This window comes from Pinus tabuliformis, chromosome 7, assembly GCF_031772625.1.
Source record: "Pinus tabuliformis cultivar Carrire ecotype Pingquan chromosome 7, CPIR1, whole genome shotgun sequence".
NCBI classification, from domain to species: Eukaryota; Viridiplantae; Streptophyta; class Pinopsida; order Pinales; family Pinaceae; genus Pinus; species Pinus tabuliformis.
This window is the reverse complement of record NC_142293.1, coordinates 657,259,258-657,331,346: the sequence shown is the minus strand read 5'-3', so window position 1 is coordinate 657,331,346 and position 72,089 is coordinate 657,259,258. Positions and strand designations below refer to the sequence as shown.

At 38.3% G+C, this 72,089-nt stretch overlaps 2 protein-coding genes across 4 annotated transcripts; both read left to right on the top strand.

The window, feature by feature from the left end:
• The first annotated feature begins 12,688 nt into the window (after positions 1–12,688).
• Positions 12,689–61,721, top strand: LOC149249147 (pathogenesis-related thaumatin-like protein 3.8). Its single transcript, XM_089452131.1, has 5 exons — positions 12,689–12,819; positions 12,965–13,612; positions 13,838–14,002; positions 14,170–14,336; positions 61,575–61,721. The coding sequence occupies exons 1-5, from the start codon at positions 12,756–12,758 to the stop codon at positions 61,719–61,721; spliced, it is 1,191 nt and encodes a 396-aa protein (XP_089308257.1). The 5' UTR covers positions 12,689–12,755.
• A 98-nt stretch (positions 61,722–61,819) lies between these two features.
• On the top strand, positions 61,820–66,501 carry LOC149249146 (PR5-like receptor kinase). Of its 3 annotated transcripts, none has more exons than XM_089456184.1 (8): positions 61,820–61,966; positions 62,119–62,751; positions 62,977–63,657; positions 65,178–65,297; positions 65,404–65,609; positions 65,704–65,830; positions 65,915–65,983; positions 66,072–66,319. In XM_089456184.1, exons 1-8 carry the CDS (start codon positions 61,903–61,905, stop codon positions 66,302–66,304), a joined length of 2,133 nt encoding a protein of 710 aa, XP_089312310.1. In that variant the 5' UTR covers positions 61,820–61,902; the 3' UTR covers positions 66,305–66,319. The 3 variants fall into 3 exon arrangements, with proteins under 3 accessions (XP_089312310.1, XP_089312312.1, XP_089312309.1); XM_089456186.1 differs by having other exon boundaries at positions 61,832–61,966; positions 62,113–62,751; positions 65,184–65,297; positions 66,072–66,501; XM_089456183.1 differs by having other exon boundaries at positions 61,835–61,966; positions 62,113–62,751.
• Positions 66,502–72,089: the final 5,588 nt, after the last annotated feature.

Sequence of the window (72,089 nt, the reverse complement as noted above, 5' to 3'; positions counted from 1 at the left end):
TTCTTACCCAAAAGATAATGTCGCCACATTTTAAGGGCATGTATGACAGCTGCCAACTCCAAATCGTAGGCAGAATATTTCTGTTCATGTTCCTTCAACTTTCTCGACTCATAGGCGATCACTCTCCCTTCTTGCATTAACACACCTCCAACGCCTTCTCGACTAGCATCAGTACATACTACATAATCCTTATTAGGATCAGCTATACTTAGGACGGGAGCAGTAGTGAGTAGGTGCTTAAGTCGTTCAAAACTTTGTTGACATTCCGAACTCCATTTGAATGCCCTTCCTTTCTTTTGTAAGGACGTGATAGGATATGCCACTCTTGAAAAGCCTTCTACGAATCTTCTGTAGTACCCTGCTAATCCCATGAAAGATCTGATATCCGCCACATCTTTAGGCACGGGCCAATTCATTATGGTTTTAATTTTCTCAGGATCCACTGCAATCCCTTCTTTGGTGATCACATGGCCTAAATACTGAATCTCTTCTTTATAGAAATCGCACTTGCTAAGTTTAGCATACAGCTGATGCTCTCGCAGGGTTTGCAGCACTATCCGGAGGTGCTCCTCGTGTTCCTCCTTGGAACGGGAATAAATCAGAATGTCATCAATGAATATTAGTACAAATTTGTCTAAAAACTGATGGAACACGCTGTTCATTAAGCACATGAATGTGGCGGGTGCATTAGTCAGTCCAAAAGGCAGTACTACAAACTCGTAGTGTCCATATCGGGTTCTGAAGGCTGTTTTAGCAATATCCTCTTCTTTAATTCTGATCTGATGGTAACCAGATCGCAAATCAATTTTGGAAAATACTGTCGCCCCTTTGACTTGATCGAAAAGCTCATCGATCCGAGGTAGAGGGTATTTGTTTTTAATTGTGAGCTTGTTTAGCTGCCGGTAATCAATACACATTCGAAGAGTTCCGTCTTTCTTCCTGACGAATAATACCGGTGCTCCCCATGGAGATACACTGGGGCGGATATAATTTTTATCCAGCAATTCTTGTAGTTGCATTTTCAATTCAGTCAACTCCGGTACACTCATTCTATAAGGTGTCCGCGAAACTGGAGCAGCTCCTGGTATTAACTCAATGGTGAAGTCTATATCCCTCTTTGGAGGTAGTCCAGGAATTTCCTCTGGGAACACGTCTGCGAACTCTTTTATTACCGGGAGGTGGTCTAGCGGGTTTTCCTTATGCTTATTTTCTGCATAGCCCACCTGAATAGCATACACTTGGCATCTATTTCGGATGCATTTTGCCAGCTGAGATGCAGTGATTGGCCGGATCTGTACTGGTCGTTTAATTCCCTGCATTTCTTGTTCTATTCCAGCATCATCCTTGTACCGTATAACCTTTGTTTTGCAGTTCACTAAAGCCCAATGCTTTTCTAGCCAGTCCATCCCAATTAGGACATCATAGGATCCGAGGGGAAGCATGTTCAGGTCTGCCACTACTGGCTGTCCTGCTATCACTATAGGGCAGCTTTTGACCTTTGCCATTACTCGTCTTTTGGTCCCTGTAGCTAGCTGTACCAGCCAAGGATTCCTGAATTTTTCAGGCTGCAATTTACACTGTTCAACTATCTTTGGACTAATATAACTTAAAGTAGCTCCAGGATCAATTAGAACAGAGATGGAAAGGTCTAAAATTTTACCTTCAAACTCTACCATGGTGGGCTGGTATTCTGCCTGGCGGTCGTCCAAGGCTGCGTTAATTCTTGGCATACTTCGTCCCACGTCACCCACGGTTGATGCCTCATGAATCTGGGATATCTGATCAGTTCCCTTCCTTTGCGGACAATTCTTGACATAGTGCGGACCACCACAACCCCAGCACTGCACTGGGGGTCTGGTTACTCCTTCAGTATCCATCTTGGCGGGTTGTTCACCCATTCTGTTTTCACTGATGGGCTTGGACCTGAATGAACCTCTCGGTGCTGCTCTACTGTTCTGGCTCTTGCTGCTTCCTTTGACTCCACTGCTCCGACTTCCCTTATTATTTCCAACAATCTTACTATTCTTTTTCTCATTCCATTTTCTGTTGGAACTGTCCCCTTTCTGCTTGCTCTGCTGGTAGCAGATTCTGGCCTTTCGAATAGCTTCGTCCATGGTTCTAGGATTGTCAAATTCAATCCTTTCCCTCATGTACATGGGTAGACTACTAACAAACCGCTGTACCTTGGCTTTTTCTTCTTTAAGGTAGGGTACATAGCGAAGCAAAGATGTGAACCGATTGATGAACTCATCCATAGTCTGCTGTCCCAGTCGCAGGTCATGGAATTCCTTTGCTTTTTCATCGTAAAAGCGTTCCGTCAAGTATCTCTCCTTAAAATATTTCTGGAATTTTTCCCATGTTATGGTTCGCTCGCTTACCCCTTTAACGATTTTAACTTCCTCCCACCACAGTGTCGCCTTCCCTTGTAACTGGAAGATAGCCAAACGCGCCTTCAAATTATGATCATACTCATATAACTGAAAATATTTATTCATATTGATTAGCCATGCCTCAGCCGCTTCCTCTTGTTCCCCGTCGTAGTGTGGGGGTTTAATTTTCCGGAATTCTCCCTGCAATTCCACCTTTTGTCGCTTTGAAGTCTGCTGTTCTGATGCATTATCAGATTGATCCTCTCCATCTTCTGGAATCTCAGATTCTGCTTGGTAATGCTGCTCCTCTGTCGTTCTCTGTTGCTCTGCGCTAGGGTTGGCCAGTGGCGGGTTCTGTTTGTCGGACAAGCTTTTTAGTATCCTTTCCTGCTCCATTGTCAAACGTGCATTGTCCTCACGTAAACGAGCCATTTCATTCTTCAGCTCTTGAACTGTTTCTAGTATGGCCAGATTTGTACTGCGGGTCTCCTCACCCAACTGCACCCACAACTCTGGGTTGTTTCCTGGATTCATTTTTCCTTGTTCTGGTCTGGTCTAATCATGCAACAGTTAACCTTGTGAGCTTCTGGGCACAATTTTATTACCCCAGTTAAAGAAATATCAATGCTGTTAAATTTTTTTTTTTTTAAAAAACACATATTACTCATACCCAGAGGCCACAGTATGGGCAACCTGGGCTCTGATACCAATTGTCACATATCTACATGCTATAACATACATGTTAAAAAAAAATTTATATATACATACCGTATCCATACTTTGGTTAAACACCTGCACATTATCTAAGTATGTATTATGTTATATGGCCATCACCACTCCGTATACATGCCTAACCTGAGGCGATGTATATTGTGGCAGGTAATGTTTGACATATCATTGATTATTCAACGATTAATACTTGCCTATGTTTTATTGTTAGCTACATGGCATGAAAATCTTATGTCTACTCCTCGAGTGTATCAAGACTGTACTGTGCTCTCCTGTTGGCGCCTCCTGCGCTGGACATCTGGCGATGGCATTGAATCTTGCCGGACAGATCACGTGATTAGGGTATGGTCGCTGTGCTTGGGACTTTCCCGCGCCGGGCTTTTGGGTAAAGTCGCCTCCATCCACGGTGCACAATTGCTGGGTGAGATCAAGGGTTGGAATGGCTCCACGTTCCACCGCTGGCAGTCCTGGTTTATATATGGTGTTCTCCGGATTATTCGAGATTTTCCTCTTACGGCTCCATACGCTCCCGCTCTCTGTTCATCACTGCAAGGGTTTGTTTCACAGTTCCGCGCCAAGACCTCCGCTATTCCAGGCACATGCGCCATCCAGAGAGTCTTCAGCTTCATAGATTTCATTATCGAATCAGTCAGGTGATTTACCCATCAGATAGCAGATCTGTTGCGTTTATTTAAATTTAATGTTTGCAAAAGTCTAATCTCCTATCTTTGGCATGACAGGTTGCGAACAAGTGGCTTCCAGCATCTATGGCTTGAAAGAGAGTCACTCCCGATGATGCCCGCCGAGTTTTCACAGGTATTTATCTGGTTCGAGAGTTTAGTTTTTCGGTTGGTCCCCCTCTGTCTCATTTCGGTTTGCCAGGGGGTTTCCTCTGTGCTAAGAAAGAGACCCCAACCTTATTGTTACTCGGTTGGCCGCAGGTCTTGATGGACCAATGCTCTTAATCTGGTTCCAAGAGTTCTGGGACTGCTTAAAGAATTGGGTCCCTCTTCATCTACGGTGATTTGGGTTTTTACCTGTGTTTCCCGAGGCTGGAGTTCCCACTTGACTCTATATACAGCTATTTATATTTTGTTTGGTTGAATATACTGTGACTATAGCCATGTATTATGACTGTCATGGAACCCTGGTTGGAAGCCAGCGGCTTGTTTAACTTTTGTACCCATATGGCTTAAGGCCGATGGTTTATTGTAACTTTCTGTTACTGTTACGCCACGACTTGATTTTCTCCTGCAGATAAGAATGAATTTACTATTATGTAAAGTAGGGTTTGATTACTACCTGATGTGTAATGCGTTTCCTCATTTTCGGAATCATGCTTGTTTGAATATGGTATACATGCAAATGGTCATAGTATAATCTGTGGTTCTATTCCATTTCGTCAATGTCTTGAATGAATATGTAAAGAGTCAATCTGTCGCGCCAACATCTGATTACTATAGATGTATGGCCGACTGGTTAGGGACTCTCCGTGACTAGAACCCTGAGGGTCTGTAATATATATATATACTCGGTTAAACCGTATAGTTGTTAATTTCTGGTTCATTATTGGCAGACAATACATTTGCGGCCTCAAGGCGATTGCATGTTTCCATACTTTCCTTAATGCATAAAATGTTTCCGCTGTGCGTTACAGAAATATCAATTTGGTTCTGTCGCATAGTTCTATGCTCGTCTCTGTAATGATTTGCACCTTGACATTGTAATATTCAGTTACCCACAACACAGGTCTTTAATCTTGGACAGTATCTAGGTTCTCTTCGTCGTTTTAGACTCGCCAGAACCCTACCTGTTACGGCTATGCCGAGTTCGGGGTTCAGCGTTGTTTATGCCTTTTCCTTACCTTGTTAAAATCTCTGTTGGCATTTTGTTTTAAGAGTGTTATGGGGTCTATACGGCCGTCTACGACCATTAGGGTCTTGATATCATATCGACCCAGGTTTATTGTTTGCATGAAGAATTCGGTTTCCGTGATTCGGATATTTTTAGACTGTGTATTCATTTATCTGGTAAAGACAGGCTTGTTTTATTAATAGTCCGCCTCCTTTGTTTAGATGTTCGACTGTTCTCAGTTCTTTGAAGTTTACAGCTATACTGTATATAGTTTTCTTCGCACAGAATGTTATAGCTATATCATCTTTTGTCCTTATAGATATACTGTTGATACCTTGTAAAGTTATTCATAGTTACACTGTCTTTTGGTTTTTACAGCGAGGTTGACTATACTTTATACAGATAATCACAGTTACAATGTCTTTTGATCTTTGCAACTAGGCTGTCTATAGTTTGTACAGATATGCATAGTCATGCTATCTTTCGATTTTTACAGCTAGGCTGTCTATAACCACAGTTTACACTATATGCTATTTACAAGTATTTGCTCAGACAATCACAGTTCTTCTACAAGTTACACAGATAACCAGGGCACATGAGGGTTCCGTTACTTACCTGATCCCCACTGGTAAGATGAGTCTGGAACAAATCTCCTGCCAAATCGCTGTGTATCGCTTGTTTTCCACCCAACCGTGAGACCAGTCCTTCAAGACCTGAGTCTCCCCCCAAGCTTCCGCTTACCGGATCACTATCCTCAGTAAGCCAGCACTCTGTGCTTGACTATCTGGTCCTTACCAGACTTAGTCCATCCAGGGTTTTTCCTTCCCTTTCTCTTTCTCTGCCTGTCTCTACAGCCCAGAGTTTCTCAACCAACCTCCCTTTTTCCCTGGAAACCCTTCCAGTTGGGGAAGGTGGTTATTTCTAGTTATATTAACTAACCTTTCTTTTCCAGTTCCCTTTTGGGAATTCAGATATCTTCATGATTAATTCCTTTAATCATTAATTTAGTGCACATGTAAAATTAACAGAATATCCTCAAAAGAAAATAAATTCTTCATATTATTTCAATTCAGTTTTTTGCTGTAGTAACTTTTAAATAATTACATTTTTACGAGGTCATCACAAGATAATTTGGGATGAGTTCGAGAGACTCTTAAAGAAGAAGTACTTATTTGAAAGGTATTATGATGATAGGGCCAAGGAGTTCTATGAGTTAAAGATGGGTTCTATGACAGATGATGGGTACAAAATCAGGTTCCTAGAGTTGGTTAGGTATGTGCCTTATCCTAAGGATGAGAAAGTAAAGATTCAAAGGTTCATTAGTGGGCTGCTAGTAGCATTCAAAGACTGGATTGAGTTTGATGACCCTCGATCATTGGAGGAAGCCATTAAAAAAATGAATCACTATTATGAGAAGTGAAAGTGCAAGTCAGATCCAAATCGTGATTGGAAATGTAACAAGGAGACTAAAGGAAAATGACTTAAGAAGTGGGGAAGACCTAAATATGAAGGTGACAAGGAGATTGTGGTACCTTATAAGAAGTTTAATGTAGTGGATAGAGGAAATGGGTCTTAGCCTGAGGAGAAGAACAAAGGTGATGGTATGAAGACTTTGAGGTGTTGGACTTATGGTGGAGAAAAACACAGTACATATTTCCCATCACATCAAGGTGGAAGGCCTCATATTTAGAGTGCTCATGAGGCACATACAGTTAGAGATGTTGGTAAGAATATTCCTCGGGTTTATTCAGCATTGGATAATAGGAAGGTAGATCACCAGGCATCCATTATTGAGATGGAAGGTAAGATTAATGATAAATTTGTTTCTATGTTGATTGATCCTATATCCAACTATAGTTATATTAGTCCTAAACCAGTGGATAAGTGTTGCTTGAATAAAAAAAGTGCATGCAAAATATTGGTTGGTGTAGTTGGATATAAGGGCCAAAATAAGAGTTCATCATTAGCTGAGATCTTGCACATTTGAGCTTAATGGTATGCCTACATCAACACAACTAAATGTTCTTCCTTTGGGTGCATATAATATACTTTTGGACATGGATTGGTTATTCATTCAAAGGGCTAAAGTGGAATACTATGACAAGGCTATTGAGTGTCTAGATGATGACAGGGAAAGAAGAATCTTGTAGGGTGTTGACATTCTTGGGATTTGCATCTGAATGCCGAAATGGATCTTGAATGGTAATCTTATAGACTTAAGCTTATCAAGGAAGGGATTACCTTAAATGAAAGGATCAATTTTCTTTCATGAGGTGGCCAAGTTGTTAGAGGCAAGATAGAAGTCAAAGAAATTTACTCTTTCATTTCGAGTTCTCCATCTCCCATTTCCTTTGATGAATGGACTGTGCCCATGTGGAAATGAGAAGCTCCCTTGAAGATCAAATTTTTCTCCTGGTTAACCCTTTTTTACCACATATTAACCTAGGACAAATTGAAGAAAAGGGGCCTACAGAGCCCTGGCAGATGCCAATTTTTCTATTCTTCCATCGAATACATTATACGCTTGTTCCTAGACTGTCCCTTTGCAAAGGCCATTAGGGAAAATGTGATAACATTGCTGAAGATCAGGGTTGGATTGAACCGGTCTTCCATTATTTTTGTCCTTGAATCTAAGACCATATAGGGTGCTCCCCATGTATGTTATTTGGGGGATATGGCGGTCTAGGAATGACACAATCTTTGACGATAGGCACCCTAACTACCCTTCTGCCAGAGTTAAGATTGTTGGTTACTTTCTTGAGATAGACCCTTGGGTTCCTAGGTCTCCTCAAGGCATTGTTTGACTTTTAGATATGGGGACTTACTTCCCTGTTGAATTCTTTGATGGTGCTTCTGCTGGGGGATGATGTGGTTGCATATCTCTCATTGAGATTTGTCCTAACAGGGTTTTTCGATTCTATTGGAATGGGGATGATGGCACTAATTGGAGGGCAGAGATTGTGGCACTATGGAGTTTACTTGAAAGCGTTGTTTGGTTAGCCATTGATTCCATTAGGATTATCGGAGATGCAAAAATGGTCATTGGCTGATTGCATCAGAGGAGCTCTAGATGTTCCTCTGCTTCATCACTGGACAGCTAATATTGATGGCCTCCGCTATTCCTTCTCTGATTGATCTTTCCTCCATGTGTACAAAGAACAAAACATGGAGGTTGATGGCTTGTCTAAGCATGAGCTGGAATGTATCCCTTCCTTTATGTTTCACGAACTATAGACTAATGGATCCATTTGTTTCTATGGGTCGTTTGAGCTATGAATGTTTTTTTATAACCTGTTTGGTTCCTCGGTTATTGTTGTGACTCAGTATGGCCTTTGGCCAAGATTATGTTTTTTATGATCCATTAATTTTCTCAAGGAAATTTGTTGTTATGTTCCTTTGTTTATTTTGGTAGACTTTGTCCCCTTCCTTTGGGCAAATTTTGATTTTGATTCTCTGCTGATGAAGTATGTAAGATCTCATTTTATCAATGAAGATTCTTTATTTTTTCATCTATATATATATATATATATATATATATATATATATATATATATAATTAGAGTAGATCAATTTTAACTCTAGATTTATCAATAATTAAGAGGATCAAATTTCCTTAAGTGTGAACGTTTTCTCAATTTTTAAGGACTATATTATTTGGGATTTGTTGCATGAAGTCCTTGCCACTTTTCTGGAGACTTTCTATCGAAGCCTTTCAGTGTGACACTTGTCTGTCCCTAACCTCAGATTTGCGATAGTCTGGTTTTGTGTTTTGACAATGATGGTGCATGACATCTGGGTCATGGGGGAATTAAGGCTCAAGCGAGGTAGCTTCCTCATGGACCTAGGTGTTTATGTTGATGTTGTTGCATGGTTGTCATTGCATCGCCTTCCATACCTACATTGCAAATTGATAACAATTGCCCCTTTTCCTTCATGTCGGGAATTCTCGCAGCGCTTGATAGCCTGGATCATGAATTTTAGGGTAAAATCTAAGCCCACTAGTTCAAAAAAATTCATTCTTGTGACTCTTTTATTGGTATCAGTCTTAGGCAATTAGTTGTTGCCTCTAGGGCCTAGATACAAGTCTTGTGGAGCCAAAGCCACCATTTAAATATTTATTAGAATCAAAGGCCATCTATTGCTTCTTTGTCTTCTAGTTTCTTTTCTCTATCTTGACCTTCTCTGCTCAGGCTTCCCTTTAGTCCCTGGACTAGTCTGTTGCTAAGCCTTCCTTACCTCTAGTCCTTCCTCTTTGATATCTAGTTCTTTGTCCCCTGCAGCTACTTCAACTTTCTCCTCGACATCATGCCTCGGCACTACATGTGTAGTCGTTGAGGCAGGGGAGGTTATGGACCTCAAGGAAGAACTCATGCCCAGGTTGAGGTATAGGAAGTTGCTTCCATATACAATTTGGCTACCCCCTATAAAATTTGTGCTAAAATACACCGTCTTGAGTTTATCCGTAGTTGATCGTAAATAATTTTTTAATTATGGTATCCTTGATGAGGTTAGCCAATGGGTTCCTAACCCTAGACACATCAGTGGAAAATGGAAACAATACCTCAATTATATCTCCCTACATTAGCAGCTTAAGACCCTACTGGGCAGAATTCTAAAAGAAAAGAAAGAGGATTAGTACAACATCTTTACTCCCTTGAATGATATTAAGCGCGTACAAAGGTATCAATGTTTGTGCTTAGAGAGCATGGATGCCATAATTTCTCACTTGGAGAGTCACCTTTAGTGTGATGAAAAACCACTAGCTCCTCTAGGTTCCAGTGCCAAAGATCCTGCCCCTTTCACATTGTCAGATTCATAATTTTTATTATGTATGCTTGTAGCCTTTATATATGCAGATATGTAGTAGATAGGCATGCTTATTTCCAACCGTTGATGCATTTTGCTCAAACATTATCACCGATAGGTAGTAAACAAATATGATTTCCCTTGGTAGATTGAGACAGATTATGGGTGTCCTAATTGAACTAAAAACGTCTGCATTTGTAAGAGTTTTTTACATCTTTAGGAAATACAAAATGAATATACATAATAATAATAATAATAACACCAGAGAAATAAGAAAATTGAAACTATTCACCGCAAAAGTGAAACAGGAAAGCCTTTCATTTTCTCTAATTACACAATAAAATATAAAAATATTTTTTCTTTTTCATTTAAAAATTAAGCACTCTCCAACCCAGTATGGAAGAGATGTTGTAATGTTCTTCCACGCTAAGTAAACAAAAATAATAAAAAATAAAGTACAAAATGAAAATAAAAATAACTGTAAGTTAAAATAAAAATAATGTATTGAGCCATGGTATTACCGTGCTATTATCATAGTATTGACCCATGGTATTCATGGGGAATATAACCTACTCAAAGGGGGAAATACTCTTTAAAGACTAGCCTAAATCCATCTTAACACATATCTACCAAGCACTCAAAATGATCAAACCTATTTTCACTCTAAAAGAAGTTTGCACCCTAAGAGATTTGATGTCTCTCAACACTTAGAAGATCCATAATTAAAATGAATTAAATTTAAGTATGGGGGTTTTACGCAGTGCATTATATTAGATCACTTAGCACTCATTGCATCGGGTGAGCATCACCCGATGCAATGAGTGCTAAGTGAACTATTCAAAAAATCATGAGAAATTAGTCAGTTACGACTACCTCTCATGGAAATGGTCATACGTGAATGACTTACTTAACGCAGTTGAATCCCAAAAAAATGATCTAATGAATTAAATTGTTCTTGGAAATATTCACACCAACTAAAATCATAAAATTTTCTACTTTCTTTAACTACACTAAATTATTCAAAACACGTTTGCAAAAATTCCTGAAATGATTTCTAATGAAAAGTTATACTTTTTCCTCTCTATTCTCATTATACCTTTCCCTCTCTCTTCTAAAAAAACTTTTTTTTATAAAACCAATATTATTTTATAAATCCAAATTCTTTATTACGGTTTTATTAATCATTTTAAAAAAACTTACATAACCACGCTTATTCACTTACATTCTCTATCTCACATACTATAATCGATACTTTTAATACCTTAACAACACCTTTCATAAAAAATTAATTATGAAGATAAGAAAATTTCAATTTGAAAATATTCGCAACAAAAGTGAAATATGAAAGCCTTCCATTTTCTCTAATTATATAATAAAATATAAACCATCCTTTTCTTAAATATTGACTCGAACTCTTTCTTTTACCTTTATGATTTTCATTCTTTCTTGACTTTTATGGTTGTAATTTAATTTTTTATTTTTGACCTCAATATCTTGAATTTATCGACTTTTGTATTTCTAATTTCTTGTTTTTATGGCTTTCAAATTTATGCCTTTTTTGAACGTTTTGATAAGCATTTCTAATTTTAAATTTTAAATTTTGATTTTCAATTATTAAGTTAAAAAAATATATAAAATGTAATTATTTAATTTATTTTTTAGATTTTAGAATATGTTTTAAAATTGCTTTTGTTAAGAATTTATTTTCTTTATAAGTGAGGAAACATATTAATGACCCAAGTTTCAGAGTATTTTTTAAGGACCATTAGCAGGTAATTACGTGTGGTATAATTTTCTTTGAATAACAATGATGAGTCACCATGTATTAACAAATAGCAATTAACGATGGTTGTCCCCATTGCTGGTTTCACAACTACCTTGAAAAACCACCGGAGCACTCGATTTATATAGATTAAACAACTTAAATTGAAGTTTTTAAAAATCTTTGCCAGATAGGGCACTCAAATTATATAGATTAATCAACTTAAATTCAAGTTTTTAAAAATCTTTGCCGGATAATGATTAAAATAAATAAGAAAATGCTTTAAAAAAATGTCATTTTGTCTATAAGTTAGACTATGCCATAAATTATCTAGTGGGTAATTACATGTGGTGTGGTTTTCTTTGAATAACATTGATGAGTCAACCTACATTAGCAAAGAACGATTAGTGATGGTTATACCTACCACTTGTTTGACAACCGAATAACATTGATGACTCCACTTATATTGGTAGATAACAATTAGTGACTATTGTCCCCACTGATAACGATTAGTGATGATTGTCCCTACTACTTGTTTGACAACCAAATAACATTGATGGCTCCACTTATATTGGTAAATAACAATTAATGACTATTGTCCCCACCACTGATTTGACAACAAAATTATAATATATTTTCCACTTTGAAAAAAAATATAATTTTTATATTTATATTATTTTAACATTAAAAAATTAAATTAAATTTTGTTTATATATATAAGCTGATCCATATGGTTTAGACCCGATACCTCTTGAGGTTTAACAACTCACTATCAAAACAATCACCGATCGAACTTACTTTTAAACGAAAATAATTTTAGAACTAAATTAAATAAATTTTTATTTAATTATTTTGGAAAGATTAATTTTAATTATTTTAAAATAAGATAAACCTAGACTAGTAATATACCCTCAGGTGTGAATCGTGATTATTGATCGACCCAATTGTCAATGGTGCAGGAGAAAGTATTGATCAACCCCCACACGACACGGCGTCTTATGCGAGACCGTGGGATGGTCACTGATTGCGATAACGCGCTCTTAATTGTGAATCCTTGTGAAACCGTGGAAAACACGCCTCTAGTTGTGAATGACTCTTACAGTTAGTCAAACTAGAACTATCCAAGATTGGTTGTTGTTCTGGAGGCGTCAAACTAGAACTATTCAAAATTCGTTGATGTTGTGCAGGCGTTATATAGCTTTTGCCGGGGAAATGTTTGAGTCACAGCGTTTGCAATGGCGAGAGCAAAGGGAGTTTCTCTGGCATTCATGGCGGTGTTGTCCTGTTGCGTTGTACAAGGTAATAACTGCAAAAGCGCAAAGAGAGTTTCGCTGGCATTCATGGCAACTTTATGCAGTTGGATTATACAAGGTAATAACTGCAAATTGGATATTTATGTATGTTGAAGAGTCTAACTTTATTACTGTATTTGTTATCCTCGCAGGAGCAGGAGGTGTGACCATTGAGTTCCTGAATGAGTGCCAATTCTCCGTTTGGGTAGACGGGACACAAATAGACGGGACAGAAACAAACAGCATAAGAGATTTGGACACTGGACACTCGTGGACGGCTCCACTCACTGCCGGTTCGACAAGTGCCAGATTTTGGGGGAGGACTGGGTGTACCTTCAGACAGCCCTGCTTAACCGGGGAATGCAAGAACACGGGTGGGAGTGTACAAAACTGTGCAGTGACTATGGTCGAGTACAGTCTCAATGAAGCCGAGAACGTCGACCTCTATCGCATCTCTCTCGTTGGCGGATTCGACATTCCAATTTTGATCAAACCCTCTAACTCTAAGTGCCAAACGATCGCTTGCAGCAGCAACATAACTGCCAATTGTCCAGCAGAATTGAAGGTGCCGGGCGCATGCATGAGCGCCTACACTGATTACGATACATCCCAATATTGCTGCACTGGGGATTACGGCAGGAATAATTGCCGTCCCACTAATTATTCGCGTTACTTCAAGACACAATGCCCCCAGGCCTACAGCTATCCACTTGATAACGCCACGGCCACGTTCAAGTGCTCCGCAGGCAGTAACTATACGGTCGTCTTCTGCGGCGCTGCCACTTCTTCCCCCACTTCTGGTATTGAATCTCACTAACTAAAAGCTAAGTAGGCGCACTGTCTCCTCAATACACCTCTTTTGACCTTCAAGGTTTTGTGACATGAAATTATGAACAGTATTGCAATCATTTATTTATAATGCTATGATGTTTAAAAGGTAACTACAAATTGGGTAATAACTGCAAATTGGATATTTATGTATGTTCAAGAGTCCAACTTTATTACTGTATTTGTTATTCTCGCAGGAGCAGGAGGTGTGACCATAGAGTTCCGGAATGAGTGCGAATTCACCGTTTGGCCATTCGGAAGTCAAATAGGCGAGGCAAGGATCCAGGTGGGCAAAGGACAGTCGTGGACTGTTCCACTCACTGCCGGTCCGACAGCTGGCAGAATTTGGGGGTGCACTCGGTGTGCGTACTTCCTATTTCCATCCCTATTGAAACATAAATCCGTCTGACATGCAAGGGGAATAGCAGTTGCCTTGCTGCTAACATGCCAAAGTCAACTTTGAGGGAAATATAAATGCAAGGCAACTGCTATTCCCCTAGCATGTCAGACCGCATTTATGTTTCAATAGGGTTGGAAATAGGAACGGCCCTGCAGAACAGGGGAGTACTCAGATATGGTGCCGTCCCCCCCGAGAACAGATCTTCAGATATGGATTCGACGGCCCAGATTCATTCTGCGGGGGAGCGCGAGGCTCAGCCTACCGCTATCCAACCTACGGGAGGATGGTTGGAGTGGGTAACACGCGCCACATGGACCATTCATTGGACAAAATTGAAATCGAGCATGAATTCTGAAGTAAAGGTAACTCCACCAGACCCTCTCCTATCCATGTGTCCTCGCCATCACCCAATCGCATCCTTCCATGTGTCGCCTCCATGATGTTACCCCCATGTGACCCGACTGTCGCCCCCGCGCCAATTATAAAAACCTTCTTGCCTCACCATTTTTAAACATTTTTCGCTATTGCATCATCACCCATCCATAACGCCATTCAGAACTCTACTGACTAAGTACCTCCTCTTAGTGTTATTTTATACCCACTTAAACCAGGTAATCCAATCTCTCCTGTACACCCGTTAATTCATTTAGGAATTCATAAGATGAAGAAAGTGGCCCCCGAGACCCCAAAGGCCCAAGAGGCCAAAACCTCTTCCAGTGTGGAACCTCTCATAGATATAGAGGCTCAGATACCTGACCCATCTTGTTCCTATCACCTGGCTGACCTCCACTTTGACCTATATGGCAACCACGTCAGGGGGAGGACTCATTCCAGGTAGATGACTTTGGCTTGTATTACCAAATAGCACCCACTATGCACCATTTTCCAAAATTTCTTTCCTAGTTAGCCGCAACGCACATTGATGAAAATAACTTCTATGTTTCCTCCTCTAGAGTAAACATCCTCAAAGTAACCCCAAAGTTAATCCAAAAATCCCTCGTTTACTCCAGTTATCCAAAACCCCAATAGTTTACTGATGTCACCATAGTATATCATTACTCAACCCTCCCAGTTGATGAACATCAATCTTTCCTGCAAATGGTTTTGGCCTCTAGCCTACAAACCCTACCTATACCTGAAAGCTTCCCTATCACCAACTTTGTTGAACCTATCCAACCCATCCTATCCCTAATTTCCCATCTACCGAGGGATGATGATGCCAACATAGCCAACAAAGCCACCTTCAGGTTTTTAAGACAAATGATGCAGGATGGCCACCTATTTGATATTCCATCCTACCTAAATAAGGCCATAAGGCTTTAGCTACACCATTTTTCCACTACATGTTATTTCAAGTAATATTCTATGTTGTTCTGCCTATTTTTTTATACCCATGTAGACGAGTTTGAGTGCCTGGGCCTCAGGTTGGTGGATGGAAACAAGCAAAGGAAGTTTGTTTTTAACTGGGACATTGCTATTAGAAAGAGGCTAGATGATGATGGCTACTCTCAATTTATGTCCACTTATATGGCCATCTCATACAAGAGTATCCATGATTTTTCTTCCACCTTCCCTAACGAAGACAACTTCTCTATCTCACTAAAGATACCAAGGTAGGGGATCACACCGAGATTAGGGTTTATGGTTGTGAGCTTCCCACTTACCATCTACCTATGTTCATGCCTATGAGGATATTTTCCCTAGAATTTATCAGACAGAGTCTTAACATTAACCAACTCCACTCTTTCCCTCCAAACAAGGGACATATGTTCAAATTGGGAAATCCCGTGGGGCCTTTTCTTGTCAACTCTTGGCAAGACTTGAAGTCAGTTGGATCATTACTGAAGAAAATGAATTTTGAGCTAGGAGATGTCTGGCACTATGACCCTCATGGTGTCATTTCTGAAATAAGGAGAGGATCAAAGGTTCGACCTATGAATGAAATGGAAAGCTAACTTTGATTCATGGCATATGGATATAGAAATGGAGATCGATCCTCCAGTAGTCAAGGACAAAGCTCAAAAGAGGATCGTGGACCAGGCTGGAGATATAGAGATGGAGGACATACATGCAGCGAGAAGGCAAACACCCAAGAAGCAGAAGAAGAGGAACTGGAAACTAGGATAATGGAGACAAGGCCAGATCATCCAGGTTTCCAAGTGATCTTAGAGGAACCATCATAAGTTGTTTCTTGATCCTCTTCAGAGGTAGTTGTTTTAGGTGCAAAAGGAAGTGGAACTGCTACTAGATCAGGATGACCTACTAGAAAGGCCATTGAAGAAAGAAATAAGAAGGTGAGAGAGGAGACACAATAGAAAATGGCATCTCAGTCAGTTCCATACCAAACCAGACTGTTGGCTACTATGGATTTAGAAATAAATCAAATTAATTTTTCACTTCAACATCCATTAGCATAGTCTTTGCCTTCATGTTCCCAGTTTAAAGCCTTGGATGTTTCATTAGACCTAACAAGTTTTCCCCTACCAGACAATATAAACTTCCACATGCAAGTTGGAGAGATGTTGTAAAACAAGATCAAAAGAAATGAAATGACCATCAGAAAAGCCAAGAAAATGCTTGAGAATGTCACAACCAAGTTGAAGGAAGAGAGAGCCAACTCAAGGGATTTCTACATGCAGAATGAGAGCTTGAAGGAGCTCGTCATGAAGTTAGGAGTGAGTCCTGAAGATAAAACTGCTTTTGAGGCTCTCCTCCAAGGCTCCCAAACAAAAATCCAGGAGCTAAGGCATAAGTTGAAGATGCTAGGTAGTGATCCTATCCAATCTAAGGAGCTTGCATAGGTATAGGAAGAAAAGGAGATATTGGCCAAAGATCTCATTGACAGGAATAATGAAATAGTGGCCATGAAGCAGTAGGAAACAGCGCTACAAAAGAGGATATATTCACATATATGTGTAGTGATAGTACTTGAAGACCCTCAAAACTTAACAAAAAAACTCACTAAGACCCTCACTGAGATCCATCTTTCAGAGGAGGAGCTTAAAAGGGTGCAGACTGATCTAGATGCTACCCATGAAATATTAACACAGAAAGAGAAGTAGTTGGAGACTACGATGAGAAATGCAAAAATCATTGGTAAGAATCTACAGGAAGTGAACCAAGAGATCTGTGAGCTTAAGGAAAATTTGAAAGGAAACATGTCCCTACTGCAATCTAAGCAACTAGTTTGGGATGAGATCATTGAAGAGATTAAGAACCACTAGGAGTACATAACCTTAATGGATGAGCAGAGGATCGCTATCAAGGATTATGAAGGCTTTATCCTGTCCTTCAAAGAAGAGGGAGAAAAGAACTCCCAGATTGCCAAACATTCATTCAGTTTGTGAATGAGAGGTCATTCACTGAGCTAAGGCCAACATATGTGGTAGATAGAGTAACTCCTATCATTGAGATTTCCAAGGTTGTCAAGGAGGGAGCCAGGGTAAAAGCTAAGGAGTACCTAAAGGTGGTACCAAATAATGTGGATGCCTTGAACACTGAGTTTGACAATATTGTCAGTTTGGGTTTGCCTAGCTGCTAGGATATTGTGGGAGGTTTGATCCAGTGGGGACGATATAGTTAGAGATTAGTGGAGGCTAAAATCAAAGTAGACTCTTCTCATGAAAATATTGCTACTCTAAAGAAAAATAATATGGTTAACTATCTAAAGAGCGACTTTCAACTATTGGGGATAGTAAAAACCTTATTTCACCTTAGACTGAACTACATAGGTCTGACCAACCTCAAGATTACATATCAGTGGTTCTTTGGAGCTACTTTGACCATGCCAACACTGTGGAAAATATGTGAGTAGTTTGTCAACCCTCCGTTGATCCAAATCATCGAGCCTTCCATGCAACCTCCATAGCCTGCCCATCATGACCATTGATACTGCATATCGTGTTGATAATGACACTTTTTATTTCCTATTTATGTAAATATTTTATTTTCAGTTAGTTAGTTAGGGTTTTGGTTAGTACAATTATGCCACAGAGCACACTCGGGTTTTTGTTATGATTTTCCATTGTAATTAAATCAAGAAAGAATATTTTGTAGCGAGTTCTCACTCTGAGCCCCTATAAGAACAATTTTATGAGACTGAACCAAGGGTTCAAAATTTTGTGTTTTCCAAGAGAAGTTATGTTCACTGTCAAATGCAATGTATGCTCTATGGAAGATTAATACAATTTTTTGGTGATTCCGGCTCATCTGAATCTATAGCATGTGCTCCTTCTGTGTTTGTTCCATATGTCTTCATTGTTCTTCTCAGATTACATGTAATAGTAGCTTCTGGAAGTGTTTTCATGGATTTATGGATTCATCTTAGTCTAATGCTGATTAAAGTTGTTTGTATTTATATCAGATCTGATCCTCAAAATGCACTCCCTGTGTCTTTGCATTCCATTCAATTCTCTATTCCATCTAGTTCACTATGAATTTTGATGCATCAAATTATTAAAAATTAAACCCTATGTATCTATTTCCCTTCTTGTTATAGTATTGTACCGAAACTACTATAAAGACTAAAAACGGACAAGTTCAGGTGATGTTGGCCGCTATAGATCTAATATTAATTCTTCTTTGAGTAATATTTTGCATCAGGTTTTGTACTCCTCCTCTGAAGGATGGTTCTAGATCAATTTCCCCTTTAAAGGTTAAATAATGAGCGTGATGCTAATTTCAGCAAATTGTTAAGCCACTCATCTCAATTTCCTAGGCACTAGTCTCTCTTCAACCCAAGGTTTGTCTCTAGGAGCTACAACATCTTTTAACACCATTGCCGGGGAAGAATCAGGATATCTTATCTAGGTACAACATATATACACCCTTTGATAATGTGAGCAGAAAGTGGTGTGCATTGAAAGTGTCTCACCTTGGTGACTCCACTATATAAATTCCATTTTTACCGCCCTGGCTTTCAAAAGGCCACACACTCACTTAGATACTTCATAGTAGAGAACTCTTGTACCTGATCTTGAAAGGATAATATCTAGGTGTATTTGGAAGGAAAAGATCCCCTATCACCCCGGTTCTTGTGATATCATTTCCATAAGTATCCTCTTCCAGCTCTCAAAGGGATGTGATAAACTGTTTAGGTTTTCCCTCCAGAGTTTTGGAGTATCCTCAAGAATGTGGTCTATTATTTGATACTCTATTCTCACGAGTTAAAAGTGAAGACACCTCTATCAGTTCACCATTTTTCTCATTTCATCCATCCCCTGAAGCTGAAGAGGTCAAATATATTCTTATAAATAGTCCTATAGAGAGTGTGAATAGCTTCCCAACCCATATCCATTCAACTGCCATTCAGATAACTCCTCTGCAAGGACCAGTTATGAACCTTCTACCACCACCCTTTCTCAATATGGATGTTCCAAGTTTTCTCCTAAACAAGTATGCTCCGTTAGACTTTCCACAACCCTTGAATTTTATGCCACAAGACTATCTTAATCCCTTGCCTAGATTCATAGGAGAAAATGACATTTCAACACAAAGGCATATATTAATTTTATTTTCTTTTGTTGAGAACCTTAATTTGGAACACTTAGATGTGGTGTTAAGAATTTTTATCCAGACTCTAGATGGGGAAGCTAGAAAATGGTTTAAAGGCCTATCTAATTCTTTAATCACTACCTGGGAAGAGATGGAGAATTCCTTCATGCAAAAGAGAGGGGAGAAGAGGGACCATGGGTACATCCTCACTGAATTTAATGCCATGAAGTAAAAGCATAATGAAGATGTATCTAAATTTATAAAGAGGTTCAAAAATATATACAATATCCTTCCTAGTGAAATAAAATCTCCATAGGCTACTGATAAACTGGTCTTTGCTAGGAATTTTGAGCTAGATTTTGGTTTCACTCTCAAATTGGAGGATCCGTCAAATTGGATTTAACATACTCTACCATCCCGGTGCTTGGAGGAGAAGAAAGAAGACTCTACCGAGAATCAAGATTTGTAAAGATAGTTACAAGAGTTGAGTTTTCTAATAATGACCCTGTGTATGGTAAAGAGAAAGAGTTCTTTTCCTTGTTGTTAGAGGAAAATCATCTAATCCTGGAGGAAACGCAGGTGGAATCTTCAGTCCATCTAAATCAACAATCCTTGGAATGTGATAAAGTGTGGAAGTTATACTTTGCTAGTGCCTATTCCAAGGAAGGAAATGGGGCAGGTGTGTTGATGGTGTCCCCCGAAGGTAGCTTGATCCCTCTCTCCTTCAAGTTGGAATTTGAAGCCAATAACAATGTTGTTGAATATGAAGCCTTGCTGCTATGTCTACAAGTTGTTACAAGTATTAATATTGGGTGCTTGGTTGTGTTTGGGGATTTGGATCTTGAAGTGAAACAGATCAGGAATCAATGTCAAACCAAACATCTAGTTTTTTCCCAGAGACATAAATCAGATGGTTGATTCCTTGGCTATATATGCCAGCAACTTTAAACCTCTTCAAAATCCATTGCTCTGTTATGAAGTTGACGTGAGATATAGACCATTAGTACTAGATAACATTATAAATTGGCAGGTATTTGAATACAAGGAGTAGATCAAACGCTTCATGGAAGTTATAGGAAAATTCTCAAATTCAATAACTGACTAGGAGGAGGAGAGAGTGATAGATGACCAAGAGGCCAGTTAGAAACAAACCATTTCAAGACACAAGATTTTACAGCTAAAGGGTAACACTATTCCCAAGGGTTTGGTTCCTTTTGAAATAAAAGAAAAGGTGGAAGACTGCAACATTGGTTCAAAGAAGGATATGTCGTAGTAGCTACAACCACCCTCCAAAATTTTTCATATGCTTCGGTTTTGGAGCCTTCCTTCTAAACCACAGCAGATCATCTTGCACTGATCCAGGTATCCATACTTCAACTGAGACCTATCATTTTAGTTTGGCTTGTGGTTTCTTACTTAGTTGATTTTTCTACCTCACAAGGTGATCTCCATACTAGGTCCCACAATAGTTATGGGCTTGCCCCAGGAAACTATACAATTCTTGAGGGAAACTATCCTTGTTGTTTGGAATTTTGCATTCCTAGATGCCAGTGATGCTTGAGCTCTGGAAATGTGTACTAATGATGGGGCAGCCCAACATTGAGCCCAGAAATTGCACAACCCTCACTAACTGCGCAGTGCACTGAGCCGGAAAGTTACCCGGTTCTCAGAACTCTGTTATCTTTCGTAGTAGTGTGAATGGAAATTTTCCCTTGGAAAGGAGTAAAAAAGAAAAAAACATCCCTAAAAAATAGTGATCTACTTTTAGTATCTCGAAGGAGACACTTTCGTTATTTTTAAAAACTTTTGCCAAGTGTCACTTTTTCCTTGATTTTAGGCATGCATGTCATAAACTCTAACTTGACCAAATATATTTAATTGATGCTACTAGAGCTCATTTTCAAACTCAATCTTCGAGCTCTAACACTCCTGAGGAGATCAAGGAGCCTTTGGTGAGATCGTCATTGCTTTTCCAGGTGAGTTTTGCTTTTGTTGTCTTTTGTCGTTTTCTTGTCGCTTTTTGTTGTTTAGGTTGTGTGAGTGTTGTTTCACTTCTTTCTCTATATCGTTTCTCACATTTTAACTTCTTTTAACTTCTATAAGTGTTGTTTCAAGTTATAGATTGACTGTCCCAAGTGTAGCATGAGTCTTTCGGTTTTTGCACCAATGGTCATCATTGCGGTGACTCTCCTCACATGATTCATTCTCCTTCTGTTTAATCAATTTCTTCACTCGTTTCACATGTATGCATAAAGCCTTAGTCATATCTGCACTCAAATTCACACCATATTTTAGATTTTCTTTCTTTTCACACTCCCCTTGGTAAGATCTCGGTCCCCTTGCCTAGATCCCACTTTGCACAGTTGGCACTACACAATCTGGAGCCTCAAGCCTCAAATCTCATGACTCTGGCATTGCATAGTTCTAAGAAATAGCCTCCGAGCTTGGCCAGTAAGACTACGTAATCCAAAATATCTCTAAGGCCTTCGCCTGGGCTTAACTGCGCATTGCATAGTTCTAGTCATCAAGCTCCCACACTGACTATTGGGACTGCGCAGTGCGTAGTTCCCACAGTTAGTTAGTCAACCCTATCAAGCAAAACTGTGCAATTCTTCCCATTAAGTGTGTGGCTTGCTGCTTGAAGTTTCCTTGAAGTTTTTTTGGTTTTTAGCTAACATTTGCTTTCCATGATTGTCCTCTCTGTCCTACAGGTACAAAAATTGTCAAGCACTGCAGCAGTCACAATAGCATGACATATAAGAGAGTTTCATCAAAGGAAACCACTGAAAGAAGTATTGGGGAAGTAGTTGAGGAGATATCAATCGATTTACCAGTGTATGCAGATACTTAGTTGTTTATTGAGAAAGGAAAAACACTGACATGGCAGAATATCAAAGACAATTTTCTAGGGGACTCTAAGGAAGACATAGAGGACCGACAGGTTTATATTAGCATCTAGTGGTCAAGGTTATATAAGGTTGCATGCAGTTACCCCGCCTTCCCATGTGCGGACATCATGACCTGTATTTTCTCACATATAGATGAACAAACTATGACATTGAGTAGTGTAAGTGGGAGGAAGCTTGCCACCTTCAGGGCATAATACTTTTAGTAGATGTATCATGGAATCACTCTTCTATCCCACCTATAGCTATGTGAACACAAGAGACATTGTCAAGCGCTGGGTGAAAGAGTCGTTGAAGTTTAGACATACACCCACCCATTTTTACAAGATAAATTCCCTCAGGAAGGATTAACAGTTCTTGATCATCTTCGCTTGTAGAATATATGGTCAAGAGAGTAGAGAGACCTTCTCTGAAGGGTGGGAAGTCTTACTTGACCAATTGGTGAATGATGGGAGACCATTCAACTAGTCAGATTTGTTGGCTCAATAGTGGAAGTCCCATGTAGTTAAGGCTCAAAATCCACCCAAGAATGAGTAAGAAAGGTTTTACATGTCCGCATACTTACTGAATGAAATCTATGCACAACAACATTTCCCTGGCATGACTTGGACTTGGACACGTCAAAAATTTTGTCGTGAACATCTATTGCAAGTTTCTTTCCGACTTGTAGCTATCGAGGAGTGATGAAAAAGCTAACTAACCACTTTATCATCCCAATACACAAGCTTATATTTGAGCAAGATCCACCTTGCATGTCTCAAGAATAAATGGAGGTGATAGTAAACATTGTCAATTGGTATGCTTCAATGGGTGGCACCTTCATTAGAGTGTTTGGCAGAGATAAGCCTATGCATGTCTTACCAAGGTATGCCACTGACAAACTGATGATGCAAGAAGTTTCATACCACCAAGTTGTAGGGTTGTTATCAGGACTGCATAGGAAGAATAAAGCTACATGGCCCACTATTCCTTTGTGGACCAGATTATATGAGATTAAGAGCTTGAAATATGTAGATGTCGAAGCTAAGGACATAGTGAAATTTGAGTTTGGCACTAAGGACTTTAATCCTTATGATCCCCATGGTATTTTCAAAGACCATTGTATGAGAGTTTACTTTCTATGGATCCACGGGACATTTCATTGGCCATAGGAGGATCCTTGGAGGTACTTCTACAATGCCTCTAGACTCAATGAGCTGATCAGTATAGCAAGAGCTTGGAAGGCTTCTCTATAGACAACAACAACTCTGGAAGAAACAACAACAACAACAGAAGGTAGAAATACATTGTAGGACAAGGGAAAGAGGAAGATTGTTGATAATCTAGAGGGAAAGAAAATCTGCAAAATGATGCCACATTGTCTCTACCCTAGAATCATAGTGTTGTGTCTTGTTAGGCTGTCTCTATCCTATTTATTCTTATATGAATAAATGTGGAAAATGTAATATTATTTGTAATTATGTTGTAAGTGAAATTCCAAGTGTCAATATTGGAATATGAAAGGTCATCATGTAATGTAATGTTTCATTTAGTCAAGAAGTTGAAGAGTCATGAGGGAAGTAAAAGAGTCACAAAGGGGAATGTCAAGGGTCATTGCACCCATTGTTATAAATAGAATTCATAACTCATAGAACAGGCTTTTGGGGGCCAATCGTTTGGCTAGCCTTAGGCTTAGAGAAGGCTTGGGAGTATTTTGAAGTGTCTTGGCTTCTCCATAGCATAGAGTGAGTATAATTCTTTTGAGGAGTAGGTGTTCTTGACTATAATGTTCTACTATTGGTGCTAGTGGTTGTTAATGGTATATGTATGGATGCAACTTTCACTTATAATAATAAAATCAGAGACAACATGCTTTCATGCATATGTTGTTAATATAGTAGGACTATTCTTGTTGTATTGTAAATGTATATTATTTAACTTATGGATATGCTTATGAACTACTTTATATGAATTTGTATGGATCCTATTGAATTTGTGTTGTTGGATTTACTCATCAATTTAACTTGTGGACTATTCTGCATTTTAGCTTATGGTGTCATTTCTCTCATGTGTTACTTTCAAGCTGCATACTATTACGGGATTCCAAGGGGCACACTTCCTTTTCCCTCCATATGTTAGAACATTCATGCTTCACACTTAACTCTCCAAAAGGTCACACACTTGCTCTGACCCAAGGTTATCAGACTTTCATCTGCGCACTACTGCGATCAAGGAATTACATTACCATCCATTGTTAGGACTCCTACTCGAAACACTGTGAGGTCTATTTGGGATTTCATATTGGGGAGATCCCCTAAATGTTGGCAGGTCCAACACTATCAACATTTCTGGCACTAGAAGGAGGGCCAAATGACAAGCTCAGCCCTTGAAGCCTATTTTGAATTTCGACATATATTGCATGACTTCTTCCCAAATAAAAAACCCAACATGTTTTTCTAACTATGCACATTTTGAAGTACCAACCATCATTTTAAATGACTTGTCCATAATTAAGTTCAATGGCGAGGGTGGAATAACCTTTCTTAGACACGTAGTTAATTTTCTTGGTTTCTGTGACAGGCATGACATCCTGTCTGAGGATATTGCCTATGGGTTGTTTGCTTTCACATTCAAAGGGTGCATAAAGAAATGGTGTCACACATTTCTCGCAGCCTCTATACACTCTTTCAAGTAATTTTTTAGTGAATCATGTCATGCTTTCGTTCTTTATGATATTAAAGCCCTTAATAGTAAAATTTTAAAGTTGCAAAAATAAACTGATGAATCTCTTCAAGATTTTCATGATCATTTTGTTCACTACTTTTTTGAATTACCTAAAGATGAAGTTGAGTGGGAATTCTTGGATGAAATATTTCAATATCTTGTTCACGTTTTGGAAAATTAATATGAGTTAGAATCTTTCAAGCCTATCCAAACAAACCTCGGTGCTAGAGCTTCTAAATTTGAGATGGACAAGGTTGTTGTCCCAAGTGACTCCCTATCCCTTTCTCATCAAGAAACTCTATCTTCATAGGTCTAGGTGGGAGATGTTGGGAATCCACCTATTGATTTATCACCATCTTCTCCTACCACACCTACTCATATTTTCTACCTAGTTTTGGACTCTAACTCCAATGGTTGCCATTAAGTGCTATCTCCTCATCCTCTGTCCTTCGGTCCCTTTAATCCTCCGAATTTTGGTTTGTTGTATTCATTTGTCTTGGAAGTCACATTTCACTAATACAAAAAGACTAATTAGTTACTAAAAAAACAACTAAAATTTGCATATAAACCACCATTTTTTAGTCGGTGACCAATAATAGCTAATTTACAGTATCTTATAACACGACTAAATTTTAGTCATTTTTAGCTTAGTCATTAATTGCTTTCCTCAATTTTACCATCTAGTAGTATATTTAGTCATAAATTTGGTTGTAAATTTTTCATTGGTTTAATCATTAATTGTCGAAATTAATGACCAAATATACAACAAAATATAGTACTATATGAATCCTCTAGAAAACCAATCAATGACCAAAGAAATATGACCAAAATGTTGGTCATGTTATAAGATACTATAAATTAGCTACTAATAGTCATATACATATGCAAATTTTAGTCATAATTTAAATCCAATTAATGACCAAAGAAATATGACTAAATTTTAGTTATGTTAGAAGATACTGTAAATTAGCTACTAATAGTCGTATATATGCAAAATTTAGTCCTCATTTTAATAAAAAAATTATCATTTGGAGTAGTCGTTTATCTTTTTTTGGTATTTTCATATTCATTATATAAATGATTGATTTAGTAGTTTATATTCATTTCATTTAATTTCATTCATAATCATTATAAACGACTAATTTAGTCATATATTCATTTTATTCGTGTTCATCATTAATTAATATAAACTACTAATTTAGTAGTTTTAGATTGATTTTATGTGTTTATTATTAATCAACATAAATTAATTAGTATGATTTTGCAACTAAATTTTAAAAAAATGTCATACAATGTGCATGTTTATCTAATATGATAACGCAAAGTTACATATGTTAGTTACAAGACTAAATAATATCAAGTGAAAATAAAAATAATTTCAACCATATAAATTTTATTATATAAAATATCAAGTATTACAATATGAGTTTCCAACTTAATATCGGTTGGACTACAATTTACACATGAAATATTGTTTCATCATTTCAAAACATTATCACTATGTTGCCAAAGCATTGCAAGTGAATTCACCAACTCTGAAGGTTTGACTATCAGTCTCTATGAGTATGTCTTATGCAAGATATTGGATCTAAGGGTATCACTAGATAGGTTCTCTTCTCTCTCTCATTTTGCATTTGTTGCTTCAGTGTTATTGTTCTCCTCATTCTTCAATTGTTGCTTCTTACCATGAATATTGAGTTACTCCCCTGAAAATCAAAGAAGATGTAGTGCAAAGTATAATACATGAAAGATGATGAATACTTGAATATAAAATAAAGTAGAATATTAAATATTTATACGACATATACCTAAACATTCGATAGTGGCCACTATGGGGCTAGATGACCTATATAAAAAAAGAAAATAAAATGTCACCTTTGGGAAATAACACCTTAGGAACTTATTATTTAACCTTCAATAAAACCTTAGACACAATCATACCAACTAAGTTACATGTTAAAAATATCAGGCAATAGATAACTTGTGAAAACAAATGGAAAAAAAAATATTAGTGTAAAAACTATCCTTATTGCTTGTTCTAAAAGAGTCACGTTCCTTAAATTTGGATATTCTTTTTCCCACAGTAAAAGTTCCTTGCTATTATGACTTATGTTTTTAGTATCATGAGATTCATCCAACATCATATTGGATTGTGGAGACAAAATGATTCCACTTTCCAAGATGAGAATGATGGTGCTAGCTGTGAGTAGTGTCAAAACCTTAGGGAAGTATAACACTAAGGCCTAAGAAAATATATCACCACTTGTCCACTTGTTACACTAAAATTTGTCACCATGACTATTTGCAGTCAGTATGGCTCCATCAACTGTCATACTGTCCTCCTTGGCAAGTCTTATACCTCTGCTCCTCATGTCAAACTCCAAGAAAGAGAGAAAGTCCTTAAAAAGTCAATTAACTCTGGTTACGCAATTTCTCTTAACCTTACCTGCGTGTACGCACCTCAAGTTCACAATACCTGCGTACTTGTACGCTCTGTCTGTAAAGGGGTGGGTGCGTACTCCTGTAAAGGTCAAAAGGCACGAGTTTTACTTCAAAAAAGTTACTTGTGGTTGAATCTAGAGCATTCTAGAAGATGGTTTGACGTGGATTGAGCGCCTCCAGATGGTTCATGCATCCCAAAGAAAGAGGAACTTATCCCATGAAGAGGGGAGCTATCCCATTGAAAGAGGGGCTTATCCCATTCATGGTGGACCTGATTAACTTCCTCCAAAGCATTATAAATACAGGTATTAGGCCAGAGGGAGGAGAGGTTGAAAGCTGAACATTCCTAAGGGTAGATGCTGCTGAAATTAGGACTCCCTTATAGAGCTTGAGAGGAGAGATTCCCATCCTTTCTTAGCTTCATTTGGAAGTGGGTGAGCTGATCAAAGTAAAGGAGAACTCTTGCTGGACCCTGGGAGGGACCTGCACAACACCAAGGCACTGGTTGTAATGGTTTCTTTTGTTTCCAATTAATACAATTAAGTTCATTTTTCTCAACAAGTTGTTATATATAATTTGTTTCATATACTCCTTGGTCTTTATGATGAATATGTTTTATTATATGAGTTATTCAGGTGCTATGTAATCATTTGCTTGTTAGTGAATGCAGGTTTCAAAGAGAAGGAGGAGCTCATCTGGATCGGAGAGGCTTGGCTGCTACAAACAGCGTTGGACTAAAGGTATGCTCTAAACACCTGGTTGCTTGCATTTTAAATGCATATTTAGGGAAAGATAGTGCTTGATTGTTTTGTTTGTCACTAGAAAGCCTTAGCTTCTAGGGAGGTCGGTTTTGTCCGCAAAATTGACTCTTTCCGCATGACAAAATGGCGACTCCACTGGGGAATCCATGGCTTTGATTGATTTCTCTTTTGATTGATACTTTGCTTTGAGAAAAGTCGATTTCTTTCTGGTTTTTGACTGATTGACTGTGAATTTGGGTGGAATAGCTTAGGGTTAAGTTAGTTTTTATTTTTCTTGGTTTTGATAGCAGTACACACCCTCTGCGTTAAGCACAGTGCGTACCTGTATGCACTGCAGCTTTATACACAAAGCGTGGCCGCACCTGTGCAAACAGGTTGCCTGCGTACCCTGTCAAAACTTTAGAAAATTTCAATTTTTTCCTTTTTGCCTCTTAGATTTTGTTTATAATTTGTTTTTTCTGCCCAAATCCACTGGTTACCTGTCAAAAGTTTTCATCTAAGCTTGTTTCATTAGCATCAAGAGTTTTAGTGAAGTTCATAGAGATTCTAGCCCTAGGTTTGATTTTTGTATTGGTCCTGTAGTGACTTTGGCTTTAGAAGTTGTAAAAACCTTGGATATCCCTGGTCTTTTCAGTCTTCTTAGGAGTCGGACCTTTCATAAAATCCACCTTTGTGAGAAACCTACCTTTGTGTTGTCTCTTTGCGGAATTTCGAGAAAGCTTGTTCGTTAAGCTGTGAATTTCATTCTTAAGAAAAAGAACAAAATATTTTCTTTTTTGTTTTTGACTAGTTTATGATTCTGCATGAATTAGTCCTTGGTTGAATTGTAACTGAGTAAAACATCCTAGAATTATATTTTGTAGGCTTTTACCTCATTAGATTTGCTTTTAGGTAAATTTCTCTTAGATTTGCTTTTAGGTAAAATTGATTTGATTTTCATAGATTTTAAAAGTTGATTTTTGTTAAGTAGTTTTACATGCTTTGTTAAAATAGGAAAAAATACAAAAATCTCTTTTGAAGGAAAGTTTGTTTTAGTAGCATTTGAAGTCTTTGAAAAGAGAAAGGAATTTTCATGAAATAATTAGTGGTCATGTGTTGTGTGCTTTGGAAAAGATAAAGAGATTGTTTCTTTGATTTTCATTGCCAAGAAAGTTGTCTTTATAAATTTTGCATTCTCCAACTCTCTTAGCTAGGGAATTCATTGAAAAGGAAAGATAGTATAAATCATCCTAGGTGCATCTTTTTAGTGGATTTGAGTCGAGTCTACACACCATCAGTTTCATCTCCACTACCTTTTGTCCTAAAGAAAAGCCATAAAAATTAACGCTTAAAGTAAAATTTACTTAGTAACTTTTTATTTACTAGGGCTCTGAAACACCAATATAGATCAGGCTAGTGTCTTGGAGTAGGAGAGTAATTAACTCTCCAAGACAACAAAACCAAACAAGTAGCTCATCTTGTGATAGGATAAATCCAATTGTTACATTTATGCTCTGGGAAAGCTCCTCTTAAAGGAGAAGCACGAGATCGTGTCCGAACCAGTGAGGGGATCAATCCTCCTTCATTGGGAACGACGCCAGATACGCACGTACTACAAACGGTAAACCTCGGATTGACCATTGTAGAGGAGCCTGGGGTCACTTGTCGGTAAACCTTAGATTATTGTCAAGGAGCCGGCAAGGGGATTGAGCTTGTTACTCTGCCCTTGCGTGCTATCGGATCGTAGACTGTTCCCCCAGGTATATTTGTTGTTGTTGGTGACCTTAGTAACCATTATCTTTAGGGTTCTACCCAAGGTGACGGTGGAGGGAAGATCCCACTGTACCTGGAGCAGACGTCGCTAGACTCACTTGGATTTTCTGGGGGGTTCACTTCACTCGAGACGGTTAAAGTGGAGGAACTTGTGCCAGTCTATTCATTAAGCAGGTTACCGGGGTAACTGTTCCACCCGCCACTTCTGTACTGAATTCTGCGATGTTGGGTTTCATCACCAACTAGTGTTTTCGGTCCGGAAGGTTACTGTTTGTGTATGGTTTGACGCCCTAGATTCTTTAGGCGTGTGATTCGAATTTGTTTGGTTCTTTAGAGACTTTAGGCGGTTTGCTTTGAGATTTTACTTTGTTTGCGTGTGCAGTAGTTAAAAGTTTTTAACTATGGCTGAATTACTGAGACAGTCCCGTAGACTTCGGGGCCAGTCTCCTGAGGTTGTAACCGTGGCCGATTTGTTGAGGAAGTCCCGTAGACTTCGGGGCAAACCTCCTGAAGACGTCCCGGGTCATTACGAAGGTTTGAAAGTCCTTGTAACTCCTAGTGGCAGTAAAGTAGGTTCACCTGAAGAAGGAGAGTCTTCGTTGGTAGTTCATCCTGATTACCAAAGTCTAGAAACAGGTTATAATCCCGAAGCTATTGCAGTTTCCGAGCTTGCTGGTAGTTTTTCATCTACTAGTGATATAGGCGAAGAACCTGAGATATCTGAACCTGTTACTCCAACTTCTAGTGCTCCTGATTCACCTAGGGTAGAAAGAGTCATCACCGAAAATCTTCCTTCTGGTTTGATAGCTATTGAAGAACTTGCTCCAGAAGAAGAAATAGGCATCCCTATCCCTGAGAATCAACCTACTATTGATCTAAGGGAGCGTGAATCCATTTTTTACAGTCCACCTAGAAGTACTACTTGGTATCTCTCTTTAACTAATTATTTGGACAACTCAGGGTTAAGTTTTTCTCCACCTCGTGCTCCTTATCCACCTGGAGGTCTTTATACTCCTGTAAATATGTCAGGTCAGTCGTCCATGTTTACTCAATCGCCTGAATCCTTTTTGTACGGCGGTCCTTCCGTTCCCTCTGGGTATCAGTCACTTTCTGGTACTTTTGCGGGAGCATCTCCTCAACCCATTGAACATGGGTTATTAACTGGAAACAATGGTAATAAACCGTTGAGAGTAGGAGACATTTATATGATGTCAGGTTCAATTCCCAGTTCTCAACCTCAAGGTGGCCAGTTACCGCCTGGGGGGTAGCCTCAATTAATGCCTGGGGGGCAACCTCAAGGTACACAAATTGCATCTGGGGGGCAACCTCAAGGACAGTATGTACCCGTGGTGCAGTACATTCCTCAAGGTCAACCTCAGCCTCAATATGTACCCCAAGGCCAACCTCAGTATCAATTTATACCTCAAGGTCAACCCCAGTATCAGTACCTACCTCAAGGGTATCTACCCTAAGGTCAGTACTCGAGTCAAGGTTTCCAGCCACCCCAAGGTCAATCTTATGTTCAAGGTACGGGAAATGTACCTTTCAATTATCAATCCTACCCTCAATCCGGTTATGGATCCCAATATCCTCAACCTGTTATGGGTCAATACCCTGGAATGAACATAGTGTGGGATCCATCGCAAGTTCAACAGGTATTGCAGCCAAGTGTACAGTTGTCATCTCAAACTGGACAACCCCTAGTTTTTGGTTCACCCCAGCAACCAGTCCAGTCTAATATTCAAACTTCTGTACCTTCGGTAGTTTCTCAGTCTGGGCCTATTGCACCTAGTACTCCATCTCAAACGACTGCTGCAACTATCGCAACATCTGTTCAATCTACCCCACCTACTTCTGGAGTATCGACAGCTTCGGTTTCTACTCTGTAACTACTCCTCAGACATCTTTACCATCGTCTGGATCCACGATTCAAACTACGGTTCAGATGCCTATAGGAAAACCTGGTTTAAGTACGGTTGTCACTAGTCAACCACAATTCACTTATCAACCGTACCAGGGACAGTACCAATACGGTCCTGCTGTCCAGCAGCCAGTTTACCAGTATCAACCGTATCCTGGGTACACTTATCAACAACCACATCAAACCCAGTACGGTCTGGTTAATCCTGGTTTTCCGGGAGGATACAATATCCCGAACGCGATTCCTATTCCTAGTTATCCTGGATATCCTCCTCCTGGGACTGGTCTCGTGACCCAGAGTTTTAGGGATCCTAATCGGCAATTACCATTTATCACAACTTTGGATTTACCAGACTTGTTGCGCCTAACGAACGATCCAATAAATTATCTTCCGTTTTGGCCGCCAATGCCAAATAAGTTGCCCAGTGACATTCCCAAGTTCGAAGGTAAGTTTGGAGAGGACCCGTCGAATCATGTGATGACTTACCACCTCTGGTGTGCCTCTAATTCCATCTCGGATGATTCGATCCGCTTACGTCTTTTCCAGCGTACTCTCATTGGTCTTGCGGCCAAGTGGTACATTGAGTTACCACGGGCCTCTTTTTATAATTTTAGCCAGTTATCTACCTCGTTTTTAACTCATTTTTAGTTGCCGGGCAGATATGATAATGGCACGGAGTTACTAACTTCATTAAAACAATCGACGTCCACATATATTTCCGATCATATTCATGAATGGAGACGTCGAAGGCGGTTAGTGAAAGTTTTTATCCCGGACCAGATCTTAGCTTAATGGTTTGTTAAATCATTGTTACCGAAGATTACTGAAGACGTAGCTAAGGTCGGAGTAGTTACTGAGGAGCAAGTGATTGCTCAAGCGCAGTACCTTGACTTAGTTTATACTCAGTCAGGTACGTTACACGAAAAGATCCCAGATCTTCCTAAGTCAAATCAAATCGCTGCTGCTCCTTCGGGGTCTCATGCCGCTGATGGTATGATTGGTACGGTGAACACTAAAAGTAAGAAGAAGTCTTCAAAGAATTCTTCTCCTATTATAACCTTGCCTGACTCCCCAACAGGAGATTCTTCTGCTGAAGTTTCCGCTGATATTCACGTTGTAGAGTCATCTACGGCTAAATCAAAATCTGGTGGGAAAAAGAAAGGCAAGAAGAAGAATAAAGCAGACAAAACTCCAAAGGAGAAAACTGAAAAGTCGGAAACCAATGACGAAAAGCGCAAACCTCGTTATCCTTGTCTTATTTGTGAAGAGGATCATTTTACAAGAGATTGCCCTCATCGGGCAGAGGTTGTGAAAATCATCAAAGGTTCCCCAACTCCTGCTGTTTTGAAAGATCCATTTCCAAAGCAGGAGAGTAAGATGATAGGTTCTTCCTCGAGTGCCAGTGAAGAACCCATATTGATGATGTCTCAAGCAAGGATTGCGACTCGATCGCAAGATTATGGTAGTAAAAGTCCGGTTGATGGCAAAGAAGCAGAATCTTCTCATTCTAATCCATCAACCTCAGCTCCCGGTTCCGATCCACTACAGATCGAGAAACCTAACCCGGACTTAGTAATCAAACCGCCCGCCAAGGGTATACTTCGAAAGTCTGCTTTCAATCCACATGCGAGAGTGGCCCAGAATTATAACATTGTTGAAGACTTAGCTGTTTCTCCCTCAGCAATGTCGGCTTTGGAAGTGCTGCAATCATGCCCAGCACAGCGCAAATTACTTTTGTCGGCTATAGGAGCTGTTGATGTTCAGGACCCGAACCTAATAATCTTTGATCTAGAAAATAGTACACCGCGTTTGCCTCATCAAATGGCTTTCCAGATCGTAGTGATAGTCAAAAACAGGCCTATTCATCGGACTGTAATTGATGAGGGAGCTTCCACGTGTATTATGTCGATACAGTGTTGGAGATCGCTTGGCTCTCCTTCACTAAATCAATCCCCGACAATTCTTAAGGCCTTTGATGGCCGTGGGTTTCATCCGTTTGGCATTCTACAGGATTTGCCTATAGGGGTTGAAGGAAAAACCGTTAGTCTAGATGTGGAGGTGGTTGATGCCCCTCTAGACTACAACCTTCTCTTGGGTCGAAGTTGGTCTTACGCTATGACAGCGGTCGTTTCATCGGTCTTCCGAGTAATAAAGTTTCCACATAATGGCAAGATCGTAACCATAGACCAGCTGGCTTACTTTTCATCCGACCCAGCCTCTTCAGAGAGTATTCAGCATGTCGGTAAAACGACTATCCCTTATAAGGATGTTGGAGTAGGACTAGTTAAAGATGTCGGTTTACTGGGAACTTTTCCTTTTCCTCCAATCAACGCATTGTCTTCGTTTGCATCCATTCATATGATTACATCAGACACTATTGTTTATGACGATCCTTGGATAGACTCATTTGGTGATGCTATGCCTTTGAGTCCGTATGAAATTGCCTATGAAGCCGTGCAGTCTTTTACCGACCCGCGTTCAACCAAAATCGACCAAATGAATGTGGTCCATGAGGAATCACTTTTCACATCAACCTCGGAGTTAATAGCGTTTCCCGAAGTTGTGTCATCTGACGAGCAACTTCGTGAAGTCCTGTGTGTAGACGATTTACCATGGGAAGATCTCCATCACAGATCTTCGTTTTTACCTGAGGATGATCGTTTTGAAAATGATTTCTCATCAATCTTTACCGCTGAATATGTCAAAGAAGCTCAGAATCCAATGAAACATCCTGATTCAGAGCTGAATTTGGGAAACATCTCTCGCACTATTCCCATTGACATTTCAGTCAAGCCTGGAATTGTTGAGAACATTCATATAGGTGCCTCGTGTTCAGATGATGAAATTCAGACATATAAGGCCCTATTTCAAGAATTCTGCGACGTGTTTGCCTGGTCCTATGAGGAAATGCCAGGAATTGATCCCGCGATTGTTGTCCATGAGATCAAGACTTACCCGGACGCTAAACCCGTCCGGCAACGTTTGCGTCAGATTCACCCACGAAAAGCGGCTGCAATTAAAGCAGAAGTTGAGAAGCTGTTGAAAGCAGGTTTCATTTATCCGATCCCGTTAACGGGTTGGGTATCGAATATTGTTCCGGTTAACAAAAAACAGGGAACAATAAGAATATGCATCGACTATAGGGACATTAATCGAGCTTGTCCAAAGGACAACTACCCAACACCCTATATCGAGCAAATAATTGATGATTGTGCCGGCAGTGAAATATTTTCCTTTATGGACGGTTTTTCCAGTTACAATCAAATCAATATTCTACCTGCCGATCAACCAAAAACGGCTTTCATTTGTCCATGGGGGACATTTGCTTATTGCAAATTACCTTTTGGGCTTAAGAATGCCGGAGCAACTTTTCAAAGGGCGATGTCTTATGCGTTCCATGACATCAAACACATTGTGCAACCGTATCTCGATGATTTGCCTGCTCATTCGTTACATCGAGCTGATCACCTTGTCCATTTACGAGCAATCTTCATGAGGTGTAGGCATTATCGTATTCGGTTGAACCCACACAAATGTGTCTTTTGTATAGAAGTGGGTCGATTACTGGGATTTGTGGTTTCGAAAGCCGGCATTCACATCGATCCCTCGAAGGTCGAAGCTATCATCAAATTGCCTCCTCCTTCGAGTCTTCGCCAACTCCAAAGTTTGCAGGGGAAAGCAAACTTTTTATGACGATTCATTCCTAACTACGCCAAGGTTACAAAGGGTTTTACACAGTTGTTGAAACAGAACGCTCAATTCTCTTGGGATGAGATAGCTCAGAAATCTTTTGATGCACTCAAGCACGCGTTGACCCATGCACCGTTGCTGCATCCTCCCAAATACAACCAGGATTATTTTTTGTACCTCGCCGCCGCCCATTCCACCATTGGAATGGTCTTAGTTCAGGAAGACGAATTCGGAATGGAACATGTGATATATTACCTTAGTCAGACGTTAAACCCAACTGAGCTCAAATATTCACATGTGGAGAAATTGGCATTGGCAGCCGTTCAAGCTGTCCAACGTTTTCGTCACTACATTCTACTTCGTAAAACTACAGTCATTTCGGATTGCAACCCTATGATCTACATTTTGACTAAACAATTGCTAGGGGGAAAGTACTCTAAATGGATCGTTATCCTCCAGGAGTTCAACTTGGAGTTTGAGAAATCTAAGTCTAAGAAATCTTTAGTTTTTGCAGAGTTAATGTGTGACTTCCCACGTGCTGACACAGAAACTGTGGCAGAGGAGCCCATTGCGGACGAATCTTTGTTTCTCATCAACACTTTAGATCCGTGGTATGGATATATCATCGTCTATCTCCAAACCCAATCCTTTCGGCCCGAAGTTTCAAAGTCGGAACGTCGGAAAATTCGATTCCAGTCCCAACAGTACAAACTTATTGGAGATACTCTTTATCGCCGTGGGGCGGACTTGGTTTTTCGACGTTGCTTAACTCACGAAGAAGCTAAAAGGGTTCTGAATGACTGTCACTCTGGAGCGTGTGGCGGTCATATGTCTGGGTATGCCACAGCCCAAAAGATATTGCGCGCTGGCTACTTCTGGCCGTCCTTGTTTAAAGATTGTATTACTGCGGTCCGAAAATGCCACAACTGTCAGGTGTTTGATCGAAAGATGCGCGCTCCACCTGCTCCTCTCCACCCTATAATTGCCGTTGGTCCTTTTGCCAAATGGGGTATCGATTTTATTACATGTAACCCTCACTCGGCCGGGGGGCATGCGTATATCATCCTTGCGGTAGATTATTTTACTAAGTGGGCCGAGGCGATGCCTACATTCGAGGCAGACGGCAAGACAGCTGCAATTTTCGTATTCAATCACATTATTGCTAGGTTTGGTGTCCAACAAGCGATAATCACTGACCATGGGCGCCATTTTCGAAACGTTATGATGACAGAACTTACAGGCCAGCTTGGTTTGCGTCACGACAGCTCAACTCCTTATTATCCACAAGTGAATGGTCTGGTTGAGTCCATCAACAAAGTTTTAGTTATCATGATCCGACGAATCATTGGTATTAATCGGTCGAATTGGCACAACATGTTATTTTCAGCGCTTTGGGCATACCGAACCTCAGTGAAAACATCAACAGGGTTCACTCCTTTCCAACTAGTTTATGGTTTGGAAGCTGTGCTACCCATTGAATGCGAAATCCCGTCACTTCAAATGGCCATCGAATTACTTCCAGCTACTTCCGAAGAGGAGAAGCGTTTATTATACTTAGCTCAATTAGATGAGACTCGACGTGATGCTGCATTGGCGATCGAGACTCACGCAAAACGTATGAAAGCTCAGTATGATCGAAATGTGACCCCTCGGAATTTTTTGGAAGGAGACCTAGTGCTATTATATGATCAAGCTAATGATAAATTAGGTGCTGGAAAATTCATTCCTATGTGGCATGGGCCCTATATTTTCAAGCGAAAGCTAGCAAAAGGGGCCTATGAGCTGGTAGACTTTGACGAGGACCCTTTGGGTAAACCCAGAAATGGACTTTACCTAAAGAGGTATTATGCTTAAATGATGGGTATGGAGAATTTTTAGTTAGGTTAGTTTTTCTTTCTAGCTGGTGTGTTTGTTAGTTTAGACAGTGTGCTTAGCTTAGAGAGTGTGTTTTTCATCGTTATTCTGCTTATCTTGGTTTTACCCTTGATGTTTGCAGATGTCAATGCCTCTCCAAACATACATTGGATTTGCTGATGGTGCTTGTCGTAGTACACGGAATATTTCTTCCGCAACTTGGGTTATCTATTCGCCCTCTGACGAGTTAGTTTCTATGCATGGGGTGAGCCTCGGTCAAACAACAAACAACATTGCCGAGTACAGTGCAGTGATTGAGTTATTGTCTGAATCTATTTCATTTGGGATTCGGAGTTTGACAGTGAGGTTAGATTCTGAACTCGTTGTATTACAGCTTAATAGAGTGTATGCCATTAGAAATCCAGTGTTATTAAGGTTATTTTTGAGAGTGCGTCTCTTGGAACGTGAATTTGATTACATTGAATATCAGCATATTCCAAGGTCTTTAAATACATTAGCAGATGCAATTGCTTCTCGAATGTTAAATAGACATTTGCAATAATCATACATGTAAATTTAAAAACATTTCATCACACATGTTTAACAAGATAAGCCGGTAATAATGATATATATAGATAGGAGTGTGTCAAAAAGTACATCGTCTTCGATCATAGGTTGAAAAACACCTTATGATCGGCAAAAATGATAAGTACAAAAAACCAAAATGTCACATGTGTCTACAAAACGACCATCCAATCACTGGTGATGATCTCTATATGACACCATTGCACGGGATACCCTACACAAGAACCTTCTAAAAGGTCCTGGGACTGCGACTACATAGCGCTGAAGCCTGATAGGAATATCATCTATAGTAGTCTCTGGTATATCTGCTGTTAGACGCTCTAGGTCTTGTTCCAAGTCAGCTAAGGTCTCTGTGGCCTCGTCCTGTGGGGCCGGTGCCACTGCAACTGGTAGTCTCCTCTCGAAAGGCCGGAGATTGGCTGGACGACGTGGACCTACATCTGCATTTTGAAAATTATTACTGTCAGTTTTGAGACGATATAAAAAACAAAAAAATAGATAATTTAAAAAACTTGTGAAAAATGAATTACGTGTGTCATCCCATTGTTCTCCCGGTGGAAGAACCATGTCCGGATCTCCACGAAAATCAACTCCGGCATAAGGAAAATCCTGTATAGAAAAGACCTGGTCCTCTAACCAGCGAAAGTACTCCGGAGTAAATCAGACAACCTCCATGCCCTCATCAGGATGACGGGCCATAACCACAACCCATTGCATCAATTTGGGCTCTCGGGGAAGCCCAGCCTCAACAGTGAGCTGCTGTGGGATCAGCATCAGAACCCTCTCTAAGCCAAAACTCACAACTAAAGGCCCATAACCAAAAGTCTTTAGCTGTCCGTTTTTGGCCCTAGTCAGTTGGCCCTTTAAATTGGCCAACACAGCATCACACCAGTTGAAAATGGTGCCTTGATAGCAATCAATCGCCATCCGCATTTGGGATCCAGTGGCAATGTGTAAAGCGGCAGCCCCCCAAAGTCTGGTAACTGTAAAAGCAATCACCATAAGTTCAGGTCGGGATATAGTTTTGATCTCTATCCCTTTCTCCTGAGACTGAGTGTTACACCACTCTAGTCGGAGACTAGCGATGGATTGGCCACCCGGCCTAGTCCCGAATAGAGTCAAGTGTTCGCCTCTCTTGGGCAAACCAGTGAGGAAGTAGATATCTGAGGGCTCTATCTCGAGCTGGTGCCCTCCAATATAAAAACACTGGTCCTGAACGTTCCATCTCTCTACCAGCCACTCTAGAAAGCGCACCTGGGCCCTCATGCCAGGTATGGCCCAGTATTTGTAAAGGCCGCATGCCTTCAAAGCATCAATGGACGGTTGATGACTAATGGCGGCCAAATCAACATCTTCGTGCTCTCTCTCGCACCAATCAAGCATGGTGGGCAATCTACACACCAGAAAACATCCATTAGAATCCATGAAATCAAAAAAAATTGGTCCATTTTGAAGAAATTGGGGTTTGAAAACTCGTTTTGCGGGGTACGCACCCCACCTTTAGGAACAGAGCGTGGGTACGCGGGTTCCCTTAAGGCAAGATGCATACGCCCGGCATTTTCCCAACTGAGAAAATGTCGGGGTACGCGGGTCACCAGTGGAGGACCTGCGTACCCCGAAAGGCGGATCGTGAAACCCCAAAGCCTCCAAAAAATGAAACTAGGGCCTAAAAACGAATTCCAAGCGGATGAAAATGAAGAGGAGGATGTTGTAGAATACCTGAAAGAGACGGCGTTCGGTTTCGACGGTTGGATTCTCCGCAATGTCCACGGGAAGTTTCTTGCCAAAAGCCCTTTTTCTCTCCTCAACAGTAAAACGGTAAAAATGAATTGGTAAAAGCCCTTTTTATAGGTTTTTTTGGGTAAATAAATGGTAAATTTGTTTATTTTTCACCATGAAAAGGTATTTTTCAAAGTATTTTTATCTATCATGAACAGGTATGAGTAATGTGTTGGTTTTTGTGCAGGGTAAAGGATTTTCAGGGAAAATTGTCATTTTTTACAAACAAAAACATCAGAGTCATCTTTAAGCCCTTTTCTGACTCCTAAAACATGAAAAGATTGCCGAGCGTTTCTTTTACACTCGTTAAAACGGAGTTAAAAGACGGTCCTCTTATAGCCCTTTTATGACCGTAAAAACATGAAAAGATTGCCGCATTTTTGTCGTTTCAAATTCGATATTGGAAATAAAACGACGTGTTCTTGATCGCTTTTTACTTTTCAGGTCAGAGACACTAATTATGAAAGTACTCCTTGGTCGTAAAGATCAAGCGGTTCTCTCAAGTATTATTTTATACTTTTTCGGGCTTGGGAGACACAAATTTACAAAAAAGGTCAACCCTGGAGTCTTCTTAAGTTTTTCAGACTCTCTAAAATTGAAAAACGCCAAGTTTCTCCTATACTGGACTCGTTAAAATTTCACAGTAAAGGACCTGTTCGATTACAAACAGGAACGGACCACTCCTTCTTAGGGTTCGAATCTAAACTAAGTTGGACTCATCCGAAGGATGAGCTTATAATCAAGCATATGTTATCCTCCTCAAGCTTGTAAAAAATAAAGAGGTACTTGCCAGAAATGGTGGGGGAAAAGAGAGAAAAATGAGCCTATTTGTTATCCTTTGTCTCATAAAAACCTTATCACCACTCTTGAACACGACACTTTTTCATTCACCTGGGTTGGGAAATCCTTTGCCTAACAGTTGATCAAACCACATTGAAAATCTTCAGCCGGTTCCGGGTATTAACTTTGGGTCAATTGTCACCAAGTCATCTGTCGTGTCATTATGTGTTCAAGAGGTCACTGCAAATAAACCATTCATCTGCAAAATACCTGTCATCCATTTTGACCATCCCTGAGTCAGTCCTTACAACTACATTTCTTCAACTTGATCTATGATTTCGTGTTGTGGGCTTGCCTGCAACGGGTCGCTTTCTATCGACATCAGCACATTATCTAGAAAGATGACCTAGAAATCGTCAGTACCTTGAAATCTGCATGCATCAATGGCAGGTTTCTCGCCTTTGACGACGGTTTACATCATTGACTTTCGATCGAAGGATTCCGTGATATGTTCGACATCAACACATTCATTCACATCTCATGGATTGTACTGGGTACTTTGAGAACCATTGACATCACTGGTGGTCTCTCTCACACTTGTTAACAGTTTACATCATCGACTGGTAATCAAGTGGTTTCTACCATGTTCGACATCAACTCATTTATTCGCATGGATAGAATCGTACTATTTCGGGAAGTAGAAATGAAGACCCTGGATCTAGTTTCCACCATCCAGGCTGCGAGGAGTTTTGTATTCATTATATAGTAGACTAATCATAAACAGATGGCTGCGTCCATACTGTGTCTACATGAGTCTATGATTATGATGTACTGCGAAATCATTCCTATATCAGAGCAGTAGTTAGTTTGTTAGTTAAAGTTTTCAATCTGAGTATGGGAATGCCTACCTCAGCGATGATATGATCTTATATATGTATTTTGTGTTGAATATTTGCAGGTTCCGACTGGGCTCTCCACAAGATAATCCTTGAAATGATAAAGTACTTCACCCTTCCTAGATGATATGAAACCCTAATCTACTACAGGCTTCGCACTTTAGGGGGCAATCTGTTACACTAAAATTTGTCACCATGACTATTTGCAGTCAGTATGGCTCCATCAACTGTCATACTGTCCTCCTTGGCAAGTCTTATACCTCTGCTCCTCATGTCAAACTCCAAGAAAGAGAGAAAGTCCTTAAAAAGTCAATTAACTCTGGTTACGCAGTTTCTCTTAACCTTACCTGCGTGTACGCACCTCAAGTTCACAATACCTGCATACTTGTATGCTCTGTCTGTAAAGGGGTGGGTGCGTACTCCTGTAAAGGTCAAAAGGCGCGCGTTTTACTTCAAAAAAGTTACTTGTGGTCGAATCTAGAGCATTCTAGAAGATGGTTTGACGTGGATTGAGCGCCTCCAGATGGTTCATGCATCCCAAAGAAAGAGGAACTTATCCCATGAAGAGGGGAGATATCCCATTGAAAGAGGGGCTTATCCCATTCATGGTGGACCTGATTAACTTCCTCCAAAGCATTATAAATACAGGTATTGGGCCAGAGGGAGGAGAGGTTGAAAGCTGAACATTCCTAAGGGTAGATGCTGCTGAAATTAGGACTCCCTTATAGAGCTTGAGAGGAGAGATTCCCATCCTTTCTTAGCTTCATTTGGAAGTGGGTGAGCTGATCAAAGTAAAGGAGAACTCTTGCTAGACCCTGGGAGGGACCTGCACAACACCAAGGCACTGGTTGTAATGGTTTCTTTTGTTTCCAATTAATACAATTAAGTTCATTTTTCTCAACAAGTTGTTATATATAATTTGTTTCATATACTCTTTGGTCTTTATGATGAATATGTTTTATTATATCAGTTATTCAAGTGCTATGTAATCGTTTGCTTGTTAGTGAATGCAGGTTTCAAAGAGAAGGAGGAGCTCATCTGGATCGGAGAGGCTTGGCTGCTAACAAACAGCGTTGGACTAAAGGTATGCTTTAAACACCTGGTTGCTTGTATTTTAAATGCATATTTAGGGAAAGATAGTGCTTGATTGTTTTGTTTGTCACTAGAAAGCCTTAGCTTCTAGGGAGGTCGGTTTTGTCCGCAAAATTGACTCTTTCCGCATGACACCACTGAAAGAAAAAAATTCAATCCCACAATGGCCTCTGGGAGTACATTTCATTGGATGTATATCACACTATGAGAGATGATTATCTAATACAATGAGAAGTGTACATATATTGTCACAATGCCACTCACAATCTGACCCTATAGTTGTGTCCTATAATATTAATCATATTATACTATTTAATTATAAATTATGTCTATCAGATAATTATTAGCTTGAATAATTAGTCTGAAATTGTGGTTTTAGTATTTATGTATCCATGAAAATATTCGGAAAAAAAAGGTACTTTTTGTGACTAGTTAATTTCGAGTGAATATAAATACATAAGAAATTATGGTGCCTCAGTGTTTCTCTAGTGGTTATCCGCTCACTATACCAATTTCTCCCATGTCCTCTAGTGCTTTTGGTGAATTCTTCTTTGATGATGTCTAATGCCAATGCAATGGACATTTATCCTCTATGTTTTTCTGAGCCAAAGGGAAGCTCCACAAGTAACAACCAAAAAGTAGCCTCAAATATATTATTTTGGGCAAAAATGTAGTAATTATATGACCAACCAAGAAACATTTCACGTTAATCATCTTCCATTTAATATGAATTAATAATTTCTTTGCATGATCATGTAATACTGAAGTGTCAAGTAGGGACATTTAAAGTCAATAATCCATCAATATCACCTTTGAGAGTGCTTAGTAGTTAGTACTTCCTATTACACACACAGTAGATCACCAACTTCAAGGATAGCAATATAAGCACAACAAAAATGAAATTAAAAGAAAGGCTAGGAAGTCAAATGCGACTAATATTGACTCAAGAAAATACCAAGGCCTTCACATTAGCAAGAAATTCTTAGGCACTAAAATAGAAAATCCTTCAATTGCATCATTTTCACATTTTCTTTAATTTCTTTAATTAAGAATATAATCGGAAACAAATTCATTGAAAAAAATCTCAAAATCCTAACAAATGCTTGAGTGGTTGTCATATCAATTAAATAGAAAGGCAATCATTCGATATGCTTTTAAATTGCGAAATATATTGAAGAATATGATGCTTTCTCATCCTTTGCTCCTAATCAAATTGTAATTTGTGGTTTCTAATCAACTAATCAATTTCCCTCCAAGTTAGTTAAGAGATCACTTTAGAGAAGGACTTCTAGAAGCATTGGAAAAGTAGAAATGGAATTAACTAGGAGGAAAATGAAGCACTTTAGTGGGTGCTAAAAAAAAATTGAAGGCAAATGAAAATGATTTTATACTCCCTCCACACATTTTAGAATAGAAACCATTCAGCTCCATCTCATTTATTTCCTACCTTTCTGTAATATGTAATTCTTTGAGAAAGAATAGAGCATTCATAAATATTGTCATGAACGAGGACTCTTCATAATCCTAATAAGTTGGGCTCTAACAAATAAACAATTTCATGTAGTGAATAAATCTTACATGGTAGATTTCAGTGGTTAAAATGACAACTTTATTCTCAAACTCATTACAACAAAAATAAATTCAACCCTAACTAGTTGGGATCTAACAAATCAACAATTCCATGTATTAAAGTAAAATTACATGGTAGATCCCAATTATTTGCAATGACAACTTTATTCTTGATATTATTACAACATAGATAAATTCAAGAGTACATACATATTTCCTTATCCGAGACAAACTTTGAACACATTTCAATATTTTATAGAGATATAATAATACGATTTAGCTATAGGACATGACAAAGCTATCTACATCTAGCACCCATCACTAGACAATAGTGTTATTGAGACACCATCTCATGGCATTAGAATCATGTAGATAGATAGTGTTATAGAGATACCTTGCAACACCTATTCAACACTACCTTCAAGCTTCAAATTCATCAATTGATTTACTTTAGTAGAAAATTCTAGTGGGATTTCATTAAATACAACCCGACAAAAGCCATTTATGATAGTTGTCGTTGCCTTCTCTGGATCTATCCCCCTCTAGAAATAGAATAACTGATATTCCCCAATTTTTGAGGTACTTGCTTCATGTTCAACATGGGCTATTAGGTTCTTCACATGGAAAATGTTGCAAATATTAGATGTATAATGGAAACAAGCATGCAATTCAAGGTTGCTCCTAAAGTCTCTTGGGTGAATTATAAAACACCATGTACTTAAAACATGATATATGGTAGTAAAAAAAACCTACCCAAGATCCCACTTAAGAATTCAAAATGTTGGAAATAGGAGATTTCGTAAACAATATCAACTATTTAATTGCGTAATCACACTAAAATAGAAAAATCATTAAAATGTTGAAAAGTGTGAAGAAAATGGAGTTGAAATATTATAGTTATGCCAGGGTAGATATAGCTATGTAAAATGTAAATTCTATCTAAAACACGTAAATGTAACTTCTATAGCTACATGAAATGTAACTTATATATAAAAATTGGAGTTAAAATATTATAGTTACATCAGGGTAGATATAGCCACGTAAAATGTAACTTCTATATAATATTCTAAATATCATTTTTCAGTGATTTAAGAGACTAACAATTTTTTATCTTTAGTTAATAACTTAATACTCCACCAAAAATAACATTGAATTGGTTCTTCACCAACCAAGGGGAAATTTTAAAACAATGTGAAAATGCTTACTCATTCCCCTGCCATATTTCTAATATTTTGTTTGTGTGCATATTTAAGTGTAATATAACTTCTACATATTTGACAATTTAAATGTAAAAAATTACCCAATTGAAGTTATACAATTAACATATGCACAATAAAATACAATATGCATGAGTTATAAGTAATATGACGTTTACATGTTATATCAAGACAATTCTTTTCTCATCTCATTAACTCTTATCTTATAGTTGGTGATGGATATAGCCTTTAAAATTATGATCCATCCTTGTCATATATTATTTTTAATTATGGACATAGCTTTTAAAAGCATCAACCTTGTTTATTATTTTATGTACGGTCAATTTAAATGGAAGTGCTCAAAATTTTATTCAATATTATCTTGTACAACTGGAAATAAAATGATGTGGGGATGGTGTTTCTAGAGATTTTCAAACTTGTTTTAATTACCTAAATTTAGCCTATTTAAAATAAACAGGGGTGGTGTTTCTAGTGATTTTCAAACTTGTTTTAATTACCTAGATTTAGGCTATTTGAAGTAAATAGTTGCATTGACCATCTTATCTTCGAGTCAGTAACATTTCTTGAGGGAATCTTCATGACATCCACCATCTCTGAAAATTATGGAATATTAGTAGTATCTTGCACTAAATAGACAACATTGTCATATAATATTTTATTGTGTTTTTTACTCTGTGTCACAAATTTATTGATATTTTATGATTCTTGGTTTTGATTTTCATGCTAAGACTGGATTCATCATGCCTACTAGGATTTTTAATTGTGCACACATCATATTGCTCACTTCTAATTGTATAAAAACAAAGAGTATGCATAATGAGATGTAGTGACATGTGGTTGTCTATTTTACTCAATGATATGCTTGATTTTTTAACCCATTCCAATCCTACCACAATGAAATAAGAGAGACAAGGACACAAGAAGGACTACCAATAAATGAAATTAGAGACTTTAGAATGCAACTCAATTGTACCTAAATGTAACGATAAGTATTTGCAGCTTCATGGCCATTGATGAGAATTGAATCACACTGTGAAAAATTCCTTGCATTATGAGAATTTGGTTGCACCTACACTAATCCTCTGTAGTAGTTCCTTGACTTGCCCATAGATATAATTTTAGAAACAATCCTACTCCTACAATTCTTCCCTATATGTATCATCTTTGTCCCCCTATTGATAGTTATTTTTCAAGGCAACATAATAGAACTCTCCAATTGCATCATCTCCTTTCAAAACAATGCTTGAGTATTTCTAGGTGATTGTTGAACCAGTCTCTACTCAGGTCCACAAAATCCTTGATTTGTCTCCATCACACAAACCTCTTTTCATAATAAAATTATAAATCCATGTCTGCATTCCTCATCCCCGACATACAAATTCTTTACAGTGGAATACTTTATCGTTGCTCCCTCGGTGCAATAGAGATCCACTACTGTGGCATGGAGATGATTGGTGTCATAAAATGGTGCAGTGCATCCTTTAATATATGTCATAGAACTCCTCTCACCTCACATAACTCCTCTCATCTACAACAATAAGAGTCCTCTCAAACTGCCTGGTCTCCATCTCATTCATCCTGAAATAAGTGGATATTTCCATAGGTTACAAAGTGTTCTTGGGGATTTAATAGGAGGAGTTATCACTAAAAAATAAAAGTACAATGCAGCATAATAGTTATCAGCATGAGGAACAACCCTGCCAAGCTACTTCCTAACTAGATAAAGATACTCCTGAATTTCCTCTTATAAGGAACAAAAGATAAACTCAAATGCCTATAGAGTCTACCTATGCATGGTAGAAATGAAAACACTATCTACAACAACATCTACAACAACGTTGGTCAATCTCTTCTTCTAGTCAAGGGCATGCCCAACTTTTGAAAAGTATTAAGCAAGTCAGGGTCCACCTCATCCAGGCTCCTCTTGTTCTTCTACTCTCTCTACTTAGGTTCAAAATAATAGCAACGGTCTTAGAAATTGATGGGTGGGTAAAAGTTATCAGACCATTTGGGTTCTTCCATTTTTAATCGTTGTCTATAAGCATTGAATCTAAATTGCAAAATTCATTTAGGTTCCTTCTTTTTAGCTGAAATTAACCTAATCTTTGGATAGTTGTAAGGTTTAATGGATCTAAGTATATTCTAATTAAAATATAGTAACATGGTTTAAAACTGTAGGCATTGAGATCATAATCTAAGGATGAAACATAAAATATTTTATGTTCATGATTACAAGAAATTTTAATTTCATGTTACAAATTTTGAGGAAGGTCTATCATTTGCATCCTACCAGAAAATTTGCGTGCATCACTCGAGCACTTTCAATTTGGGCATGGTAGATTCCATTACACAAACAATCAACCACTAAAGAAAGGTGAAAAGAAAAAATAAAATTTCATGCATTCTGACCCTAGAAAAGTTAGAGAGGAGAAAACTGATCTGTATAATAAGGACATGCAAAATGCTTACTTGTCCATTGTCTTTTGATGAATTGTTGGCCGCAATTAAGATCTTCATTATCATAATCATTAAACCCTTTGTACAATAAGGACATGCAAAATGCTTACTTGTACATTGTCTTTTGATGAATTGTTGGTGGCAATCAAGATCTGCATTATCATAATCATTAAACCCTCAACTCTAGATAAAATTTATTCTTTGATCATATAAACCCTCAAAATTGTTTACCCATAAGAACAAAAATATCTTTAGAGGAATAACTCTCTAGGGTCTAAATTCATATCCATTTACAAATTACCAAAATCTCCACACCCAATGGACTTGCCCTTCCTCCATCTAATCATTGATGCTTTGCTAAGGTGTTTCCCATGCAAACTCCATCCAAGGTTTGAATCCCATGAAATCCATAGATCACTTTGATGGTCTTCATTTCCACGCAGATATAGACAAGGCAGAGAAAAATGCAATGCTACAGTGTGATGTTGTAATTTGTGAATATTTTATCTGAACCAAAAGCTAAACTGTAAATGAAAAAGAAAATAAATATTTATAATGGAAAAAATAAAATAAATATTTATAATATAAAATAAAATATATAAATTGCAATTGTCTTAAATGATTTATTTTTAGTAAGAATTTGTTATTTTTCCATAATACGCAAAATTAAAAAGAAGAATAAGAAGTTAAAAATGATATTGGGATGAGTGTAAGCATTTAAATATGACCTCAATTAATAATAAAAATTTAAATTAATAAAAACAATAAAATTCAATTTATTATATTTTGATTTTGTTATTCACTTGTGAATAGGCTTCATTACAATACCATGGGCCAATACCATGGTTTATCAATACTACAAGTCCAAAAACCATAACTTATTTCACAACCAAAATATTTTATAACAATATGATAAGATTTTTAACTGTTGATATTCACCCCACATTACGGTAAATATTATGAACTTAGAAAAAATAGCCTTTGTTACAATACCATGGGTCAATACCATGGATTATCAATACCACATGCCCAAAAAACATAAATTATTTCCCAATCAAAATATTTTATAACAATATGACAAGATTATTAACCATGGATATTCACTCTCACTTTACCATGGATATTAACTTGTAAATCATCTTTGTTACAATACTGGGCCAATACCATGGCTTATCAATACCACATGCTAAAAAACCATAACTTATTTCATAGTAAAAATATTTTATTTTAATTTAATTTTACAACATTTTTTTAATTGAATCTAAAAGGGAAAATGTTACAATTTGAGATATATATAAACCCTCTATCCTCCCGACTACTAAAAATATTCCCATAGAAATTAAATTAAGGTTTTAATAAAATTAAGCTAAGATGGATCTATGCCGGTTCTTTATATATATATATATATATATATATATATATATATATATATATATATATATATATATAGATATATATATATATATATATATATATATATATATATATATATATATATATAAAGAACCGTCATAGATCCATCTTAGCTATGGACCCCAGGGATGAGAGCAAGCAAATTGACTAATTATAATAGATTAAATATAGTCTCTGATTTTTAAAGCTTTTCATTATTTTATTTTCTTTGACATGATTGATCTAAAATATAGGTTTAATATTTTAGAACCAGTTAAGTTTCTCTAATTTAGATAATTTCTTAAACACATTATAATGTGAGCAAATTCAAGAGAGAGTTGAGGAGGGGGCAGAGAGAGGGAGGGAGATAGTGAAAAAGTTGGAGGACAAAGAGAGAGAAAGAGAGAGTGATGTGGGAGAGAGGGTGGGATATAGTGAAAAAGTTGGAGGACAGAGAGAGAGAAAGAGAGAGTGACGGGGGGCGGAGAGAGTGAGGTGGGAGAGAGGGAGGAAGATAGTGAAAAAGTTGGAGGACATAGAGAGAGAGATAAAGAGAGAGTGAGGTGGGAGAGAGGGAGCGAGAGGAAGGAACAGAGAGGAGAGAGATAGAAGTGGAGTTGGAGTGGGAGAGAGAGGGAGGAAAGAACAAAGACATAAAGAGACATAGGTAGAGAGAGAGAGGAGTGAGAAGGGAGAGATGGAGAGAGAGTGAGGGAGAGAGGAGAGGAAGGAAGAGAAAGAAGAGGAGAGGATAGAGATAGAGAGAGAAGGGGAAGGGAGAGAGATGGAGACATAGAGATGGAGAAGGACAAGGAGGGGGAGAGGTATTGATAGAGTTGAAAGAAAGAGAGAGAGATAGAGGGAGAGTGATTTAGGGGAGAGAGATAGAGGGAGGTGGGAGATAAGGGATCGAGAGGAAGGAAGATAGAGATGAGGAGAGAGAGATGGAATTGGAGGGGGTAGGAGAGGGAGAGAACAAGAAAAACATAGAGGGAGAAAGGTGGAGAGAGAGCAGGGGTGACAAGGGAGTCACAGAGAGAGAGTGAGAGAGAGAGGAGAGTGGGAGGGAATAGAGAGAAGGATATAGATAAAGAGGGAGATAAGGGGAACAAAGAGATAGACAGAGAAGGGGAAGAGAGGGAGAGATAGTGTTTGTATGTTTGGGGGGTGAGATAGAGAGAAGGAATAACAAAGAAATGCAAATATAAATATAGATATTATATAATATTATATAACTAACCTAGATCCATATTAACCCCATAACTATCAAGTGCTGAGAGGGATCCAATCTCTTGAGGTGCAAACATTTCCTCAATTTTTGCACTAGAAAAAAACTTTTGCACATCAAGAGATTGGACCCCTCTCGGCGCTTGATAGATCCAAGGTTAAGATGGATCTAGGTTGGTTAATATGAAATTAAAGTAGTTTTTATTTGATATTATAGTCTTAAAGATTGAATTTTCCCTTCAAATTAATTTCAAATTGGAACTAGATCCAATTAGATTCAATGAATAGATTTTAAAAAAATACATAAAATAAACTCTTTTATTAAGAAATATATTTTTAAAATTACAAATTATTAGAGATAAATAATGCAAAGTTCGATCACCTATAAACCATGTGAGGATACAGAAGTGTTTAAGGAAAGATAACCTTTCAACCAAACTTTAACAGTCTTTCAATCCCCTATCACTTGTAAGTTTAGATTGCTTGACACAATTAGGATGGCTAACATAAAAAAATGATTCATATTATTGTAGTACTTGTTAGGTAGTTGTATTTTTGTTCTTAGACTAAATTAGTCATTCATGTTAGTCATTTTTAGTTGTATTACTTATTAGCTAGTCACATATTTGAACCTACGACTAAATTAGTGATTTATGTTAGTTGTTTTTAGTTTGATCACTTAAGATTGCTGATTTTTAATAGTACTTCACTTGGAAAAGTTGTAGTGACTAACGTTTTCAGTCACCTAGTCACTAATTGATCATTTTCTACTAGTGTTTGATGTTCACAAGGATCAAGTTTTGGACGTAGTTGGTGCTGAACAATCAACCTGCGATATCATTTTTGATGAGCATGTGTGGGAATCTGAACAATAATTTACGGTAAAGGATGACCTCCTTCTGTCCGCACCTCATCTGCTTTATCTTGACATCTTCCACGATTCTGTCATTTTTGATCAATCTTGTGAAAATTCATTTTCAGATGTTTTTACTTTCGACCATTCGCAGAACACGTGGAATGCCATTTTTTGATTTAAACGTGGAGAGAAAAAAATTGTCTTCCCTAATTCTCCCAATCTCTCATCTTACCTTTCCAGAAACATAGAGGGTGAAATTTCACGTTTTTCATTATCCCCTTTGTATGTTTTGTCAGATCATGAGGATGCCCCTATTCGTCATCTTGAACTTTTTTATCATGGTTGTCGTGATCTTTTCATTCATTCATCTGATCATGATTCTTATTTTTCCATTGTTGATCTTTCTAAGCTACCGATCTTTGATGGTCCATCTTCTGATGAGTTGGAAACTCCTCAAGATGTCGAGGCACTTCAACTGAAGCTAATGGTTATGTGAGGTTCTTATAGCCTTGACGTCAATTCCACTTATGATTAGAAATTTGTTGAATCTTTCTAGGCTCCTCATCATTCTATTGTTCACATTGAAAATCAATCTATCTTACAATTTTCGAACCCTCCATATGTATCACATGATCCTATCACTCAATCATTAGAGGATTCGTATGTAGCAAGCAATGTTGCAAAACAAAATTTTTCTTCTTTCTTCATGTTTGCTCATTTTTCAAGTTTGAAAGTGTGTATATGCTTGTCTTCCACTCGCAATGTGTTAGGACAGCATGATACATCTGAAAAATTCCTCTCATGCACTTTCTGTTGTTACTTATTTGTAGATGCATTCAAGATTTGAATGCTTTGGTTTGCATTTTTTTTATATTTCTTGTTGGTTGGTTTACTTGTATATTTTTCTTGTTAGTCATGCTCTCTCGCCTACATGGGCTAGCCAATGTGTTGATGACTGCATTGGAAATATCAATTTATGTGAGTTGGACCATGTTCTGCTTAGGTTAGGAGTAGGAGTAGTTTTTATTTTCTTCTTTGTTTGTTTCTTGTTTTTCTTACTTTGTCTTGCTTTATCCCACTTATTTCCTTTTTTTGTTTGCTTTTGCACCTATAGGTTATTTTTTAAATGAAACTGTGTTTGGATTCTTAGAAAAGCAGGGTGAAGTCCACCAGGAACTTGTACAACTGTCAACACTTGGTTATTTGTTTATTCCCTCTCTTTATGTGAATCTTGCATTTCTTCTATTCGATGATATCCTAACGGAAAATATGTTCCTTTTAGGGAGAGTCAACACAATCATGATTCTTGCACTCTTAACCAGTACCGCTTAGTCTAATTGTTTTTCTATTTTCAGTTAACCATTTTCAACTAAGTCAAGTAGAGTAAGGAGAGGGGGAAAATATAAACAACTACGTCAGAGTTATATATAAATATCCTTCTCTAAAGGGACAACCTCTTCTGCTCTCAATAAGTCTAGATCCCTCTTTTGCCTCATGAAATAAATAAGTGCCTATGCACATTTCTTTGAAAAATGAACAAAATTAAATAAAGAGCGAAAGAAAAGAAAGGCTTCCTACGCAAAGAGGTGAAGCAGGTAACTTTTCTGGGATACTATCCAGGCTCGCTGGTAGCAGAGCAATGCTTGTGTTCCTGAAGTGAGTCTGCTAGGGTACTATCTAGGCCTACTGATAGTAGAGCAACACCAGATATGAAACTAAATATTTGACATTCTATTTTACTTATGCATCTATATACCTTTCATCCCCAATCGAAACAACTCAGTTTTACTTGGCTTGGTATGTGTGTTGCTGATAAAGAGAATGGTAGGCACTATATATTTAACTCAAGCTAAGTGAGGTAGCTATGATAATCGAAGAAATGAACAATACTTCTGGAAGAGTTAGACTCAATTTGAATATAGAGAGATGGATTTCTACCAGTGTGTCGCCAATGTTGTAGCAGCTACAACCACCCTCCAAAATTTTGCCTATGCTTCGATTTTGGAGCCTTCCTTCTAAACCACATCTCATCTTGCACTGATCTAGGTATCCATACTTTGGCTGAGACTTATCCTTTTATTTTGGCTTATGTTTGCTTGCTTACTTAATTTTGCTAACTCACAAGTGGATCTCCTGACTTTGTCCCACAATATTTCTTGTCTTGCCCCAGAAAACTGTGCAATTCTTGAGGGCAACTAGCTTTGCTATTGGGAATTGCATAATGTTGGCTTCCAGTGAGCCTTGAGCTCCAGAAATACATTGTCATGAGGGGGTAGCCCAACACTGACCCCAGAAATTGTGAAACCCTCACTGACATCATAAACTGTGTAGTGCACCGAGTCGGAAAGTTGCTCGGTTCTCGAAACTGCACTATCTTTCCTGATAGTGTGCATGGCAAATTTCCCCTAGAAAAGGAAAAAAGGAAAAAGAAAAAATCATCCCTAAAATATAGGGATCTATTTTTAGTATCATGAAAGAGACACTTGTATTATATTTAGAAACTTCTGCCAAGTGTCACTTTTTCCTTTATTTTAGGCATGCACGTCATAAACCCTAAATTGACCAAATCTATTTAATTGATGCTATTAGAGATCATTTGAAAACTCAATATTTGAGCTATAGAATTCCCGAGGAGATCAGGTAAACTTCGATGTGATCATCGTCACTTTTTTGGGTGATTTTTTCTTTTGTCCTCTATTGCCGCTTTTTCTGTCACTTTTTGTTGTTTAGCTTGTGTGAGTGTTGTTTCACTTGTTTTTTTGCATGGTTGATGGCGTCTTAACTTGTTTTTAGCTAGTATAAGTGTTGTTTCAACTTATAGATTTACTTTGCCAAGTGTCGCATGAGTCTTCCATTTTTTGCACCAACAGTCGTCGTTTCAATGACTCTCCTCACATGCTTCGTTCTCCTTCAGTTTAATCAATTACTAAACTTGTTTCACATCCATGCACTAACACTTAGTCATATTTGCACTTAACTTTAAACCATCTTTCAGATCCTCTTGTTTTTCACTCCTATTGGCATATCTAGGTCTCCTTGCCTAGATCTCACTTCGGACAGTTGGCACTATTCAATTTGGAGCCTGAAGCATTTATATTGGCTTCCAGAATTGTGCCAAACATAGCCCGAGCTAGATCCAACTATGCACTACGCAGTTCCAGGAGCCGACGTTCTAGCTTGGCCACTGAGAGTGTGCAATGCGTAGCCTCTCCCAGGCCTTGGACTAGGAAAAAATACACATTGTGTAGTTCGAGTCATCAAGCTCCCACACTAACTATTGGGACTACACAATGCATAGTTCCCATAGTTAGTTAGTCACCCCTTTCAAGGAAAATTACACAATCCTTCCCATCAAGTGCTCAAATTGCTACTTGAACTTGCCTTGAAGTTGTTTTGGTTTTTAGCCAACATTTTCTTGCCATGAGTGTCCTCTTTGTCCCATAGGTATAGCAATTGTTGAGCATCTCTCTAGTAGTCATAGTTAACATGGCATCCAAGAGATCTGCATGAAAGGAAACTGCTAAGAGAAGTACCTGGGAAGCAGTTGAGTAGATATCAATTGATTTACCAGTGTATGGAGTTACTCAACTGTTTATTGGGAAAGAAAAAACAATGATGTGGCAATAAATAAAAGACAATTTTGTAGAGGACTTTAAGGAAGACTTAGAAGACCAGTAGGTTTATCTTAGCATCCGGCGGTCAGGGTTATACAAGTTTGCATGTAGGTACCCTGCCTTCTAGTGTGTAGACATTGTCAACTTTATTATCTCACATACAGATTAATAGATTATGACATTGAGCAGTGCAAGCGGGAGGAAGATTGCCACCTTCACATCATAATACTTTTAGTAGATGTATCACTTGCCTGAGCCGGTGAAGCACATGGAATCACTCTTCTATGTCACCCATAGCTATGTGAACACAAGAGACATTGTCAAGTGTTTGGTGAAAGAGTCATCTAAGTTTAGACAAACACCCACCCATGTTTACAAGAAAAATTTGCTCTGGAAGGTTTACAAGTTCTTGATCATCTTTGCTTGCAGAATGTATGGTCAAGGGAGCACAAAGACCTTCCCTAAAGGGTGCATAGTCATACTAGACTAGTTGGTGAATGATGGGAGGCCATTCAACTAGTCGGATCTATTGCCTCAACAGTTTAAGTCGCATGTATCTAAGGCTCAGAATCTGCCCAAGAATGAGAAATCAAGGTTTTACATGTCCACATACTTACTAGATGAAATATGTGCACAACAATAGCTGCCTGGCATGAGATGGACTTGGACACCTTATGAGACTACTGTGAACATCTATTATAGGTTTCTTTCTAACTGCAGCTATCGAGGAGTGATGGTAAGGTGATCCAAGTGGATGTTGGTGGCCACCTACCTATCCCACATGGACCCCCACAACTGTCTCTTTTAGTTTTTTAGTTTCCTTAATTTTAGCGCAATTTACTATTTTTGGCAGTTTTTCAGGTCCTGAACTTCCGGAGTTGTTTTGAGGCCCTAAACGATGTTTTTTTGGGAAAATAGGGACCAATATAGATCATGGATTGATGTTGGCCATTCAATAGTTGTAGTCCTTGGATATATATTTTTAACGAGGTATTGTGTGCATCGAACAGAGATCTTATGCCAAAGTTATGACCCGGGGAAGTTGAGTTACCAATTTACCCAAATGGGGCCCATAGTTTGGCACTTCATCTCCTAGGGTTAGGATTTTGGATGTTTAGGGTTTTCCATTGTTTCTCAGCAATAAATAGGCCTTCGAGCCTCATTATAACACAGTTCAGAGGCATGTATCCGCTACATCTCTTCTCAAAGATAAGGTACCATCGCCCGAGCTAGTCTTATTTACATTCTGTTTGTAAGCATATTTCAGTATTGTATGTTAATGAAATGAAGTGTTATTTTTGTTGCATCTCTATATTTATGGTTGTCTGTAATTTTTTGCATTCCTATTTAAATCCAGATTAGTGGTATCAGAGCGATCTGCTCTTTCTCTATTTTTCTTTGCATGTCCCGAACGAGGTCGAGATATAAGGAGTCAGGGCTTCAAATGGTCGAACCTTCTCAAGATCAGCCTTGCAAATCCCGATGGCCTCCCATGGCAGAAGAAAAGAAAGACGAGGGGGTAGGACATCCTATTAAAATCTTGCTCGAAGAAGCCCTTGAGTGACAAAGGAACACTATGATGGAAAACTTTTCCCAGATCCTTCAACGGCTACCCAGGGGCAACGTATCTACTTCCAACAGCTACTTTGGAAACGTCACACCCTTTAAGTACAAATTAACTTTGAAATCCACATATTCGAGGGTCAGATAGATGCAAATGTCATAGATAAATAGTTAAATCTGATAAAAGGGTATTTTTTTGTTCATGATTTTTCCAGCTGGGAAAAGATTACTTTTGTTCTTCTCAAATCCGGCCCTCATGTCAAGGACTAGTGGGAAACCTACTGTGAGAAGAAGGACGAAAGTACGACCTCATTGTTTTCAGCTGCACCCACCTGGAATTCATTCTGGGATGCCATCAAGGAGCAGTACTACCCTATCAGAAACTATGAGGATAAATACATAAAGTGGACCATGATGCAGCAGGGAAGGGACCAAGACATGCCGGAGTTTACCAACATTATTCATACCCTTCACACAAAGTTGGGTATCAAGGATTCTAAGCGACATTTGCTACTCAAATACTGCGGCTACCTACATAGGTACATCCAGGACGAGATGGAGTTCCTGGACATCTCCTCGCTTAGCACAACATATTGATACGCTGTCAAGATCGAAAAGAAGTTTAAACAGAAGAAGAGAGACTTTGGATCCACGAATCCGAAGCAAGGGAAAGGCTTCCCCAAACCACAGAACCAAGGACAAAAGCCAAGACGGTGTGACCCAAGACAGCTCGTTGAAGTTGCAAGAAAAGAAAAACACCATGAAGTCAAAGAAGGACACACGAAAGTGGTGGGAGTTCTATAAGAGCCCTACTCATAACACAAGTGAGTGTTGGGCCAAGCAGTCACTGGTGGTCATGTTGAAAGCTTTAGAATTAGGTGCATGTTCCAACCCTGAGTTAGAACCTGACAAGACGAATCACAATGGGAAGTAGATCATTGATGCAGAGCCCAGCGTCAATGTTGCCACCGCAAAGATCCAGAAGAATGAGCCCGAAGATCCAGAGGAGGCAGAGCATCTTTTCCACTCACAAATGTGGGTGAAGGGTTCACCACTGCAATTCATTTTCGACAATGGCAGCCAAAAGAACCTCATTTCAGTAGAGGTCATGAAGCGGCTAGGCCTACTGACCATACCACACCTACAACTGTACAACATTGGGTGGATTAACCAAGGACGAGATCTCTGAGTCTGCCAACAATGTCACCTTCCCTACAATATCATGCCCTTCACATATGAGGTATTGTGTGATGTTGCACCTCTTGATGTGTGTGATGTATTATTAGGCCAACCATACTTGTGGAAGAAACATGCTTCGTATATTGTTAGGAAGCCTCAACAAAGAATGAATTTGGCTTTAAATGGAATTATCAAGGAATTTAAAACACTAGAAAATTTTGGATGAAAATTTAATCTATCGTATTTCTAATTGTTAGTGGGTGTCTCCATTAGTCATTGCTCCTAAGAAAAATGGGAAGTAGAGAATCTGTGTGGATTAGAGGGAGCTAAATAAGGCCACTCAAAAGGACCATTTTCGATTACCTTTAATTCGTCAAGTTCTAGACACACTTTCCAATAAGAAATTCTTTTCTTTACTAGATAGATTTAGTGGTTATAACCAAATCGAAATTTCCCCTGAAGATCAAGAAAAAAATACCTTTGCTTGTCCCTAGGGTACTTATGGTTATAGGGTCTTACCATTTGGACTGTGCAATGCACCTGCAACCTTTCAATGGCTAGTATTGGAAATTTTCGCTGACATGGTTAATCATTGTTTGGAAATTTTCATGTATGATTTCACACCTAATGGAAGAGGATTTGATGAATCCTTGAATAGCCTTGAAAAAGTACTTGATCATTGCATTCAAACACATCTTTGTCTCAACATTGAAAAATGTCATATGATGATGTATGAGGGTGTTATTCTAGGACATTAACTTTCTAATGTAGGTATTAAAGTGGATATATCGAAGGTAGAGATCATTTTAAGGGTCCCTACTCATAAAACACAAAAATGGGTACGAAGCCTTTTAGGGGAAGTAGGATATTATAGACAATTTATAGAGAGTTCTTCTAAAATTGCATTACCTTTATTTTACCTACTAATAAAAGATAAGGAGTTTGAATGGACTGATAAGTGTAATAGTGATTTTGTCGATCTGAAGAGATGTGTAACAACAAATTATATTTTGATAGGACTAGATTGGAATATATGTTGTTCCACATCTCTACAGAAGTTGTTGATAAAACCATTGGAGTTGGGCTTGGTCAGTAAGAAGGAAACAAACCATACACCATTCTATTACATCATCAAGAATTTGTGGAGGTAAATTACACTGTTACAAAGAAATAATTCCTTGCTCTTGTACATGCTATTAGTAAATTTAGGCACTATATCACTGGTTACAAAAGATTTGTGCATACAAATCATTCATCCATCATATGTTTATTGAACAAACCTATTACAAATGCTATGGTTACTAGGTGGTTGTTGTTACTCCAAGAATTTGATATTACTATCATAGATAAGTCTGGAAAACATAATGTTGCAACATATTTTATCTAGGTTAACTAATGCTACTGATAATTTTCCTATTGAAGATTCTTTTCTAGATGGATATCTATTTTTAGTATCCACTTATTCACCCTGGTATGTAGATATTGCTACTTATTTCACTACAAGAAAGCTACCTCATGACCTTTCTCCTAGATAAAGCAAGAAGATTGTACAATAGAGTGCCAAATATTTTTGGGTGAATGGAAACCTCTTTCACATTGGTTTCAATCAATAGATTAGGAGGTGTGTGAGGGAGGATGAAACCCATGAGATCCTTAAGGCCTATCATGATGGACCTTGTGGAGGGAATTTTGCGGATAAGAGGACAAATCATAAGGTTTTGCAAATGGGATATTTTTGGCCCACCATATTATGAGATACAAAGAGGTATGTTCAATAGTGTGACAACTACTAGAGAATGGGTCAACCAACATAATCAGATGAGTTTTTATTAAAATCCAAACTAATGGTGGAACCTTTTGAGATATTGGAATTATATTTTGTGGGACTGATCAATCCCCCATCTTACCAGAAGGGTTACATTCTTACTTGCATAGAATATGTTACCAAGTGGATAGAGGCGAGGGCAATTACCATGAAAATTGATCGTGTGGTTTCATACTTCTTGTTTGAAGAAATTTTTGCATCATATTGAGTGTGAAGGGAAATAGTAATATATGGAGGAGCACAGTTCACCTCTCGGCTGATATAAGATATTTTTAGAAAATATGGAGTTCATCATATGATTTCCTCACCTTATCATCCTCAGTTAAATGGGAGGGTGGAAAATACTAATAAATTACTTGAATCTACTCTTACAAAAACTATGGTAGCACATAGAAAATATTAGGTGGAGAGACTTCTTGAGGTATTGTGGGCTTATAGGACAGCTTGGAGAAGTACCACATATTTTTCCCCTTATGAATTGGTTTTTGGTAAGAATCCCATTTTTCCAATTGAATTTGATACTAAAACATTGAGGACTACCTTGGAAGTATATTTAAATTTGATTGCGTCTCAACAACAACGAATGAAAAAACTAAATGAGTTAGACAAAAATTGATTGGTTGTTGTGCAACAAACATATATTATTCAGTAGTAGCATGCTAAGTGGCATGATAGGTTCATTAAAAAGAAATTGTTTCAAAAAGGTGACTAGGATTTACTCAATAATTCCAAAGTCAAATTTTAAATTTTTATTTTCAATTATTAAGTTAAAAAAATATATATTTTCGACTTTGTAAAAAAAATATAATTTTTATATTTATATTATTTTAACATTAAAAAAAAAGAAAATTAAATTTTGTTTATATATATAGGCTGATCCATATGGTTTAGACTCGATACCTCTTGAGGTTTAACAACTCACTATCAAAACAATCACCGATCGAACTTACTTTTAAACGATGGTTGTCCCCATTGCTGGTTTCACAACTACCTTGAAAAACCACCGGAGCACTCGATTTATATAGATTAAACAACTTAAATTGAAGTTTTTAAAAATCTTTGCCAGATAGGGCACTCAAATTATATAGATTAAACAACTTAAATTCAAGTTTTTAAAAATCTTTGTCGGATAATGATTAAAATAAATCAGAAAAATGCTTTAAAAAAATGTTATTTTGTCTATAAGTTAGACTACGCCATAAATTTTCTAGTGGGTAATTACATGTGGTGTGGTTTTCTTTGAATAACATTGATGAGTCAACCTACATTAGCAGAGAACGATTAGTGATGGTTGTACCTACCACTTGTTTGACAAGCGAATAACATTGATGACTCCATTTATATTGGTAGATAACAATGAGTGATTGTTGTCCCCACTGATAACGATTAGTGATGATTGTCCCTACTACTTGTTTGACAACCAAATAACATTGATGACTCCACTTATATTGGTAGATAACAATTAATGACTGTTGTCCCACTGCTGATTTGACAACAAAATTATAATATATTTTCTACTTTGTAGAAAAATATAATTTTTATATTTATATTATTTTAACATTTAGACCCAAAAAAATATTTAAATTTTGTTTATATAAATAAGCTGATCCATATGGTTTAGACCCGATACCTCTTGAGGTTTAACAACTCACTATCAAAACAATCACCGATCGAACTTACTTTTAAAAGAAAATAATTTTTTCCTCGTCATTTTAGAACTAAATTAAATAATTTTTTATTTAATTATTTTGGAAAAATTTCTTCATAAATTTTAATTTTGCTTAACTCTATAACATATCATTTTATAAAAAGGAAGCATGTGTGGTGGGCTTGTTTTGGTCGGAGAATTAGGAATTGTTTACAAGATTTAATTTTTTCGACACTTAATAAAGCCAACTTTAAAATAAGATAAACCTAGACTAGTAATATCCCTTCAGGTGTGAATCGTGATTATTGATCGACCCAATTGTCAATGGTGCAGGAGAAAGTATTGATCAACCCCCACACGACACGGCGTCTTATGCGAGACCGTGGGATGGTTACTGATTGCGATAACGCGCTCTTAATTGTGAATCCTTGTGAAACCGTGGAAAACACGCCTCTAGTTGTGAATGCCTCTTACGGTTAGTCAAACTAGAACTATCCAAGATTGGTTGTTGTTCTAGTTGTGAATGACTCAGTCAAACTAGAACTATCCAAGATTGGTTGTTGTTCTGGAGGCGTCAAACTAGAACTATTCAAAATTCGCTGTTGTTGCGGAGGCGTTATATAGCTTTTGCGGGGGAAATGTTTGAGTCACAGCGTTTGCAATGGCGAGAGCAAAGGGAGTTTCTCTGGCATTCATGGCGGTGTTGTCCTGTTGCGTTGTACAAGGTAATAACTGCAAAAGCGCAAAGACAGTTTCGCTGGCATTCATGGCATCTTTATCCAGTTGGATTATACAAGGTAATAACTGCAAATTGGATATTTATGTATGTTGAAGAGTCTAACTTTATTACTGTATTTGTTATCCTCGGGAGTCGCAGGAGCAGGAGGTGTGACCATTGAGTTCCTGAATGAGTGCCAATTCTCCGTTTGGGTAGACGGGACACAAACAAACGGCATAAGAGAGCTGGACACTGGACGCTCGTGGACGACTCCACTCACTGCCGGTTCGACAAGTGCCAGATTTTGGGGGAGGACTGGGTGTATCTTCGGACAGCCCTGCACAACCGGGGAATGCAACAACACGGGTGGGAGTGTACAAAACTGTGCAGTGACTATGGTCGAGTACAGTCTCAATGAAGCCGAGAACGTCGACTTCTATCGCATCTCTCTCGTTGGCGGATTCAACATTCCAATTTCGATCAAACCCTCTAACTCTAAGTGCCAAACGATCGCTTGCAGCAGCAACATAACTGCCAATTGTCCAGCAGAATTGAAGGTGCCGGGCGCATGCATGAGCGCCTGCACTGTTTACAATACATCCCAATATTGCTGCACTGGGGATTACGGCGGGAATAATTGCCGTCCCACTAATTATTCGCGTTACTTCAAGACACAATGCCCCCAGGCCTACAGCTATCCACTTGATAACGCCACGGCCACGTTCAATTGCTCCGCAGGCAGTAACTATACGGTCGTCTTCTGCGGCGCTGCCACTTCTTCCCCCCCGTCTGGTATTGAATCTCACTAACTAAAAGCTAAGTAGGCGCACTGTCTCCTCAATACACCTCTTTTGACATTCAAGGTTTTGTGACATGAAATTATGAACAGTATTGCAATCATTTATTTATAATGCTATGATGTTTAAAAGGTAACTACAAATTGGGTAATAACTGCAAATTGGATATTTAGGTATGTTCAAGAGTCCAACTTTATTACTGTATTTGTTATTCTCGCAGGAGCAGCAGGTGTGACCATAGAGTTACTGAATGAGTGCGAATTCACCGTTTGGCCATTCGGAAATCAAATAGGCGACGTAGGGATGCCGCTGGGCAGAGGACAGTCGTGGACTGTTCCACTCACTGCCAGTCAAAGAGCTGGCAGAATTTGGGGGCGCACTGGGTGTGCGTACTGCACAACAGCGGAGTGCTCGGGTACACTGTATTGCAAAACCGGGCAATGCGAGCGTGTACTAAACTGTGAAGGAATTACACCCCCAGCGACTACGGTTGAGTACAATCTCAATCAAATCCCGAACCTCAACAACTATTACATCTCTCTCGCCGGCGGATTCAACCTTCCAATTTCGTTCATACCCTCTAACTCTGAGTGCCAAGCGATCTCTTGCAGCAGCAACATAACTGCCAATTGTCCCTCAGAATTAATGGCCACTGGTGGATGCATGAGCGCCTGCACTATTTTCAATACATCCCAATATTGCTGCACTGGGGAATACGAGGGAAATAATTGCCCTGCCACTAACTATTCGCGTTTCTTCGAGACGCAATGCCCTCAGGCCTACTGCTACAGCTATCCATATGACGACGCCAAAAACACGTTCACTTGCCCCGCAGGCACTAAGTACAATACGGTCGTCTTCTGCGGCGCTGCCGCTTCTACCACCTCTCCAGCACCTTCAGGTATTGAATTTCACTGATTAGAAGCAATTTCTTATGGGTTCATATAGTTGTTCTTTAATTCTTCAGGTTTAACATCTACACTATTTCCCGCAGGCGATATTGCCAAAACACAAGCACTATGCACCACAGCAACAGAAGACACTCAATTTTCTCCACTAACCAAAAAACAGAGTCTCTAGCTTAGAAAGCCCTATGTGAGTAAAGTCAATACAAATTTACCCAAACATCTCTTCTGGATGAGAACTCCACGGCTCTCACAAATGCAAAAACCCCAGTACTATGATAGTAATAAATGTAAAACGTACAAAACCATACAGAAATCTGCCTGTGAAAGCCATACTATAAGAGGATTGCTGCACCCTTTTTTTTCGATCAGAAGAAACTCTTTCTATTAATAATAAAGAAAATGGTTACAATAGAAAACATGTATCAGTATTTCGACTAAAAACAGTATAAGTTAAAAAGAGAAACTTCAGTCTTAGATGTAACAGAGAAACATAGAAACTTCACTGCTTTGAAAGCCCTACAATGATCTATTATCACAGTAAAGAGATTCTTCCTACAAACCAAGAGATAAAAAGCCAACAGACTTGAAAGATAGACATCAATGCAAAAACTAATAACTGGATCTGAAAGCCTCCAGTGATCCAGAGAAGAGTGGAAAGATGATGATGAAGAGGGGAAAGACGTGGAGAGAAACATCCAGCGATCAAATCCACACGGAGGCTAGAAAACGGAGAGCTTCGACCGGGAAAGTTGAGATTTTAAATCTGAATTTGTCCTTCCTCTTGTAGGATGCCGTTTTCAAAATACTGGAAAGAGATCCAGTCAGTTCCCGAAGAGCAGCCTGCCTTAGATAATCAGTCTGCTTCACCATTTTGTGCTTGGGAGATGTGTGAAATGGCTAGGTTGTAGAATTAAGGGATCAGTGCTCTAATTTTAGATTATATTTCCACGGCTTCAGAGAAGGGAGAATAAGCTATGCTATGGAATTCAGAAATCAGGGCTCTAATTCTATATTTCCAAAGCTCCAGAGAAAGGAAAATGAGAAAAAGAAACCTCTCATATTTACCCACTCAATTACAGACTTGGAATCTTCAAAAACAGTGAGCTCCCGAAAACTAAGCACAATGTAGGATCTACGGGAGAAGGCGTCGCCCTTTATTTATAGTTAGACGCGCCATAGCAGCTACCATCAGCAGTTATGTAGGTGCATGGTATCTTCAATACACCTCTTTTGACAATCAATGATTTGTATCATTCTAACAATAGAGCCATGAAATGAATATAAAGAATTACAATAAATTTACATGACCAGTTTTACAATCATTTATTTATGTTGTTTCAGTCTGCAATTTTTTTAATGATGTTTCCAAAAGAAATTATATTTTTGTTTGGGAAATTCAATAAATTATGTAAGATATTCAAATTTCGGATCTTGAATTTCAATTTGTTTTCCACCTGTTTTTACATTATAACATCACTTGTAAATTTTTTTTGACCCGAAACTTGTCTGTTAGCAAAAGCGAACAGGCTTTTAATCGGAATAACCATAAGCGGAGCTTTAATAGCTTTAGCAATGATGGTGGTTATAGCTGTTTATTGGAAGAAATTCAAGACTAAACAACATCTCAACGAAGGTTAGGAAGCAACTTGAAGTTCAGATATATTTTAACATGAGTCACACTGTGAATTTACCCTGTGAAAACACTTCTTTGATATACTGTAAATTTGCAAGGATTGCAGACTACTTGACAATTATGCACCCAAATCCAACAAAATCTCGTGCCTTCAAGTTAAGAGATATAATGGAAGCCACACAAAACTTTACTCAAAAGATTGGGCAAGGCGGTTTTGGATCAGTATTCTTTGGTAAATTGGAAGGAAGAGATATAGCAGTGAAAGTGCTCTCCGTGTTCTCTACAGAAGGACTTCACCAATTCCAGAATGAGGTAATTCTAGGGTTTTTAAATCATAATATTTTTAATTATATTGACATTATTAATCTGCGTATAATAAATTTGAGTGGTTTCACTTGATCAACAGGTTGATCTTCTTTCTAAAATTAATTATAAGAATTTGGTTTCTCTACTTGGATTCTGCAATGAATCGAAAGAGGTTATGCTTATATACGAGTATATGTCTGAAGGGTCCTTAAGGGATCACCTTTATGGTAAATGTGTTACTAAATAATATTGTTATTCTTTGATTGAGTTGGTGTATATACTAATATTAATTCCAAGAAATTGTTTTCCAGGTCGTAGCGCAGAGCTTTCCCCTCTAAATTGGAAAACAAGGCTCAAAATAGCTTTAGATGCAGCGCAAGGTAAGTCTTTAAATAAAGTAGTGCAACTTTCGATCTTAATGCTTTGAGCATAATTTTCATGTGATCCACCTCCTCTTTGTGTTGAAAGGACTGGAATACCTGCATCTGGGTTGCACTCCAAAGATAATTCACAGGGATGTTAAGTCTGCCAATATCCTTTTAGACGCCAATATGAATGGAAAGCTTGCCGATTTTGGTCTCTCAAGGATCTCAGTGGATGGAGAGCCTTCTTATGCTAACACTGCCGTAAAGGGAACAATAGGATACCTCGATCCAGAGTATATATTCATATGCCCTCCTCTCTCTGTGCAATATTCTTGATATTGTACAAGTTCTGTTAATTATTGAAAGCCAGAGCAATCTTATTTTCTGTTCGGGATGTTGTGCAGTTATTTCCGCACTCAAATGTTGACTGCGAAGAGTGATGTATATAGTTTTGGAGTGGTGTTGTTGGAAATTATATGCGGCAGACCACCCATAAATGCAAATCTAGGTGAAGAGGAGGTTAACCTCATTGAATGGGTAAGGAATTTGATTATGATAAATCATTTAAACGAACAACATAATTTACGATTTTCAATTGTCACTCACCAAAATTAGATATTATGTTGACGTCATGTATAGGTGAAACCGTATGTGAAGATGGATGAAAACGGTAGCGACATAGAGGAAATTATAGACAAGAGGTTGGACGGAAACTACGACATGGGATCAATAGTTAAGGTTGCGAGACTAGCACTTAGATGTGTGGAGGGTACACCATCTTGTAGGCCAAGCGTGTCTGAAGTAGTGGCAGAGATAAAAGATGCCATCACATGTGAAAATGAGAATAATGATGTTTCCTCTCTTCTCATTTCAGAGGGTATTGGTATTGAACACAGAGATTTGGCAGCCAGCAATATCCATAAAAGAATGGAATCCATACCCAGAAAGATGGAGTGGGCTGATAACAGCTCTAACCTCACTCAAGTAGGAAGATGACTTGAAACTTCCAACATATTCATGAATGGACCCGTGAAGCAGTTCGCTCATCTTTATGATTCCGGTGGGTCATGTCAATGTTATTTTTCCTGTTTTATATGACTCAATCCACTCAACGAATTACTGAATCGTTAGCTATTTATCTACATTTTCGTAGTATAAATGATCAAACATTTCAATTCTATATTTCATGATCTTTCTTAGTGGTTTGCCGACCAATATAATACTGTATCGTTAGCTATTCATCTACATTTTCGTAGTATAAATGATCAAACATTTCAATTCTATATTCCATGATCTTTCTTAGTAATTTGCAAAACTGTATATATTTTTACTTCTTTAAACCTGAATTTGTGATACACATTGATTATTGAAACATTTTACTTAACATGAACATTTAAAAATTTTATCTATAATTTACATTGGTTTTTTTTTATTATAAGTAATATTTTTTAAATAAAATAGATTAATTTAATAATAAGAATTGAATAAGTTATACATCTAGCTCTTATTATTTTTATTAGGAACTAATTGATTTTTTTTAATTTGAATTGTTTTTTCAATATTCAAATATATATATATATAATCTCCAAAGAAATTAGTTTTTATAGATATTTAAACAATTTATTCAAGTGTTTTTAAGTATTTTTAAGAAGTATAAAAATTATGTAGTTCGCAGTTAAAAGCTAAAATACAAGCTTTTGTTTCTTTATTTTTTTGTTTCTCTAGATTGAATCAAAATATCTCTCTATATATAATGTGTAATTTTTCATTGTTTAAATTGTATTTTTGAATACTATATAAGTACATAACTTAAACTTGTAATCCCAAAAAATCATTGTCAGATTTAAACGAAAATTGATGAAAAATTATACCGAAAAAAAGACAATAAGATTTATATTTTTAGCATTAAAGTAGGCATAATTCAAATTAGTTTATATACATACACCTTTTTACGTTATAATTTTATTTATATAATATTTGGATGTCGTTTATGTATATCAAATTCTTAGTTATTTTATGCATTATTTGAGCAATTTGACTTAAATGACACTTATTTTTAGTTGAGTTCCATCATTTTTTAGGTTTGCTAGAAAACATAAGACATTTGAATCTATAATATTATATTAAACTTCAAATATAACTCTCTCTGCTATAGTGTTGGGGGGGGGGGGGGTTACCTGCTTGGGAGTTAAACAAACGCCCTCCCGCCCGAGAACGAATCTTCAGATATGGATTCGATGGCCTAGATTCATTCTGTGGGGGAGCGCGAGGCTCGGCCTCCCGCTATCCAACCTATAGGAGGATGGTTGGAGTGGGTAACATGTGCCACATGGACCATTCGTTGGACAAACTTGAAAGCGAGCATGAATTCTGAAGTAAAGGTAACTCCACCAGACCCGCTCCTATCCATGTGTCCTTGCCATCACCCAATTACATCCTTCCATGTGTCGCCTCCATGATGTTACCCCCATGTCACCCGACCGTTGCCCCCACACCAATTATAAAAACCTTCCTGCCTTACCATTTTTAAACATTTTTCGCTACTGCATCACTTTCCTGCCGGTCACCCGTCCATAACGCCATTCAAAGCTATACTGACTAAGTACCTCCTCTTAGTGTTATTTTATACCCACTTAAAGACAACCAGGTAATCCAATCTCTCTTGTACACTTGTTAATTCATTTAGGAATTCATAAGATGAAGAAAGTGGCCCCCGAGACCCCAAAGGCCGAAGAGGCCAAAACCTCTTCCAGTGTGGAACCTCTCATGGATATAGAGGCTCAAATACCTGACCCATCTTGTTCCTATCACTTGGCTGACCTCCACTTTGACCTATACGGCAACTATGTCAGGGGGTAGGACCCATTCCGGGTAGATGACTTTGGCCTGTATTACCAAATCACACCCACTATGCACCATTTTCCAGAATTTCTTTCCTAGTTAGCTGCAACACACATTGATGAAAATAACTTCTTTGTTTCCTCCTCTAGAGTAAACATCCTCAAAGTATCCCCAAAGTTAATCCAAAAATCCCTGATTTACTCCAGTTATCCAAAACCCCAATAGTTTACTGATATCACCATTGTATATCATTACTCAACCCTCCCAGTTGATGAACATCAATCTTTCCTGCAAATGGTTTTGGCCCCTAGCCTACAAGCCCTACCTATACCTGAAAGCTTCCCTATCACCATCTTTGTTGAACCTATCCAACCCATCCTATCCCTAATTTCCCATCTACCGAGGGATGATGATGCCAACATAGCCAACAAAGCCACCTTCGGGTTTTTAAGACAAATGATACAGGATGGCCACCTATTTGATATTCCATCCTACCTAAATAAGGCCATAAGGTTTTAGCTACACCATTTTTCCACTACATGTTATTTCAAGTAATATTCTATGTTGTTCTACCTATTTTTTTATACCCATGTAGATGAGTTTGAGTGTCTGGGCCTCAGGTTGGTGGATGGAAACAAGCAAAGGAAGTTTGTTTTTAACTGGGACATTGCTATTAGAAGGAGGCTAGATGATGATGGCTACTCTCAATTTATGTCCACTTATATGGCCATCTCATACAAGAGTATTCATGATTTTTCTTCAACCTTGCCCAATAAGGACAACTTCTCTATCTCACTAAAGAGACCAAGGTAGGGGATCACACCGAGATTAGGGTTTATGGTTGTGAGCTTCCCACTTACCATCTACCTATGTTCATGCCTATGAGGATATTTTCCCTAGAATTTATCACACAGAGTCTTGACATTAACCAACTCCACTTTTTCCCTCCAAACAAGGGACATATGTTCAAATTGGGAAATCCCGTGGGGCCTTTTCTTGTCAACTCTTGGCAAGACTTGAAGTCAGTTGGATCATTACTGAAGAAAATGAATTTTGAGCTAGGAGATGTCTGGCACTATGACCCTCATGGTGTCATTTCTCAAATAAGGAGAAGATCAAAGGTTTGACCTATGAATGGATTGGAAAGCTAACTTTGATTCATGGCATATGGATATAGAAATGGAGACCGATCCTCCAGTAGTCAAGGACAAAGCTCAAAAGAGGACCATGGACTAGGCTGGAGATATAGAGATGGAGGACGTACATGCAGCGAGAAGGAAAACACCGAAGAAGCAGAAGAAGAGGAATTGGAAACTAGGATAATGGAGACAAGGCCAGATCAGCCAGGTTTCCAGGTGACCTTAGAGGAACCATCATAAGTTGTTTCCTCATCCTATTCAGAGGTAGTTGTTTTAGGTGCAAAAGGAAGTGCAACTGCTACTAGATCAGGATGGTCTACTGGAAAGGCCATTGAAGAAAGAAATAAGAAGGTGAGAGAGGAGACACAATAGAAAGTGGCATCTCACTCAGTTCTATACCAAACCAGACTATTGGCTACTATGGATTTAGAAATAAATCAAATTAATTTTTCACTTCAACATCCATTGGCATAGTCTTTGCCTTCATGTTCCCAGTTTAAAGCCTTGGATGTTTCATTAGACCTAACAAGTTTTCCCCTACCAGACAATATAAACTTCCAGAAGCAAGTTGGAGAGATGTTGTAAAACAAGATCAACAGAAATGAAATGACCATCAGAAAAGCCAAGAAAATGCTTGAGAATGTTGCAACCAAGTTGAAGGAAGAGAGAGCCAACTCAAGGGATTTCTACATGCAGAATGAGAGCTTGAAGGAGCTAGTCATGAAGTTAGGAGTGAGTCCTGAAGATAAAACTACTTTTGAGGCTCTCCTCCAAGGCTCCCAAACAAAAATCCAGGAGCTAAGGCATAAGTTTAAGATGCTAGGTAGTGATCCTATCCAATCTAAGGAGCTTGCATAGGTATAAGAAGAGAAGGAGATATTGGCCAAAGAGCTCATTAACAGGAATAATGAAATAGTGGCCCTAAAGCAGTAGGAAATAGAGCTGCAAAAGAGGATATATTCACATATATGTGTAGTGATAGTACCTGAAGACCCTCAAAACTTAACAGAACAACTCAATAAGACCCTCACTGAGATCCATCTTTTAGAGGAGGAGCTTAAAAGGGTGCAGACTGATCTAGAAGCTACCCAGTAAATATTAACATAGAAAGAGAAGTAGTTGGAGACTACGACGAAAAATGCAAAAATCATTGGAAAGAATCTACAGGAAGTGAACCAGGAGATCTGTGAGCTCAAGGAAAATCTGAAAGGAAACATGTCCCTACTGCAATCTAAGCAACTAGTTTGGGATGAGATCATTGAAGAGATTAAGAACCACTTGAGGTACATAACCTTAAAGGATGAGCAGAGGATCGCTATCAAGGATTATGAAGGCTTTATCCTATCATCCAAAGAAGAGGGAGAAAATAACTCCCAGATTGCCAAAACATTCATTTAGTTTGTGAATGAGAGGTCACTCACTGAGATAAGACCAACATATGTGGTAGACAGAGTAACTCCTATCATTGAGATTTCCAAGGTTGTCAAGAAGGAGGGAGCCAGGGGAAAAGCTAAGGAGTACCTAAAGGTGGTACCAAATAATGTGGATGCCTTGAACACCGAGTTTGACAATATTGTCAGTTTGGGTTTGCCTAGCTGCTGAGATTTTGGGGGTGGGTTTGATCCAGTGGGGACGATATAGTTAGAGACTAGTGGAGGCTAAAATCAAAGTAGACACTTCTCATGAAAATATTGCTACTCTAAAGAAAAATACTATGGTTAACTATCTGAAGAGCGACTTTTAACTATTGGGGATAGTAAAAACCTTATTTCACCTTAGACTGAACTACACAGGTCTGACCAACCTCAAGATTACATATCAGTGGTTCTTTGGAGCTCCTTTGACCATACCAACACTATGGAAAAGATGTGAGTAGTTTGTTAAGCCTCCATTGATCCAAATCATCGAGCCTTCCATGAAACCTCCATAGCTTGCCCATAATGACCACTGATACTGCATATCATGTTGATAATGACACTTTTTATTTCCTATTTATGTAAATATTTTATTTTCATTTAGTTAGTTAGGGTTTCGGTTAGTACAATTATGCCAGAGAGCACACTCAGGTTTTTGTTATGATTTTCCATTGTAATGAAATCAAGAAAGAATATTTTGTAGCGAGTTCTCACTCTCAGTCCCTA

Excerpts from the sequence above, each read along its gene's own strand:
- LOC149249147 (XM_089452131.1), top strand. The coding sequence starts at position 12,756 with ATGGCGAGAGCAAAGGGAGTTTCTCTGGCATTCATGGCGGTGTTGTCC. Across the intron at positions 14,003-14,169 it reads AATTTGGGGGTGCACTCGGT|GGTTGGAAATAGGAACGGCC; the intron begins GTGCGTACTTCC and ends ATGTTTCAATAG. Across the intron at positions 14,337-61,574 it reads CGGGAGGATGGTTGGAGTGG|GAGAAAGTATTGATCAACCC; the intron begins GTAACACGCGCC and ends TCAATGGTGCAG.
- LOC149249146 (XM_089456183.1), top strand. The coding sequence starts at position 61,903 with ATGGCGAGAGCAAAGGGAGTTTCTCTGGCATTCATGGCGGTGTTGTCC. Across the intron at positions 63,658-65,177 it reads CACCTCTCCAGCACCTTCAG|CAAAAGCGAACAGGCTTTTA; the intron begins GTATTGAATTTC and ends CTTGTCTGTTAG. Across the intron at positions 65,831-65,914 it reads CTTAAGGGATCACCTTTATG|GTCGTAGCGCAGAGCTTTCC; the intron begins GTAAATGTGTTA and ends ATTGTTTTCCAG.